Source organism: Aulostomus chinensis, chromosome 21, assembly GCF_037954235.1.
Source record: "Aulostomus chinensis isolate RoL2024-O1b breed Wild chromosome 21, RoL_Achi_v1.0, whole genome shotgun sequence".
NCBI lineage: Eukaryota > Metazoa > Chordata > Actinopteri > Syngnathiformes > Aulostomidae > Aulostomus > Aulostomus chinensis.
Window position 1 is genome coordinate 16,019,387 of NC_141340.1, and position 72,089 is coordinate 16,091,475.

Sequence of the window (72,089 nt, forward strand, 5' to 3'; positions counted from 1 at the left end):
AAAATATTTATTTATTTATGTGTTTAAATGGATAACTATTACTTTGATTTTTTTTTTTTTTTTTGCAGGTTAATTGTTTATTTTAGGTATTGCTGTTTATGTCAAGTTACTAGTGTTATCTTTGGTAGATAGTAAGAGGCAGCAGATCTTGTTTGGCCTGTTTTAATCTAAAAAAAAACAACAATTAAATAAATACATCACCAGAAATACCACACATAATTGTATGGACACTGGACCCCCTGTACACCATACACCCATGGATTGGCCCTCACCGTATAAAATGGAAGTTATATTTGCCCCTATATTTGCCTAATGACCTGAAGGTGTAACAGGAAGACAGGACATACTTGGCAGTTTTTTTTTGTTTTTTGGGGGGGGGGTTCAAGTAACTAAAATTCCAATCGAACACTCTGGACAAGAAACTGGTGTGCGAGATTAACGGCCTCTGAATCCTGGTGGTAGCTCTGTTGTGAACACACTGCAGAGAACCGAGACCGTGGAACCCATGTGGAATACTCCTCCTCACTTGAAATTATTAATTTTTTCCTATTTATATGGTAAACCAAACTACATTCTAACTGTTTTTGACACAGAAACCGGATTTAAGAATTCAGAAGAACGTAGAACTTACCAGGGCAACTTTGGACAAGTATTTCATTTCAATGGACATTTAGGATAATTATGGTTTCGTGAGAGTGACCTTTCAGGGGTTCATTTAGTTTAATATGTTTTAGCTTCTCTAAAATAAATACTGTGAACAATTACTGATTCCCTTTCGCATCCCATCCTTACTTAACCCCTCCTGATCAAAGTGGTCGCATCTTTCATTGTTTTGCGAGCTGAGTTCTTCCATATCAATTCATTTCGTCGTGTGAGGTGTATTATTTTCAAACTTTTTTGTTTCCCCGATTCTCTAGCCTAAAATAACCCCTTTGCATTGTTACAGTATCATTTAAGGGTGAGTGCTACCGCAGTAAGAGCAGCCAACAGCGAGGGAAGCAGAGTACGAACGTATGCAGCAAACAGTGAGTAACGGGGATGCAGTCGAACCTCGGTTGAAATTGAGGTGCTCTGTTACTGAACTGTGTCTGTGATTGGTTGAGAATGAGGGAGGTGATCCTGGAGCCAGCAAATGGCCAGCCTCCACAAGAGTTTCATGACACGCTGCCGTTCGCGCATCTTCATTTGTCTCTGCTTTTCCGACTTGAATGGTACGGTGGATGATCAGGCTCGAACATCTGACACAATGGAGGCAGGGAGCAAAATAATCTCACCTCCCTTCAGAAGATGATGCGAGACACAACAAAGACCACATCCCTGTGATCTCACTCTTTTACTCCGGTTGCTTTGGTTCCTCTTTCAGCCATCAAACAGATGAGTTTAGAGGGGGATCCAATTTATAACTTATTAACCCACATTCGCAAAGCCAGTCAAATTTTAGTTGTATTCTGTTTCTGTAAATGATCGCTTTTTTTTTTTTATTCTCTACTTCCTGTTCCTGTGTCCTTACACCATATTTAGTTGCTTTTCTCCTTTTTTGTTGTTCCTTTAAACTCAAATCATGTCATTCTGTCACCTCTGTCTCATTATCACTATCATATCTTCCGCTGTCACCTGTGAGAGATGTTTGTTTATGGTGACAATTTGCATCTTTTTTGTCATGAATGATTTGCATCACCATCCTGCCCTCTATCTCTCCCACAACACGGTAGTTGACACATTCCCCACCAGCCTCACCTCTCGGGGCTTCCTGATCTCGTACTGCTGCTGCTCCCGGCTCTCTCTGCTTATGTTCCGTGGCCCCGGCTGTCAACCGAGTGGAGGCTAAGAGACAAATGACAATCTTTTTTATCATTGGATGTTGGTTTGTTTGGCTGCGTGTCGCCAGTAGGCTTCATGTCTGGCTGGACACAACAGGATGCAACGTCAATAAGAATCAACACAAATGTTGATATTACGGAGGATAGCATTGAGATTTGTTTTATGACTTTGTTTCCTGATCAATTTCTACCGGGATCGATGTCTCAGTGAGGTTCAATATGGGATTTTTCAGGATGTAGTATGCAGCCCAGGCGCTAAAATGAACCCTCTGTCACATTACAATCCTCCCTTCAAAAAGAAGTCATTGTGATAAATGAATACAAAATTCATTTTGTTTTGAAATGAAAAACGAAATCATTCAAGTCAGTTATGTGCACTGAAAACTGTTTGAAAAGCGTTGATTAAAAAAGTGACGTGAAGCCAGTGACACTCGGCAATTATATAAATGTATTCATGTGTTAAAAGTTGTTTCAAAAGTGTTTCAATGAAGACAGGAGGACAAAACGTTTCCACACAGTGAACGTTGTATCTTACGAGGTGCACGTAAAGGGGTCTCGTGGGCGGGCTTGACAATTAACCAATCAGTGAGCCCAGGTGACCAATTTCCTGGTCCGTTCCCGGTTGGTACTTCCCGTTTTCACGAAAAATCCCCTTGCGATGGCTGCGTCACGTGAATGATTGATTGGCACGCAGAGATACAAATCTATCATTATCCGCTGGAGCGGTGAGAGTAACCAGATGACGGTCGCTGATCTGGCGTGGTGAAGTAGTTTGTTATGTTTCATGCATTGTGTTTAAATGTGATGCATTTCTCTGTGTCGTTAACTTGTAAGAATAGGCGATCGCACAACTCAAACCATTCTTGTGTCATCACTGATATTCAAACACTAACTCTTAAAAATCTCAAGCCTTCTGATCCCGGTCCGGTCACTACTCCTGATTACGACTGATAAATTTCCTGGGCTCTGTCATAACATCGTGTTCAATACAAGTCTTCCAATTTAAACATTCATAAGATCCGCACACGTTTGTGCCAGCTTGCTTCCTGGTTCTGGTTTTTAGTTTGTATTCTGGATGAAGGGTGTGGCATATATGGATTATTTTTTGACCCCTGTGGCAAAAATAGGATATTGTGAATCGGCGGTGAAAGTCGTACCGTTTGGTAAACTGTGCCGCTCAACCTAACAGACGCGACGGAGGGAGACGGCACCTGACATCAGTGGTGCGGAAATATTTTTGTTTTCAAAGAGCTGATGTGGCTCCAACCACACATACCTGATCCAAGACTACCAGCCTGTGATGACCAAAGGTGGAAACACATCATATTGAACGATATGTTTATCCTTCAGGGGGCTGAATAAAGTCAAAGACTGCCCAAAAGTCTGAGAGGAGAGACCAGCAGTGACTTCTAATGCAAGTTAACAAATTAAACGTTTCAGAGCGGCGTTGCTGAGGCTTTAAGCGAGTCACACGCATGAAACCAAAACAAGAAAGACATTATGGAAGCATTCACTTTTGTGCGGCTTACTGGGCGATTGTGCTCTGTTGTGTTGTTGAGGATGGAATAATGTGGGACTCAGCCTTTGCTACTATGGTTTTCAAGCCAAAGAAGCGAAAGAAAATGTTTGCTTTGTTTTTATTGGACATTTCAAACTGTTCTGTTTTCGTTTGGTATCCACAACTTAATAGACTTGTGCAACAAAATGTGTAAGACACTTTAAATGTGACGGTTTACCTTTTATTTATTTTTTTTAACTGGAATATTTGATGCAGTGTCTGAATGTCAAATATCAGCCGTTGACAAGACAAGACAAATAGGATTAAAAACAAAAAGGAGCCAGTGTGGATATATTTTTTTGGTTTAAAAGAGAAGAAATTCAAAGAGTGACAAAAAAAAATCCAAGAGGAGAGCTCAGCAGCGACTACTTCTGCAAGTTCACAAATTATTATTAATTGATTTGTTTTAATCAGCCGTGTTGAAGGCAAATTATTATGCTCATGCTGGTCTGTTGAACGAGTATGTTTTTTTTTAATTAATAAAAATTCCAAAAAAGAAAGCAAGCCCCCCCCCCCCCCAAAAAAACAACAAAAAAACAACAGTATTTTGTGATACTGCAGTAATATCATTATCACAACTATTCCCAGAAATATTGTGGTATTACTTCCGGGCCACGTCGCTAACCCATAATGGATTATTTGTATAATCCTTCTGTTTGTCCAAGGAACACACCTACTTTTTGGGGAAACAGGCCCATTTTCCAGTCGTTGCTCAGAGCCAGAGAATAAGATAGATTCCCTTCTCTCTTTTGTGTGTGTGTGTGCGTGCGTCAAGAAGCGTCGTTAATGCAGGCAAAAACTTTGTTTGAGAATTGACTTCGAATGATTTTTCTGAACACTTCCATCCATTCCATCAATTCGTTGCTGTTGAATGCAATGCCTATGTTAGTATGCACCTTTCAGGATTTTTTGACTGTTTTTTTTTATTCTTCAGTGTCAACGCTTCCTCTTTTATGTGGGAGTACTGGGAGGGGGGGGGGGGGGACAAAAGGTCGCTAAATTCAGCTGCACCGCTTTGTGGAACTGCGATTGCAGTTCTTCGTTAAGTCACGCAAGCTGACTTCTGCTCTTAATATTCTGGAAATGTTGAATTTGTGTCACGATAACAGCCTCCTGCTTGTGTCACTGCTTTAATAAATCACAACGATAGCCCAGGTGAGCTCCTGTTTTACCTGAATGACCAGATTAAACCAGGGTAAATTTGGAAGCATGCTCTGCCACACTGAGAAGACAGGCAGTGATGCAGCTATGATAATTGCACGGATGAAGTTTTACGTCACCATTCCCACAAACCCATCTCGGAGAATACTTGGGAGTTTCATGCAGAAGCACATACCCCTCCATGATTGATCACTCTGCTTATAATTTCCTAATTTTCAATCACTGTGGGACTTAACTGGAAGAGGCCATTTTTCCTGAACACCGACCAGGTTCCTATTATTTCCGCACGGAGCTAAATGGGAAGAATCTTCCAGCCCATTAAGCAGACTTTCTGTGTCATAAAAGTTTGGTGCCAGAGTCTCTCTGCCTGCCTCTCTCTCTCTCTCTCTCCTGGCATCAGAATGGAATAGTCTGTTTGATCTGCAGGCTGCAGGTTAATAGAAATCAGCCTGCTCATCAGCAATAGTGGATTGAACTTAACCATCCACCTCCGCCCTGTCAATTCAGATTTGGGAAAAACCCACTAACACAGGCCGTGGTCTCATTTCCCTCTGTCACTTAATCAGTATCTCACTATAATCCTTTTCAGCTGTAAAATTACACTGACCTGTGCAGATTCCAGTGCCAGACTGGGAAGTTGGATTTGGGAAAGGCAGCTGAGCAGTGTAAACCCTGAAAGCCAAGAAACATGTTCCCTGGTGCAGGAGTACAGCAGCTGATCACAGCCACTCTCCCTGTAGGAAACAAGCAAGGGAAAAGAAACAAAAGCAGCGGTAAGTTACAGCTCTAAAACAAATAGAGGTGTTTCCTGTGCATGTCAAAGCAGATCTATACTGCTGTCATTAGGTGAGGTAAAACAACATATAAAACAGTTTGGATTCTTCTCTCTACAGCAGCAGAAATCCCGCCTCTCCCTTCGCTCGCTGGTGAGGACTCTGGTACTAAAAACCTACACATCACGTAAACATCAGACACAGGAGTCTGGTCAGTAGAGAGGTTGGAAATGCTTCTTAAAACCCAGATGGTATTTTTGCATCAAAGAGCATCCGGCTCCCTCATCTAAAAGTCGTTTTTTGGATTCTTTTTATTTGTTTGTTTAAATGTCTGAAATACAGTCGCAAAGAAGTTGCTTAACAAGACGAAGGACGTTAAACACCATGACACTGAAAACAGAAGACGCTCAAAGCTAGGGGTGGTGACCTCATGTTCCCGTGGTCGAGTTGGCTCATAGCATAACTTTAGCGTTGTACTTCTGGTGATTGCATCCGAAACATGTGGAGATTATCTTGTACAGCAAAACAAGTGTGTCTCATATACTCTTGTTTGCCACTGACCTTATGTTTCTGCAATGATCTAACATAAAAGCTAAAAATCCTATTTGTCAAATGTGCGTAAGGGAGCAGGGTCCAAATTTACTGTCGGAAGGCAGGAAAAACTTGATGTGTCTTGGTTTAATTAACAAAAGAAATGAACCACAAGTAGCAAACTAAACCCCAAAACTATACAAAAGGAACTTAGAACATGGCGGGAACCAAGCTGGCAGACAAAACGTGACATCATGGGCAAGGTGAGGAGAGAATCTGACAAAGACTGACTGAACTTGATAACAAACTCGACAAATGACGCAATAAGAAGCTGATTAACGGACCAGACACAGGTGATTGACTTGAAAAAGACAGGAAGCAGACAAAGGCAGGAAGCAACACAGTAGTACACAAGGGTAGTGCATTTCAAAATAAGACAGGAGTTATAGACACAAGAGAAACTGAAACCCAAACAAGGGAACGGAAGAAACTCCACCAAGCTCAAAAATACTAAAATAAACACATAGAGATACAGACTAAAGAATTTAAAATGAAGTCGGCGACTATATACAACAGGGCCCTGATGGGACCGTGGCTCTTTTGGCTTTGCTCAAGGGAAACTGTGGCGACGCTATCTCTACAAAAATACATCATCCCTGCTGCACTCTGTGTAGGAGCTGGGAGGCAGGATTTTAACTGACTTTTAACTGAATGTGCAAGGTGTGAGTGGAACTTTTTAGTTCGTGTTCAGGTCAGATGAAGTGCTTGTGATGTATGGAGCTGATCACTAGTTAAAAAAAAAATACTGGGATAACGCTGGACAATGAATTTGAGCATTTGTAAAGATACGTTTGGAAAGTTGCGCTGATCTTTGTTCTCTTGTAGCTTCTAGTAACGTGTGTGTGGCTAATGCGTGCATGGGAGGCTGGATGTATGAAGTGGAAAAAAACGAATGAGCAACTGATCACTTATATTTGAGTGATGTATCACTTTATCTTCTGGTTAGATAAATAGTTGCAATGCCCACATTTATTTCTGAGAACTGGGCTGGAAGGTTCCCACAATATAAACATGTCTGTGTTCACGTGACAGCAACAAAGGGGTGAGAAGATGGGTACCATTACAGTAAACTACTTACCTGCGAAAGCAAAAAAATAGAAAGTAAATTGCAATAATCTGCGCTTAAGTATATGACCTAAATTATCAATGACATTGATGGTTTTTGGAGGAAGTACATTTCTCCCACCAAAAACAGGTTGAATGTCGTCAGACCCGTTTCTCTGAGAAATAGCTCGGTTCAGTCCAAATGTGAAGAAAACAATCTGTCTACCAACCTCTTGTGAAACATGTTTTTGTCTTTATTTTTGAAGTCTACAGAGCTGTGGCGTGGCCATAAAGAGGTGGTCCAAGAGCAAGAAAAAGGAATATACCACAAGATATGGCTTGTCATTTGTTGTGGACTCAAAATAATGAGACTGAACGACCACTTTATCTAATGGTCCCAAAGTAACCTGAGTTAAAAGAACAAGTTATTTTTTGAGGTCAAACCTTTTCCCTCTCCATCTCTCTATGGCCACACCAGGGCTCTCTATAAATCCGTACAAAACCAGTGTAAGCGGTACTTTGGACGGAGCCCAGCGAGCCATGTCCCCTGTTTTCAGTCGTAATGCTAAATTAGCTAACCCCCTCTAGGGTTCCAACTCCATTCTTTAACGCGCAGATATGAAAGTAGCAATGATCGTCTCATCTAACTCTCAGCACGAAAGCAAGTAAGTGTATTTCCCAAAATGTCAAACTATTCCTTTGAGCTGTATTTGATGGGATGTAACTAAAGCTGTTTTCACACCATATGCAACTCTTCATGCACAGTTCTGAAATCCTGCTCATCCCATTTTATTTGGTTGACTGCTCACATCTGTTAGGAGATAACACACACTTTGTTACCAATATGAACAGACACTGATGCCAAAATGTGAACGGAGCCAAGAAAAGATAACACAGGAGTCATATTTTGCTTTTGTGCGTACGCTTCCCCTACTTGTTTGAAGCCTTTTCAATCTTGCCGTGCGCTCTCAACTTTTGACCTAATTTAGGAGCCTTTCTAAATACAAAACAAGTCCTCTGTTTGGCTTTCGTTCTTTAGGATAAGACGCAAATCTGATGGAGCTCATTTGCATGTCCTAGCACCTGATTTATCCGTCTGGATAGAAGCTGAAAAACTTCGCTCAGTGCAGCTTTTTTTTTTTTTTTTTTTTTTTATTGTTCACAGTGATAAGGAAACTTAAGATCTGTAAATGTGAGTTAAAATTGGGGCACTGCAGCATTGGTTTATCTGATCTCAATCAACTACCGAGAAAACATGAAGCCCCGAGATTATCAGTGTCTCACTTCCTTTAATATGTTAGCTGATGGAGTGATGAAGCAGTAGCAAGTAGGAAAAGTCAGACAGGAAATGATAGCAAACATATTTAATGAGCTTAACGCTATTAACTGATTAATTGAAATAAATGAGAGAGATGATTTCAGGACGGGGGAGGAGGGGGGGGGGGTTGGGTGCATGTTTTCATGTCATAATCAGGTGTTGATTGCAGATTTAGCTGCTGATTGAGAGACTTCAATCAGCAAACTAAATGCATCTTCATGAGCAGTCAGGTGAAGGAACTTTCAATCATCGTTTCATTATTATTTAATAATGAAGAAGAAGAGATGCAACTCCACAGTGTCCTACATCAGCTGTTGAGTGAAAAACAAACTGTGAAGAGGTTAGCTTATCTCTTGAGTTTTGAATTCATTTTTGTCTTCGATGAAGCTGAGACAAAAAGTTCAGGGGAAGAATTTGAACTAAACTACCCTTTTACTTTTTTTGGGGGGGTGTGTGGATTTGAAAACTGTGCAGGGTTGAATTGAAAATGGCTGAAATGCTCTAAACGGGGATGTGTTTGCTAAGCGGCGAGGGATGTCTGTTATATTTGTATTCGGTTCTTACATCCATTAATCGTTCAAAAAATAAGACAGGAAAAAAGACGTGAGAAATGGTTCCACTCCAGCACAAAGGGGCTCTGAGTGCTGAGTTATTCCAACCCATATTGTCTCCGCTGCCTTCCACTGTGCAGAGATGGCGTTTCATGTACCTGCGTGGCCACCAGAGAGCCGCTGGTTCCATCCGCACTTTCCCTGGTGACCGTGTCAAAATTTCCTTGAGAAAAAGAAAGATGCCGACCCTCATTGGTCCCGATGAGTAGGGTGGCACCTTGCATGGCCTTCATCGTGGGATACAGACTTCCTAGTAGGTCTGGCACCCACCTCTGACTGCACAATGCAGGTTTCAGCTGTGCAAATCTCTGCAATGAGGACCTCAAGCAAAATGCCATACATCTATTTTCAGAGGAGAATGCGCTATTTTACCGTAGTTTTAATGCGGGATCCAACTGGCAATTTAAAACAAAGTGATTCAGTTGCAAAAAAAAACCAGCCACAGACTCCACATGTGATGGAGGATGTATGTTGTGGTCTGCAGTGAAGCAGAAGGGGTGGAGCGATCAGGAGGAAAGCTTGGCCGTGGGGATTTATAATGTACGTTTTGGGAGGAAAACAGGGTAAAGATGAAAACATTGGTTTTGGAAAAAGAAATTGTTGTGGCACTCCTTTTGCTGAGGCCATGCTGCTTAGTGAGGAGAACAATGGACTGCATCTACAAGTCAGAACAGACCAAGTGACAGGTAGTTCAGATGTTGTTTTTGAATAAAACTGCCCCACAGGTCAGCAGTCAGAGCTACAGTAACGCGTCTGCTCTGACTAACTTTTATATCTTACTTGTTCTCCTAGGAATGTTTTTCCAATGCATTTAGCCGCAGAATCTCTCAACTCAGTGAATTCCTTTCCTTCAATCAGAGTTCAGCCTTGACATCATTGTTAGAAGCGTAAATTCACTTTGAAAGGATGTAGGAGTCCCTGCAAAGAATGTTTACAGGATGGAATTGTGCCTGAAAACACCTTTATGATTTACCGTGTGTCTGAACTTTAATGTTAGTTCTCTATTTTTTTTCCCAGCTCTTCAAAGATTGAGGGAAAGTTGTAATTGTCCTCCCATAAAATTGCAATCAATGATTGAAATTTTCAATTTATTCCTTCCAGATACAGTACTTCACTCGCAAATTCCCTGTATGTTATAACTTATATATACTGTACAGTACTTATAAGTATTTATGAGAGGCCTTTTTGTGGCACATTCCCTCACTGGAACGTATGAGTTCATGTTATAATGTTGTTTTGGCCACTACAATTTAACGGAAGTGCTATACTTTAAAAAAAAAACAAACAACAATATTAAATAATAGAACAATTTTGCCCGTCCAAGGGAAGCATTCTAAATCAAACAAACCCATTGAGTTCGTGATGTTGCCAAACTTTTTGGGAAGTAATTGCTTTAAAATCCAGTGAAGAAGCTCCTGACAGAGTGGACGTAACCCAGCTGGGCTTCTATCCGAACTATCAACAAATGACCGACCCCTCAAAATCAGGCACAGCCAGAGGCAAAGACGGTTTCAAGTGTTGCAGCATATACAAGGTATATGGTCATGGTATAATGCCTGAGCTGAATGCCTGGATGTAGTGTTTGGGAATGATGCAACCATAACTCTTGAGAAGTCGCGTAGTCAACCAATACAGTCACACCTACTGACTTGCATTAATTCCAACATTCATTTCACATGAAATGGTCAGCACTGTTGCTCAAGAAGGTTCCAGGTTCCAGTCCCAGCTCCAGCTCGGGATCTTTCTGTGTGGAGTCTCCATGTTCTCCCTGTTCCTGTGTGGGTTCTCTCTGGTACTCCAGCTTCCTCCCACAGTCCAAAGACATCAAGAGGGGACGAGGCTGATTGATACTCTAAATTGACTGTAGGTGTGACTGTGAGTGTGAATGGTTGTCTGTCTCTATGTGTTGGTCCTGTGATGGACTGGCGACCTGTCCAGGGTGAACCCCGCCTCTCGCCCGTAGCTGCTGGGATAGGCTCCAGCCCCCCCACCCCCGGCAACCCTTAACAGGAATAAGCGGAAGACGATGGATGGAAGTGTTCAAGTGACAGAAAAGCTCATTACAGTTGTATGACAACAACATGACATCAGCCTTCCACTCAGTTAACAGTTTCAAACCACTACAACTACTTGGTTAAATATTCAGATAAGAGCCTTTGAATTTTGGCCAAGGAACGAGCAAGTGAGATCTACTAAGACATGAAAATCAAACCAGAAGCTTCCCTGTCTGCCTACAGATTCTGTATTCATATGCATAATCTGTTTATGGAGATGACAAAGTAACTAAATTCTACATCCTGTAAACATGGATGTGATCTTAACCTTTTTGAACTGTGCTTTTTTTTTTCCCTCCATCTTTGTTTTGAATCAGCAGTTCATCAACCACGAATCGCTCACTGCAGTATGGATGCATATGTCCTGGTTTGCGTGTGTGATGTGTAACATCAAAGCGGATGACAGTGCACGTATGCTCTGTTTTCAAGACCTTGAATACACGGTTTATTCTTTCCTAAAATGCATAATTCAAACAACACCAACAAACGGTGAGTTATGCACTTTGACACGATGGATATGGCTGTGGATTGTGTCTGAAACCATATATGGAAAAAGACGCTACCACATAATTTTAAATGCGAAAAACTGCTGATAATATTATAACAAGTACTTATTAGTGATGTGCGTGCGTATGTGTGGATGCATGCTGGTAAGAACAGAGTTGTGTTTGTACTGTAGATATGTCTGTATTTATGAGGGAGTCGTTGGAAGCAAACAACAACAACAGGTGCTGACTGTTGTCTTGTACTGTCTATGGTACTGACAACGAGAGAGCTGATATTTCCAGAAGCTTCTCCGGCAACAAAAGGTCAGGACAGATTCTGGCAATGACAGAGCAGTCTGGAAGCGCAGTGACAGACTTCAGCGTACGTCAAGACTCAGCTGCAGCACAACTGCAGCCGACATGGTGTCTGCGAGCTGCAAGCAAAAATCTGAACTAAAGCAGAGCCATCAGAGAGAACTTTCTGTTCTAGATAAATAATGACGTGTATATTTCATTGTGAGAAGTACATACAATAAAATACAACATTATGTGTATTCATTCTCATTCTCATCGACCAGAATATAATTTCTCTAAATTAAGCTCTGAAACTTTGAATCACTCCTGAATATTTTTTTTTTTTAAATGCATTCATCAAAAATCAAGTTTCCTATCATTTTAAATCCAAAACATTTATTTGGAATTGTTAGGGATGCCTGCCATCTGTTAAATTCTAGTGAGGTTATACTACTCTCTAGTGGTCTTGTGACATTATTGCAAGAATAAAGAAGAGCAGCACTTATTTTTCATAGAAGCTCATCTTATATGCAACATATTCAACCACTAAATGTGATATTTTCTGATCAAATTAACTTTTCTCTGCATTTTATTTTGTTGGTTATGAAATGCAAATCAATTATCGAGTACTAGTAATCCTAGTTACTGGTAATCCCGTAGATAAACGTTAGAATTTACCTTACCTCGTGTCTGCTGGGTTCGTGAAAGCTTTAAAGGAAGCAAAACCGTATTCAGCATCTGGCTGCTTTGCCCATTATCATGTCCTAATAGCTTGCTCAATGGTGCAGTGTGTTATGTGGGTTCACTGGTCAACCAAGACACACACCATTAGCCCGAGCAAACGTTGCTTTGCAATGCTACACAAAGCATACCTTATTTGTGTCACATTAGCTCTTTGATGTGGCATAGCGTACAATATCAACAGCTGCAATTTATCAAACAATTTTGGCACCGATTTGCTTCACTAACATCACCACAGCGGCGGCGGCGGCATATCTTCGCTTCTCTTTTGCTCCTCTGTGAGAAGCTTCGGCAGCAAATAAATTAAACATGTGTCATTGAGCATGCTAAATGGCTTGCAGCACATAATCATCTAAATAATTATGAGGCTGCCATTAAAGTGAGTGAGATGGATGACACGTTAGGCGTTATGGAAAAACTGGGTTTAATGGTGCAAGATTTGATATGGAAGAAAGGGGAGATGGTGCGAGAGGGGGGGGGGGGGTGTGGAGTTTTTTGTGCGATTCCTTCCGTCAGTATTTTTCTCTTGCCCAGACTCCACAGTGCTGAGGGACAATGTGGTGATTAGCTCAATCAGAAAAAGCAGTGAGGGATTGTGGGTACACTGTGCCACCACTCGTAGCCGTCTTTTTGTCCTCCCACATTTCATTAATCAGCAACCTGAGGCCCCCTCAAATCAGTTCAGCAGATTGGCAGTTTGTTCATTTGTTCCCATGTGGCAATCAGGGTGCAAAAGAAATCAGTTCACGGCCTTTTTGCTGTTACCTGACATTATAAACCATCTCTTTGTATTCTCATTGTTACGTTCTCATCACTTTTCGCCGCCACTGTGTTTTGCCACTGAAGATACATGTCCCTTCTTCCCAACGTGACCTCTATTAACACCCAGACGAGGGATTTTTTTTGTGCCTACAGTGGAGAAAATATATAATCTGCTAAAATGTAATAAATCAAGCTTAATCTTGTTAAACAGCGTGGTTAAATATACATGCTGGCTGCTTTTATAATCAGTTGCAAAATGTCTTCCATCCTGCATCCTAACAGTACCATTTCACTTAATGAGACTCATGTATCAGCCCAAATGATGCATCACCTCACCAGACATGCATGACAATCACAATCACATTCTGCTCATGAAAGATATTGTTCATGGCCCTCCGCTTTTTACACACCATTATCTAGCAATGTCCGTGCAGTGTTTGCTTCACATGATCCCACTTAGGTCTGTGACACAAACGTAAGTAAACTAAACTGCACTGTTTCAAATGCAGAGGACAAGAAACTAAAGTGTACCAGAGTGTAATTGTTTTAGGTCATTCTTTACCTCACTGCCTGGGAATGAGTAATACCCCGGGGGAAGGGTTTTAGTTGACTAATGTGACATAACAAAACAGGAATAATATGTAGATAGTGAGATACATGTAGTTATGGTGTTATTATTATTGTTGTTATTGTTATTAATGATTATCGCCGTTGTTTTTCTAAAACCAAGATTTAATTATAAAATTTTATTTCATATTAGTCGTCTATATTTACATTTTGAGTCATGAGTTAACAAAAAAAAAATGCTTGTTATTCTTTTTCTCCATGCGTGCTGCTGTGTGAGCCAGCTGTCATTTCTTTGGGATGGATCCAGACTGAGCTCTTTCCCTTTGGGTCATAACATCTGCTAAAGTCTGATCCCAACATTCCAGACCAATCTGAATGACAACCTACAGCCAATAAACAAACAATCAATGTGAGTCTATTGCACAATCCTGCTCAAATTGCGACATGATTTCCCCTGGGTAGCGAGTGAGCAAGGCAATAAGGGACGAGGTTTGTGGTACAAAATTACAAGCAGGAAATGTAATTTGACAATGACTGAGGTTCTCCTTCAGGGACAAACAGCCGCTGGGATATGAGATAGTGTCATGAGTGACCTCTGCTGGGACGAATAGTCAGTGTGTGCTGCTAAAGTCAGATTCATCTCCCAAGGTTTGTAGCAGTACTTAGTTGTGTATGGCCTTTCGGTTGATTGACGCAGTTAAGTTTTGATGCAGTATCATGAAAGTTCTTTAAGTGGCTGCCATGAACGTTACATCCACGTTCAATTCAAAATGAATTCTACCCTATAACTTTAAATTTGCATCAAACTCACCTTGTCCCACCTGTCTAGGCGGCAGTTAGCATGCTATCTACAAACTTAGCATCTCTTGAGTGGTCTATCAGAGCTGCTAGCATGGCTGCAATTTATTCAATATTGATCATTTCATATGATTCATTTACTACCGCCCTTATTTCTATTTTACAGGCATACTTTGACCAAAGAGTGTGCGCCACTTCCTTGTGACCAGGAATACAGAAAGAGTCAGCCACATAGATTTAGCTGAGAGTGATGGTGTCCCATACCCACCACTTAAAAACAACAACAACAACAACAAAAAACAGCAAAACACTTGAACAGAATATTATAAACAGTACAGCACATTGTCCCGTATAATCCACGTCATCTTTATCCAGCTGTTTTCTCAGGCATTCAGAAACACTTTGAGCTAAAAACACCTAACATTTCCAATTCGGCGCTCGGCCACAGTAGAGGCCTAGTATGACCAGCTGGTGCATCCAGAGGAATCAGCTGGCTGATGCTTGTCCATACTGGTTAGCAGTAGTGTTTGGGGATTGCCAAGGATACAGCTGGATAAAGAAGACAGTACACTGCACTGGAGAGTTTGTAAATGGACAGCTTTGTTTTTGGTGATGGTTTGATTCGCTCAGACACCAATTTGTCTGTACATGACAGCCAAAGCACACTTTGAGGAAGAATTATCGCTATTCATTCTGACCTCTGATCTTGATCTGTCTATATAAATTGTCATTTATGACAAAAAAAAACAAACAAACAAAAAACAAAAACTATTCATCTCAGCTGTCCAAGTGTCAGTTAGCATGCTAACTGTAAACGCCACACTGACCTCACTACTTGTTTTTGCAACTCTGCACCTATCAGTAGTTGTACAGAGCTGCTGGCATGGAAATTGTTTCATATAGAATTCATTCCCTGCTAACCTAATTACTTCTAAATTCTCCCCAACACCAAATAGGGTTATGAATCATGCTCTTCTTCACTCACTTAGGAAGACCATTTTGCGTGAATCAATAATTACTTGTTTTTGCATGAAAAAAAAAAAGAAAAAAGGCTGGAAACATATTAGAAAAATCAGTGTAAGTGCGTTATTTGAAAACTCATATTGTTTGAGGTCTATCTATTCAAAACTCATTATCTACCACATGCCTGACAAAACACATTTGAGTAAATACTTTTTAAAATTATGTTTTGCAGCAGAATGCCTTGTTTATTTTTCTGTGGGCTGCTTCCCATATCAAATGATGCTAATGTTCAATGCAGTGTATCGGCAGCAGATACAGCCGCATCCCAATCTTCTCTTGCTGGTAATGAATATTTTTTTCATTTATATAAATAAATGAGTCTGGTAGGTAGGATATTTGTCTTATGAGAGGTTCAAAATATAATACAAAATTGTGTACTTGGCATGAGAAATAGGGCCAGCAGAGAACAACCATTTAGAGATAAACTGTATCTGTACTCACAAAAGATAATTGAAAACTCTTTTGGAGGTACAGAACACCTCAGGTGCTGAGCAGATAGATCTAATAACAGTTTACCATTGCAGACAGCCACATAAGAAAACTAGCAATCCCATACATCCAGCAAGGCACTCTAAGCCAAATCCAACATTAAAAAAACATTTTTTTTTAATGGTTCCAAAATGTAAAAGGCTTTTGCTTCAGGAGTTCATTGGTATATCCATAGATGGGCACTTATCTCTTTTTCATGTTCTTATCCAACATCTTCAAAATTTGACTTTTAAATCTTATTTTTATAGTCTTAATGCCGTGTTTCTTTTCTTCTTCTTCTTCTTCTTCTTCTTTTTTTTGGTACGTTGTATGATGTTTGAGCTCTTGCAGCAACTTTCCAATTTGTTTTTTTTAGCAAATGGTAAAAACATGGCCTCCATGGCAGAGGTCATAATAACTTCACTCAAAAGTCAAGGTTCTCTCTTGTGCCCTTTTTACAGTGCCTTTCCAACACACGCGTCCCTCAAGAGGCCCATGCAAGGGTACAGAAGTGTTCTTTTTATGAGGTCTGACTTTAAAAGCAACCTTTCATAGAACATCATGCCTGGGGAACTTTACTGTACCTGCAGACTACCACATCATTCTTACTCAAAATGTCACATTTGTACCTCTGCGCCCGATAGTCTCTCAACACGCCATTAAATCTTACCAACACCTAACCCATCTATTCTCTTAACATTATGTGTCATTCCCATTACTGGCTTGTTGGATGAAAGTCACAGAGTGTAAAAGGAAGAGAAAAGTCCTCGTATTCCTGTGTGAGCCATGTCTTTAAAAATATATTTGCTCTAAGTTACGGTGAGAAAAGAACGCCGATAGAAACTTGACAGCCAGTAAAGATCACACCCCAACACAAGATGGGAAAACTTGTGTTTTTTCACATTTATACTGTGTTTAACTGTAAGGTTTGAAATCCTATCAGCCGAATAAAGCTGCAGTACCTGCATGCAGAGCTTTGCGTGAATAAAGACCAAGGTTAAAAAAAAAAAGAAAAAAAGAAAACACGTACAGACGCTGGATATAATTTGCTTGGTTTTAAACTGTGGGTAGATTACATTAAAGAAGATGATGTCATTTGACACTCAGAGGTTTTTAATGTTATGTGAGGCGAAAATGCTGTTGGCAAAAATGAATGAATATAGATGAAATACAGGCTCTATTTTAGATTCCACCTGCCAGGGAAGCCATCTTCTCAGCAACCAATGGAGTGAAACCATATGATTGCTGTCGCTACAGGCCTCAGGTGAGGGAGGATTGCAAGCATGATTGAATTCCCTACCCCAGTAGTAGGAGATGTAAAAGATGTGACAGAACAAGTTAAAGAAATAAAAGATGTTGACTCGGTTTTTGATAATTCGCATTTAGGCTACCTGTGCTGTCATTGTGTCTGAGTGAAAACATACCGGACACCTGAACATTAGCGGACTATTTTGTCGCGTTGTAACAATGCACCCGTAGATGTGACGCAGCATTTTTGTATTTGTCATTTCTGCTTGATACCACAAGGGGAAGACATTGTGCAAAAATTCTAGACAACTTTAGCAGGTGTTCTTTTTTCTTATTGCTTTAATTACTGAGAGCAAAGCCAATCTTGTCATGAACTAGCAAGAATCAATGAATGGAAATAACATTTATTGTATTCAACAGCATACAGTTCTTATGCGATTACTAACAGAATGTAGGACTGAGTTTATTGGGTGGTCTGTACACCGTTTTCTACTACTAGTACGACAACTACTACTACTACTACTACTACTACTACTACTTTTAGTTGTAATTGTTATGGTGAGGCAAACACAGCAAGAGGCTTAGGTAAGTAGAGACCTTTATTCACAAGCAGACAGGAACACAGGAACAGAACGTGTGGTAGATGACATGCAGGAACAGAACGTGTGGTAGATGACATGCAGGAACAGAACGTGTGGTAGATGACATGCAGGAACAGAACGTGTGGTAGACGACATGCAGGAACAGAACGTGTGGTAGACGACATGCAGGAACAGAACGTGTGGTAGACGACATGCAGGAACAGAACGTGTGGTAGACGACATGCAGGAACAGAACGTGTGGTAGACGACATGCAGGAACAGAACGTGTGGTAGACGACATGCAGGAACAGAGCGTGTGGTAGACGACATGCAGGAACAGAACGTGTGGTAGACGACATGCAGGAACAGAGCGTGTGGTAGACGACATGCAGGAACAGAACGTGTGGTAGACGACATGCAGGAACAGAGCGTGTGGTAGACGACATGCAGGAACAGAACGTGTGGTAGACGACATGCAGGAACAGAACGTGTGGTAGATGACATGCAGGAACAGAACGTGTGGTAGACGACATGCAGGAACAGAGCGTGTGGTAGATGACATGCAGGAACAGAACGTGTGGTAGACGACATGCAGGAACAGAACGTGTGGTAGACGACATGCAGGAACAGAACGTGTGGTAGACGACATGCAGGAACAGAACGTGTGGTAGACGACATGCAGGAACAGAACGTGTGGTAGACGACATGCAGGAACAGAACGTGTGGTAGATGACATGCAGGAACAGAACGTGTGGTAGATGACATGCAGGAACAGAATGTGTGGTAGATGACATGCAGGAACAGAACGTGTGGTAGATGACATGCAGGAACAGAACGTGTGGTAGATTATAGAAGAGATCCGTGGGATCTTCTTGGAGCAGGAGAGACAGGGAGAAGTGGGGGAACAGGGTGCAGGGAGGTCAGTAACGATGCAATGAATGGTTACAATCAGACAATTTACAAGGACACACCTACTCTGAGAACACAACCAAAGTCCAAGATAATGTTGCTTAATTTAACCAAGCTGACTAAAAAAAAAAATACAATGACAGCCTTGTCTTTCTTGGTTATTTCTCCACCTACTATGTTCCCCAAAATGTGCTGATTTTGTTTGTTGGCAATGAGAGGTTATTTTATGTAGTGTTGAGTAATTAAAAAAATAACTTATCTGAAAGAATGAAGTAACCATAACCACAAAAACACCCATAGTTTCACCCAAGACTTTTCATGCCTGAGTCTGTGTCTCGACAGTCATCAGCACACACCTGCAGCGTGTGACGAATGTGAAAGAATCCGGAGACACTGTGGTGAATGACAGCCATGATGAAGCATTAACTCACCCGCGTGTATTTAATTTGATATGCGAATCTACTAAAAAATGCTATAAAAGTTGTCAAATCCTGCTCATAACAACGGCAGCTTTGGACTCATTAGGGGATCTGAAAATGTGCGTTTGCTTGGCTCGTGATGATAATGGCCTCATGCTCCTGATCTGATTTGTGCCATGCCAGCTGTGTGAGACAGGATCATCTACATGACAGCAGGTATTAGTACATTTCTATCTGGAACCATGATGTAACCTGAGCCATTAGCGGCAAAAACACTGATGTAAAGGCCCCTTATCAGGATGAATTAGTTTTAGAGAACATTTTCACTCCGTCTATGTTCCAATAATAAATGCACGTTCACATCTGTTGTGGGGAGGCGGCCTGGACCTGGCTGCAACTCACTGATCAGCATGTTGCATGAAACAGCATGGTTACAGTCTTGCAGGATGCTCACATCTAGGTAGGTAGTTCATGTTTTCGTCAAACGGATTGAAAATTAGTTCTCTGACGCACCAGACTGTGTACCTCCACATATCAAATAATCATCTATGGTTCAAGAGAAATGTGCGTCGCTCCTCCTCTGCGTGATTGTAACTGGTCATCCAGGTCTGACGTGGCCCCTTGAATGCGATCGCCTGTACAAACAGGTGGGAAACACTGGAGTGATGAGTTTAGTTGATATACAACTACTAGGATGCTTCTACTTACCCCTGACAGCAGCTGGTCAAGAACAACGCTACCACACAATGCTCAGCTTGCTTGGAGTATTGAAGACACACACCATACAATAGAGTTAACATGTACAAGATGAATAATTCTGAGATAAACACAGAGCCTTGGTGAACCCCTTAGGTAGTTTTAATAATTCTGGTTTAACATTATTTATTTAAAGTATTGCTGTCTGTCACCAAGGCAATTTTTAGCCATAGATCCCTCTGATTTCATAACGGTTAAGTTTTAGGTATTTATTTTAAAATCAATGAGTGGTTAATAGTGTACTTTAAAAAAAAACAACAACAAAATGGGTCGCCTCTCAGCAAGAAGGTTCCAGGTTCCAGTCCCGCCTCCAGCACGGGGTCTTTCTGTGTGAGTCTGCATGTTCTCCCTGTTCCTGTGTGGGTTCTCTCTGGTACTCCAGCTTCCTCCCACAGTCCAAAGACATCAAGAGGGGAAGAGGTTAATCCAGACTCTAAATTGACTGTAGGTGTGACTGTGAGTGTGAATGGTTGTCTGTCTCTATGTGTTGGTCCTGCGATGGACTGGTGACCTGTCCAGGTCCTGTCCTGAAGGATGCTGGGATAGGCTCCAGCCCCCCCCCCCCCCGACCCTTAACAGGATAAGTGGTAGAAAATGGTTGAATGGATGGGATATATTATTAGAGCCATTTCCCATAGTTTCTTCAAAATATTATTGAAACAGGTTGGATAAAAATGACAGACCTACAATTATAACAACATATAAAACATTAATCCCAACCCAATCCCAAACATTATGACACAACTGCACTTTGTCTGGCAGGACCTGCAAAATCCTACAAATATGAAATAAAGGGTTGTTATTTCCAAAATACCATCAGCACACCCTTTCATTGTGTACTTAATTTTCTCAAGTTTCAGGAAAAACAAAGCTTCAAAGAGGGGGGAAATTAGGACATTTCCACTGAGTGACAGAAGGCTTCTCGCTATTCAAGAGGTGAAATTAATAATTCCTTTTTGAACTTGGATTGATTGCTCTGATTTAGCAGGAGAGCCAGAGATAGCAATCAATGGAGATGGCTGTATAATAATTCCCATTATAGCAGACATTCTGTTCAAATAGCTGGACCAATAGTCCGGTAAAATTGCATGAAATAAAAACATGTGAGTGAGAACAACAGTCTATTTTGTCCTCTATCCTATTTCCAATTGCAGGAATCTTACTTATCTGTTAGGGTTGCGGGGGGCAGTCATTTTTGAGAACTGACAGCGAAGGACAGGTTGGTCATTGGAGTGATGTCATTTAGTTTTATAATCATGAACTGGGAATAATGATGGGTAAGAAGAATTCGTTGGAGATTTGTGTCATTGGTTTTCCTGCACAATAAAAGTTTTACATAGTTGGTAATTATCAACAACAAATCCATTTCAGTCCAGTCAGTGGACTTTTGATTGAAATTGTGACTGTTTAAAGTGTTTCCTTTTAACCAACACCAGTAATTCGAATGGAGGAGTTCCAAAGGAGGTTTTGGTTCTCAATAACCTCATGTAAGTCTACCTTATCTTTCAGTTCCACAATTTTGCTAACTTATACATTAAATATACTTGTTAAATCCATTGGCAATATCCTCTGATTTATTTTTGAATTATTATTTTTGTTTTAGTTTTTGTGCCTTCTACTGTCTATGCCTTGTGTTCTATCTTTGTCATGCAGTTTAAAAAACATAATAAAACAGAATTTCATCGTAGGATTTATTAAATTATCATTGGCATTTACATGTTTCCAAGTCTGTTTCTTGAGAACGGCTTCTGCTTTTGTGTGGAGTCAATTTATAAGTTTTACTCTTGTTTGAAAGAAATTCTGAAAAAAAAATGTAAAAAAAACCCAACAACAACAACAACAACAACAAAAAGCGATCTCTTATGTCATTTATAAATTGTCCAGCCGTAATATTGCTTTCAAGTTTATTTCTAAATGTGGTCTGTCATTGCAGCCCAATCTGTGTACTACTTAGTTTTATGATAAAGGAAGGATTTCCCACCTCGGTGACATAAATTGTTCATACTAGCCAGCGTCGTCATTCTGATTTCAGTTTCAATTTGTTCCTCGTGTTCAACATGAGGGTTTATCCCTCAACGACATCACTCTGATTTTGTATTTGTGCTCCCTGGTTGTCTACGAACCACATCAGCCCCGCCCAAAACACCCCCAGTGTGTCTTCCTATTGGTTTTAACAACTAACGACGCTACGTGTGATTGGCTCAAGTCGATGCCACTCATTCTCCCTCGGTGAGTTTATGCGGATAGATGCGGAACAGGCAGAGGGAGAGCCTAGCGGGCGCACTGAGGTAGAGGCAGCCGACGACTGCTGCCCTTCATCCCCTTTCGTCTGTTCTTTCTGGTCTTCTGTATCATTTCACCGACTGGACTGGGGCATACTAAGAAGCCGTGAAAATGGCTCAGCCAGATACCAAGAAAATCTTCTTTGAAAACCTGTCGGGAGCTGGGAAGGCCATCGCAGTGCTGACAAGCGGAGGGGATGCTCAAGGTAAAATGACAGTGTCAGAGATAATGTATCACTGTCTCAGAGTCCGAACAGGCCCGTAGAGGGCGAAAACGCACATCTTCATCAGTAGAATGCGATGTAACGACAAGGCTTTCATCCGTTATTGACTAGGGAATTGCGGAGCAGCTGCAGGTACAACCGTAATAGGTTGATTCAATTAATTCAGGAAGCCCGCGAGTTAGCATGCTAACGAGACATATCCTGCTAAGCTAAACGCAGCATCCTCTTGACAAGAATTTCATGGCATTTTTTGTCGCTGCGCACAATGACAGCTGAGAGCTCTCAAGGTCGAGCTAGCTTGTATTTTCCTTCTCACTGGCCAAACGTATCCCCCCCCCCCACACCCACAAGTACCGGGTTTATGTGACCATTTCATGACATGTAACTGTTTAATTAACTTGAAATAGGAAGTGTTTAGCAATACAAGTGCGGGCCACTGCACTGCGGGTTGTTCTGGTCAGGCTAACCCGCTGAGACGCAGAATTTAGCGTTACAAAAATTTTCCAGTGAGATGAGACACGAGGAGAGAACTCCCAGTGCGGGCCGGTGGTGGGATGCCTTCATCCTGTGTACGTGATGGGCTGCATACATCCCTGCTTCATCACCGGGGCTTGCGTCACAGAGGAAACCCTGATCACGTGGTACACAGCACGGCTTTTTCTTTCACATGAACTGGCTGACACGATGTTGAGCATTTTATACTGTACTGACACGCTAGCCAAGGACATGGAGTAGGAGTTATTACATTGACTTCACCAACAACTAGCTTATGATTAGGTATTACTCACATTTACTTAACCAATCCAACAAATAACATGCGAGTTCACATTATTGGAACAGTTACTGGTGTTGATGATAGAACATTGGTGTTTTCAATCGAAGGTGACTGGCCATCATTGAACTGGAAGTAAAGGGCATAACATTCTCAAGTCTTTTTAGGCAGAAAGGTGTTTAATGTTGGTACTCTGTCATTCCATTCTCTTCATCTGTTTTAGAACATCCATAAAGGGCAGCCTAAATACCATCATCAGTGTTGATGTTAATCTCATCACATGCATTTTATTCACGTCCACTTCACGAAAAGCAGCACAGAGGTTCTTGCAGTTTGATCTCCTGCCAAGATACTGGCAGCCTTCATTGGCTCAGGAGAAATTAAGAATTTACTGCTAACACACCAACACATTCGAGTGCACACACACACTGGATGTATCACCCCCCCCCCCCCACACACACACACACACACACACCAAATGTATTTAATAGGACCCAGAGTAAACTTGAGCCAATGAGGACGTGGCATGCATGACAGAAGCTGAGCGTCGGCATCAGAGGGCATTGTGTGGCCTTTGCTTAATCCTTCCCCTTACCCTGCATGAGAAAGTGTCAGTCATGCAGAATGAGTGGGCCAACTCTAATGATTATGAAACGTCCTAAAAAAAAAATGTAACTAAAAAAACTCCAAAAGGAAGATGAGGGATGTGTATAATTGATTGTCGGCCCCTTGCTCAGCTTCGTCGAGTGTCCCTGTACGTGATAAAACCACACAGTGATGCAACTGCTCCGTGGCATGCAGTTGACATTTTGCAGAACAATTTATCCCTCTTGGGCCGTTATGGGCTCTTTCCTGGTTCTTTGGCTTGTTGAAAAAAAAAAAATTCAAAAGACTGATGGCGGAAGAGTGACACAGGGATGACACCTTTTTGTCAGCCAGCTTGAAACTTAGCATTGCCACGTGTTCCTTCGATAAAAGCCAAAAAGATTTTTTTTTCTCCTGGACTTTGGATTATTGCACAAACCGGCAAACAAACGGTTGACATCTTGCAGGATAATGCTCATAATAAACACCACTTTTATGATTTTTGAAGTGTAAATAAGTCATCACTAGAGGCACAAAGCTGACATGCAGCGAACAAACGTCACAACTTACTTCAAGTGTTTTCTGTTTTTGTCGTGATGATGTTTGAATACCTGCGACAACCTCTGTAGTCTTAAGGCACTCACAGAAACCACCATGTAGGACTCAGAAAAAAAGCTTTGTGACTTTAGAGTGTGGTGAGGAATTAAACTTCTATCCGCTTGTAAGATTTTTTTTTATCCTACCGAGATAAAATACAGAGGAACCGAATCAGCCTTCTTGTGTATGATGACTCCTTTCTTTTTTAAACTCATCTAAGACCTCCAGCCATCGTCTCCACCAAGAGTCTTGGCTGACAGGGCTGTTCATGGGATTTAACCTTTAAAAGAGTTGTGTTACCTTATTTCAGTCTTTTGTCCAAAAATTTAAATCCTGTTGGCTTTTAGATGAGGGAATGTGTCATTCAAAAATGCCAACTTATTTTCAGTGACAGAAGATGTGTATGCGTGTTCACATCTGTATTAAGAGGTAGCTTTCGTGTTGAGACTGAATCACTCAGCATGCATGTTAAAAACCTGGGCCTTTCCTTGAATGCTGTCTTCTGTCCTGCCCTAATGGCCTTTGTGTTGCTTAGTAACTGCACAACTTGGCTGCCAGTACACTTGGAGTGTTTGCCAACTGGTGTAGAATAATAAATTGGAGTCCTTTTCTCTTTGTTAAAATCTCCCTCGATCAGCCAAGTTCCCGTCCGCCTGGTGTGAGGAAAGCACTGTTCATTATTTTCACTGTCAAGTGCTTAACTAACCAGCTACTGACATTCAAGTCACATTGTGCCGCACTCCCACAGAGGAACTGAGAGGCTGTGGGAGGAGCAGGGAAATCTTTTGACCGAAAATGGTCTCCTCCCATAGTGAGAATGGGGCCCGCGCCAAAGATAAACACAGCCTACGTTTACACACACGCACACACACACAGGCACGCACGCACATACACACGCTCAATGAGTTAGATACTTGGCATATCGAGGAGAGTTGGACTTGTGACAGACATTTAATTCATATCCATGAAATTCCATCCCTCTCCTACTCTGAAATGTGTATTCTGTGTTCATAACATAATTTGTTGTTTTAATTGTGCAAGATCAGACTATTTCATCTTATCTTTTTTTTTTTTTTTTTACTATTATGTTGATTTTTTTTTTTTTTTTTTCCAGGGATGAATGCTGCTGTGCGTGCTGTAGTTCGAATGGGGTTATATGTTGGAGCAAAAGTGTATTTTATTCATGAGGTGAGTGTATCTACTAACCCCTTCATGTTGCTTACTATGGGACTGTAACGGTCTGAAATGGACGCCCCTCAAAAAGCAGGTGTGGCTAAAATCTTAGAAAGCTTTTGCTACACTCACATCAAAATGTGAGTGAAATAAGACTTTCTGCCATGATTTGTTATTGGAGATTCACACACACACACACACACACACACACACACACACACACACACACACACACACACACACAGGTCACTATAGGAAACACTGTGACTTTGACGCACATACACAACCATTTGTGTTTTAGGTGTGACCAGACTGACTGTTTGTGGTTTCACTGCTGTGTTCAACGTGCATGAATTCTATTACTTGCTGTAGCTCTGCTGTCTGAAGGTGTGCTGCTACCACCAGTTGATGAAGTAGCTGTTCATGTGGCAGCATCTCAAGGAGTAAGCCAGTGTAGAAAAACAAAAAACAAACTGACAAAAGGGAAGTGCTGCTACTACTGATGCTGCAGTCGTGGAGATGGGCAGTCCGCCAGCAACAAAAACAGTACCAACTCATCTAGGCTCGCGAGATTGAACTCTTACTCAGCATATTCATCCGTCCCTCTGTTTTGCTCTGTTTCGCTGAAACATGTTGGAGACGGGATGTCGGTTTGGGTAATGGGATTGGATCCTGATGATGACATTCACAGATTGTATCACTCTGGTTGTAACGGTGCTTCAGAGCGTTAGGTGATGAAATATCAGTGACTTCAACCTGCAATAGTCGTTTCAGCAAAAGCAATGACCAAACTGTAATTTGGTTGTTTTCACTTAAATTCGTTCATTGCAAACTACCATTAAAGCATGCTGGGTAGACATTGGGTTGCTGCTTTAAACTAGTTTAACTGTATGTATTGTGTGAACGTTGACGGTTGGATGATTGACGTCAACTTTTTTATGGTATTGATAAAATAAATGCACTCAGGTGGAAAATCTCATCTTAACACGTATTTAATACATCCGATTAATACATGTGTTCAACCTAAAAGAGCTAACCGTTGTTACGATTATAAGGGTCATTGCAAATTTCTTGGGCGTAATAATAATCGTGGAATACCTTGATATCATCTTTGACTGTCACTGCACCTGGACAGTCTTCCACAAACTTGCAGCCTGTCAAAACACATTCCAAGTTTGGTTGCGTAAACACCCACCAAGTGCGCCCCCTGGCTCATAATGCCAGCGAGTGTTGTCTGCTCTTTGAAGTCTAGACTTTTTATTCTAATGTAGCAGATGTCAGAGGAGCTTTGGCTGAGGCCGTGCTCTGCTTGTTCATGTTGTGTTCCCAGCATGTATCATCTCTCGGTATCGTTACGTAACTGATTTGAGGCTTACACAGATGCCTCATATGAATCTCCCCTCCCACACAGGTGCACAAGCCTCAGAAGCGTACACTACATACTGACTTCTTAAGTTTTTCATAGTGAAGTAGTGAAAGTTTTACAATGAAGAAGAGTGGAGGATTGACTGGGTAATCGTCACGTCTGTAAACTAAATGCTGTTTTTAGTGTTTTGTATGTTCGGTACTCATTAACTAAGACATTTGCCTTGTGTTTTTGTTTAATCAGGGATACCAGGGTATGGTGGATGGTGGGGATAACATAGAGGAGGCCACATGGGAAAGTGTTTCCAGCATGCTGCAAGTGGTGAGTAATTATATAAAAAAAGGCTGTCCTGCTGCTCTTGTATCTAGGCATTTCTTTGTGAACTTTAGGATTTTTTTTGGGGGGGGGGGGGGTGAAACATCAAAAAAGTTATTGTTGTTGTTCTTCAGCTTTCACCTGACAGTAAGATGAGCTGCAAACATTGAATTTAAAATAAGCCAAAATACAACAGTGCACAAAAAGAACAAACAAGTAATGTTGAGAAAAGATAAGGGCGTTTAGTTGTAAAAGAAGTTATTCAGTCAGAGTTCCTTGAAGCAGGACACTGAGCCCTCCACTGCGCCAGTGACCCAGGACTGAGTTGTTAAAAACTGACACCATGTTGAAAGATGACGAGTGTATTAAACTGAGGACATTTCCCTTGTTACCATAAGGGTGGGACAGTTATTGGCAGTGCCCGCTGCAAAGAGTTCCGCTCCCACGAGGGACGCCTGAAAGCTGCTCTGAACCTGGTGCAGCGTGGCATCACCAACTTGTGCGTGATCGGTGGAGACGGCAGCTTAACAGGAGCCAACCTGTTCAGGGAGGAATGGAGCGGACTGTTGGGAGAACTGGCTGAACAAGGTAGTAGAGAGGGATTCATCCATCATTCTCATTTGCTCGAATGCGATTTGTTTTAATTTAAGTTTAAAAAAAAAAAGAAGACAGTCTGCAGCATTTGTTTCCATATTGAGCAGTTGCCCCAGCGGTTAGGTTTTATATCAGCCTTCTTTTCTCAGTCTTTCTACTTAACACGAAGGGAAAATATTTCTCTTTACATGAAGCCAAATCTTCATTTCATGCTCTAAAAATTGAGCTGAATCTGAAGGTATGCTCTGATATGATTAAATCACTTCATACCAGATAAAGCCTAGTGAACACTTTTTTGTAAACTGACAAATATATCTGATGATGATAGACATTTTTGCAAATTTGGAAACTGAAAATTTCCCACATGCAGGAACGGAATGAAGTCCCCGAACAAAGTTGCATTGAAAATCAGAGATGTGTTTTACAGTAACGTACTGGTGTGGATTTCCCTAAACTCAGCAGTTTCCATCACTGAAAGCTTTGCTGCTCCTCTTTAGTATTTTGACAACAAGCCGTTGCTGTAGAAATAACCGGAAAACAGAGGAGCGACTGGTTTAACCCCAAATGTCTGGTTCTTGTAGGCTCCATTGAGGCCGAGTCTGTTCAGAATTACTCCGCTCTTCACATTGTGGGAATGGTCGGTTCTATCGATAATGACTTCTGTGGAACTGACATGACAATCGGCACTGACTCTGCTCTGCACAGAATCATTGAGGTGGTGGATGCAATCATGACAACAGCACAGAGGTGAGGAGGACACGGGAGCAGAGCCAGGTCCAATTTACAGGGTGACACATTCACCACACCTGATTTTTGAACGGATTAGATACGATTAAAAAAAGCAACGAAGAAACATGACATTATGGGCGAAAGCGAACAAATAAAACACATCAGAATATCGGCCATCTGCCAAATTATAATTTTAAACATTACCGAGGATTTCACAATCAGTGCATCCCTAGCGTCCATGGGTTTTAGCCTCGTTGCGCAGCAAGTTGTCCTACCATACTGTCATGGTGAGCTCAAATCCAGAAGGGGACTGTTGAGTAAAGCAGTAGTTACTGACCTTTGCTACCTCCAGCACACCTATGTTGTCAGTAGGGAAAGGCTCATTCTATCTGCTCAGTGTTATTGCTGCTGAGTGTACTGACCACAATATTGTCACGTTGTCATTAACTGCCACTGCATTCGGCATCATCTTACTAATGTATTTAGTATGAACAAGTGTAGTTTTATATTAAAAAAAAAAGAACCTCTAAATCATGTTTTCTGGTTTTATCTTTCAGTCATCAGAGGACATTTGTGTTAGAGGTCATGGGCAGACACTGTGGGTAAGATTTTGATGAACTTGATTATGGATTTACCAGATTATTCAGATGGCAGACAGAAGCCGTTATCGCATCTGTTTATGTACACAGTGTCCTCCCACTCTCTCTCTCTCTCTCTCTCTCTGCACTGTCTCAGCTACTTGGCCTTGGTTAGCGCCTTGGCTTGTGGGGCAGACTGGGTGTTGATCCCTGAGATGCCTCCAGAGGACGGCTGGGAAGAAAAGATGTGTCAAAAACTGTCTGCGGTAACACAGTCTTTATTAGTCACAACAGTGAACCCAGTGTATTGCACCTGACTCCTGCTGTGTAATGTTTCCTTATAATACTGTTTGAACCTGACACCGCTGTTAGTATTTTGCTGTGTTTCTAGACTGAGAGAATTGCTTTTTGTGAGACAAGGCTCTTGTGAAAAACTAAATTGTTTTTGTGTCCATCATTTTATGTCTTCTTATATTTTTTTTCTGTATGGAAAAATGATACTATTCTATGATTCAGACCCGTTCCAGGGGCACAAGGCTGAACATAATCATAGTTGCAGAGGGAGCCATTGATAGGCATGGGAAGCCTATAACCTCTAGTTTTGTCAAGGATGTGAGTACCTGAGCGCGAAGAAAGGGGAAGCCAGAAGCATGGAGACCTGACTGGTGGATATTCGTGTCCTGAGCCTCAATCAGAAATTACCTAAATATCCTGCTCTCGTCATGATGATTGGCATTAGTTTATTTAAGTGGGAGCAAAACAAGATAATCATGATGATGTGTGCTAAGCCCCTGATAATATGATGACAAACAGTTCGGCCGGTTGGGCACTGCTGATTATAAAGTGCAAACAAAAGCTGCGATGACATTTAGGCTCTCAATGAAATAAGGTGTTCTTTTCAGCTCCTGGGCTGTCCTCACCGTCCGTGTCCCGTGCTTCTGAAAGCCCATGTCACAGTCACAGTCTCAGTTTTTCTGTCATGCTGTCTCTCCACCACCCCTCCTTGTAGAACCGAGCAGGGATGAAAAGGCTGAATATCATAATTGTAGCTGAAGGGGCGATTAATCGTAGCAACAAACCCATTACCACTGAATATGTTAAGGATGTAAGTACAGTTTGGCAAGTTCCGCTACTTGAACTTTAGCTTCTACTGCCTCTTGTATGACCTCTACTACTGTCTTGCTGCCCTGGTGTGGCTTTTACTCTGTTGCTGTGTTTCTGGAATGCTCTATCAAACACACTCTAGTTTGGTAAGGTCACTGATAGTACTTCGGTACTACTACTGCCACAACTATTGACCTCACTTAAGACATTTGTGATATCAAATGCCATGAATACAAAACTAACTTGTGCATTATTATTTTTATGTTGACTTTGTGTGTTAGGACACTCTCCCAGTAAAACCTGATGACAACAGTTTGTTGTGACCCTGCACTCCTGCTCCTTTAAAGACAAAAATGTGAAACTTTTCCTGTACAGTACCTCACTCCCAAGTATGTCTGTTTTTTTTTTAACTTGACACCTTTTGGGATGTGATTTGAGTCAACCATCCCATCCCACCACACCCCACCCAACTAACATGACTGAAAAATTAGAATGGCTTGCTTGTGCTTTGCTGTTTCCCCTTCTCTTAAGCTTTTCTGATATGTTGTGTACTGTATTTGTGTTCATGTATGTGAGTTTTACTGTTATTTTTGAGAATTTAGTGCCACAAAGGGGATGTATTTCTGTAGGCCAACCTGGAAGTTAGTTAGTTCGTTCGTTCCCCCGTCCAAAAGCCAATGGAATTTTATATTTGATTCTCAATCATTGACTAAAATAAGCCAAGTAGTGAAACAAAAGTTTGAGAATTTTGTTGTGTATGATTATCCTTACAAATAGAGCACTTTTCTGAAAATTCTTTGCAACAGATAGAAGCACAAAGCTAATGTTATGCTGTTATGCCCACTCCCACTAGTTAGCAATTGCCATTCGCAAGCATGTATTTAGTGATGTGTTTTATTCCGTGGATCAAAATATTGATATAGACTCAGCTAGTGTGTAACACCTTGGGGTTTTAGGACTTATTCCTGTGCTACTCTATGACAGGAATAACTCAGCATATTGTTGCTAATGTCTTCACATCTGCTCATACCTGTGCATTTCATCTTCCTAGCTTGTTGTCAAGTGCTTGGGGTTCGACACAAGAGTGACAATCTTGGGTCATGTACAGAGAGGAGGGACTCCTTCTGCTTTCGACCGCATCCTGGTATGTCCATAAATTCAGTTATGTAGGATTCCAATTCATTTTAGATTCTGATTTAAGAAGCTCAAGTTAGTCCCTTTTTATATTATACATGCCTAACATTCACTTTTTTTAAGCCTTCTATACATAAATGTGCAAAAATGTAACCCTCTGTTCATGTTTGCTCTGTAATCTAAGTTTGGAAAGTCAAGTTGCCGAGGATATCAACCGTTTAATCCCATGTGTCTGAGGAGAAATGGTTTTAAGTTAAGCACATTAACAGATTTATGGCTCGGCACGTGAAGGACTGCATCAAAGACAGTGGTAGATGGAAGAGAAACAGGGGCTGAGGAGCGATTACTGCTCTGAGGAAGTCACACCTTGACTCCAGTGTGAAAGGAAATCACAACTGTGTATATTAAAAACACATTGGGTGGTTATATCTATGATGCAGTATTACCTGTGTGTGTGTGTGTGTGTGTGTGTGTGTGTGTGTGTGTGTGTGTGTGTGTGTGTGTGTTTTCAAACAGGCAAGTCGTATGGGTGTGGAGGCTGTTCTAGCCCTGCTGGAGACCACGGCCAACACGCCAGCCTGCGTGGTCTCTCTTTGTGGTAACCAGTCAGTGCGCTTGCCTCTGATGGAGTGTGTACAGATGGTAGGCACTGGACTGGACTGGAAACAACCCAAGACCATCACACAAATAACACAGTAACTCACAGATGCACTTAGAAATATTTACAGGAGTTAAGAGGCTGAGGGGAAAGTAACTGCAAAGTGCAGGCAAACACAAAAGCCCTTAAATGACTATGGAAGCACAAGAGAGGCAGAGTCAATGGGAACAGGTTTGAGGAGCTTAAGTAATGATGACAAACAGCACAGCCCAATGGGCCTGGAGTGGTGCTAATGTTCACTAGAGAGCTCTGCTGTTTGAGAGGCAGTTGTGTCTGGTTAATGATAATCCAGAGCATTCGGCAGGGCTGACAATGGCTGCCTGCAGGAAGGTGATGTAATAGCAGCTCATTTGAATAGCTATACACAAAGAAGCTTTGTTGAGGCACCCACTGTTAACTTGTGTCTTAATGCCGATGAGCGTTTGGCTGTCTTATTTTCTTACATTGTCAGACTTGGCAAAATGGTTCATAGAGAACAGGAAATTTCAAAACTTTTTTTTTTTTCTGCCTGGCCCGGATTATTATTTTACTTTATTTTTTGATTTAATTAATTTGCAAGCCTAATACAAATTGTAATAATTAATGAACAGAATTATCCCAAAGGCCAGTTTTCATGGCAAGGTCTGGAAATGGCTACCCTAAATCAAGAAACCCATTTAAAACAGAAGTCATGCCATAAAAACAGGTCATTTATAATAGGGGCAGAGCACATGTACATGAGAAGAATGGACATGGACGGCAATAAAAGCAGAGTAAATTACGATTTACTGGAGCAACAGCACAATTCGTTGTCACAGTCTTTGTTATTTTTCAAAGTGTCTGAGAAAATGAGAGTATTTCCAATGGATTGACCAGTGATGAATAACCGCCGCTCCATGTCTTGTTGACCAACCGTTGCGCTGTAGTTTAAAGACAAGCGTGCCCTCTTATCTCTCGACCTACAGAAAGGAGAGATGGTCTCTGGTTATTAGCAGACATTGACGAGGTGAACATCAGCGCGGACATTGATTTTCCTGTCAGCGCCCAGCTGTCATGCTTTTTTTTTTTTTAACGCTATTGACATCACACAAAGAACATCTGCAGATATTTACTTTTCCACTGCCTTGCTCATACATGAAATAACATGGGGGGGGGGGACAGAATATTGAGACAATATAACGTTGATAACAGTGAAACACTGTCCTCTGTTCCTTAGACTCAAGAGGTGCAGAGGGCCATGGATGGGAAAAGGTTTGAGGAAGCAGTTAAACTCCGGGGCAGGTATGACTGCTGTCGCACCGAGACAAATCAGATGTACTAAGGCCAGTATTTCCCTGGTGAAGATACTGTAATTCAGATTGATGTTGTTTGGTCTAGGCAGATGTAGTAGAGAAACACAAGACTAATCTGTCGGGTACTTTCAGCACCCAGTTATAATCTAGTAGATGATCTCTCAGAATAATTCCTAAACATGGTCCTGATTTCAAAAACTCTGCCTTCTATTTTTGACTCTGTGTGATGTTCCTCCATGCGCTTGCCACTGAAAGTGAACCATATCGACTGTTGCCTGTTTTTTTGAAGGAGTTTTGAAAACAACTTGAAGACATACAAACTGCTGGCGCACCGTAAACCAGAATCTGAACTGCCAACCGTAAGTCACCTCACAGCACCCTGACATTTCTGTGCTTTATTAACAGAGAGCTCTCTCAAGTCACTCCTGATACACCCTAAAAAACACAGGAACACGTCAGGAACATATGTTGTTCCGCTCGGTTTTTGAAACGGACCGAATTGTCCTCCCCAAGCCGCTGAGGTGTTTAATATTTTATTAAGCTGTCCGAAATGTCTGCGTACAAACACTGACTCGGCCTCTGCTGCCATGGTGCACTGTGCTGCTGTTTATTTGATCAGATATATCCAGGTCAAAAGAGACTCACATACAGAGGAAATGATGCCTGCAGAAGGACGGTCGGGCCAAGTAATGTGATTATTTCTTTGGAGTCGGAAGCCTTACAGTGTATTTATCTTCTGATCGCACTTGCATTCAGGAGTTTTCATGTCATTTGTTTCTTACCGTCAGTTATAAAACAAAGATGACGAGTTAATGCTAAGCTGTTGAACCTGTTTGCTATGTCAGCTGTTATTGTGATGAAGCCATTTTTAGCGACAGCGAAAGGCTTAATTTGAAGCCCAGGTGGCATGGAGTTCATCTGTTATGCAGACCGCCCCGTGCTGAGGAATGACTTATTCAACCTTTTTCCGGGTGCTGTTGTGTGTCAGGAGGACTGAAAATTAGTGATGAGGGGAGACAGCGTGGCAGACTGCATGTGGAGCCGTCATCAGGTCTGGCTTTCCCTGCCACTGTAGGCTCGTGGCTCTTATTGAGTCCCTCTCGCAGAGACAAATCAACTGTCCCCAAGAATGACCAAATAGCCTTTAGCCCTTCATGTCAGCGACAGCTGTGGTCAGAGGCATTATATTTTCAGGCCGTCCATCTCATTTTCATGGATTTTATTTTTCAGCTCGAGGGAGTCCCAAATTGGCAACTGTTAAGAATTTGGTAGTCAAATGTGATCTGTGACTCACAGATCACATTTTTCTAACCATAACTCAAGAATTGGATTCATGATAAATGACGCAAATGGACAAGCAGGGGAAAATGATGAAGCAAAAACCTTTTATTACGTGGTGGGACAAAGTATCGATATTGCAGGCTATCACGATACTTCCTTCAACAATACTGTCTTGAAATACTGAAGCCCATTTTTTTTTACTGCAGCAGTTGATGCTGTAAACTGATTCACCCTTTCACCTTCTTGTTGGACCACGAAAGTTGTTTTGGGTGCGTATGTGGGTGTGTGTGGTTGGGTGCGTGGGTGGGTGCGTGGGTGGGGTCAGTTGGTGTTGGAGTCCAAGAGGCTTTGAGCTGACTCTGCATTTTGTTGGACATCTTCATCTCAGTTGTCAAATTTTGCACACTGACATCAAAATGCAGTCTATAAATTCATAATTCCTGCTTTTTAAGGATATTTCTCTGTCTAGCTACACAGGTATCCTGATTTATTATAGATAAATTGTGTTTCAATATATTAGTTACTCCTAAATTACTGCGTGGCGATAGTATCACATTGTGAGTGACTCTGTGATTCACACTTACTTTTCATCTTCTCTTTGATATCGCTATGTTCTGCAAAACAAAAAACACTTTAGTGGCCATTATGTAAGCCCAACTGGTGAACAGAAGGGGTACGGCTTGTATCCATCATTAAATTTATTCAAAATCTTCCCTCCTGTACAATGTACAAGTAAACAGTTTCTGCCGTGTTTAATGCAGGCTCTGAATTCGATGTTGTGTCTCTTGTCAATTTTTGTCCCTCAGAGCAATTTCAACGTGGCAGTGCTGAATGTGGGCGCACCAGCGGCAGGCATGAATGCTGCTGTCCGTTCCGCCGTCAGGGTGGGCATTTCAGAGGGGCACAAGATGTTTGCTGTCAGTGACGGTTTTGAAGGGTTCTACAAAGGACAGGTGGGTACAAAAGCGCTGACAGACCTCCATGGTATTTACATCAATACGATCTTAAAGAAGTATTATTGAAAAATGAATCAAATATTAATGTCTAAATGAAACATGCTGCGTTTCTTTCCTTCCTATTCATCTATAACCTAATAAAATTGGCTTTGCTTAATGAGTCACACATCAACTGTTGGCGGTCTGAAGATTAATCTGGCAATCCCAGGGGATAATCTTCAATTCATCTGCCCTGTGCAGCCAAAACTGATGCAGTGTTGTGATAAGCCAATAGAGGGCAGCATATCATGACAGACAGCAAATTAGTGCTTTGAAAAGGTAAAAGTGTGTTCCAGTTTAATGTATGTGCAGATTAAAACAGATCTGCAGAAAAATGTCAATAGAATATGTAATTTATGCGTATCTCTCACATTGAACAAGGTTCCAATGTTGCCATTTCCACCCACTTTTCCTTAAAGCAGTACTACATTTGCATTACAATGTACTGATGGAAAACATGTCGCGCAATGGATCTCACCTCACATAGTTTTTCCCTCTCAGTTGAGGTTTGACTCACATGTTAATGAAGAAATGAGCTGCACGATGTGTGAGTGAGCTGGAATCTGAGAATGTTTCTTCTGTTTAGTGACTGGTAAAACAGGTGTCGCCCACCTCTGACGCATCCTCTCTCGACCTTTTCACAATGAGAAACCACAATTTCCCTTCATGTAACGGCGGCTGCTTCAAATGCCAAGTGCATAATGAAAAATCTGATCATTTATCTTCATCAATACTCCTGCTTAGTTAAACATCCTTTGTCTGCCCCGAAATCAGGCTGCACCAACTGACCCCAAGAAGATTAGACCATCGGGAGAAATGGATTTCTTTACTTCACTGCCCTGCAACTCTAACCACATCTTTTTTTTACACTCTGGTCTGTTCCTTATGTTAGGGAGTGTGTCCAGAAAATAAACTCTTGTCTTAACAGTTTCTGCACCCCAGGAGAACATGTAATAATACAGAGTTGTTACAGATATACCTGAATGGAAACATCTCATCACAACTCAGGACTTAAGACATTAAAGAGTGAGAGAAAACCTCACATTCTCAGCAATCGCTTTGGCCAAGTAAAAGGTGTATTCAGTATGTTTTTAAATAAAATACAAGGTTACATGTGTTGCTGTTGTCTTCCCTGCAGATTAAAGAGATTAAATGGGCTGATGTCGGAGGCTGGACAGGACAGGGTGGATCTCTGTTGGGAACTAAAAGGTAATGATATGTTGCATTAAAGCGGGACTCTTGCTACAGTCGTTCATATGAAATGGATATGCTCATTAAATTACTTTTATGTTGAAGGAGTGACTCACAAGTGCGGTGTCCAAAATGAATACTTGACTCGCCAGCTAAGGCGTACATGAAAAATTACTTTCATCACATTCAAATCAGCTCAACTTTATCTCAAGTTATTATGATCATGTGTTTTGTTACTTATGCAATACAGTCGCCAAATCAAGCTCCAAATGAACTGGCACCAATATTATAAAAAGCTCCAGCTATCACTCCACTGCGTGTATCGCCGCAGGCTTTCTAAGCACGGGACCGTGTCCTCATTGAATTAGATCAAAATATTGCTGCGTTTTCACATCAGCATTTCAGTCTGTCTTGCCACGGATAATTGTAAAATCTAAAGAAGCTCCTTAGGAATAAAATCTGGCAGAATGGCTTAATTCAGGGGCTTCTTTCTATGTCTTAGTCGGAGCATGAACGTATCCAGCAATGGCTTTTCCCTCACGTCACCAGCAGAATGATTACGGTCATGTTCATCAATCAAGCAGCAGACATGACAGCAGTGTAAAAGAAAACTACAAAAGAAGAAATCAATCAGAAAAACACATGAGTCATGAGCACAAATTGAGGAAATACTATAAGTGCAGGAAGTAGAGATAAACATATGGCGGACGTTATAAGGGCAAGCAGTGTTTCCAAAACAAGCATTGCCTTTTAATGCCTGCGAAAATGTTTTTGGGAAAATGGAAAGACCTCCAAATGAAAGACAGGGAGGAAGTGTGTGTTTCCAAACCCGGTAGGCTGAATAAATACTTCCACCTGTTAACTCATGGTAGGATGTTGTCCAGACCACAGATCGGTGACGACACAAAAGCTGTACATTTTAAAATATATTTACTTCGTCCACAATCAGCTTAAAGCTAATCATGATGAATAAAAAAGCCGAGTGTCACGTCCATTAATTGATATGCTGTGAAAATATTTTGCTGTTTTAATTCTATGCATCATTTGTTGTTGTTGTTGTTTTTTTTCTTAGAACACTTCCTGCAAAGCATGTTGACAAAATTGCTGAGCAGATGCGAACGCACAACATAAATGCACTTCTAGTTATTGGTGGATTTGAGGTACGTTTCAAACACTTCTTCCCCTGAAGGCTGATCTAATCCAGCTGATAAGATATATGTTCATTTTCCTTTTGATCTGAAGATACGTTTACTACCGCTTCATGTTAAAATTCATATTTGACAATAATAACAACTGGCAGTGCTAATTATAATATAAATGAATTCTACTGTTGATCATTTCCATCAGTTTTATCTCATTTTTTTACATTGTTGTCCAGATAACTTCAAGTCAACGCCCTGCCAAAACTGTACTCATACATTTGGTTTAGTGCTTCTTTAGTGCTTTGAGTTTAATACCACAGGGGTATTCTTCTTTGAGGCAAATTTATTTCAGGAAAACTGAATTAAAAGTGATTTTATATATGTGTGTATATATATATATATATATATGTGTGTGTGTGTGTGTGTGTGTGTGTGTGTACACATTAAGCACCTATTTTCTAGACATTTCCCGCAATCCCATGTAGGCGCTCACCAGCTATTAATTTTCTTGTGATGTGTGAAAGTAATGAGTTTAATGGTGTAATGTATTAAAAATGTAGAATATACTTTTAGAAATGTATGTTTGTGAGAGAGAACGTATGAAGTGAGTGTGTGGAGTAGTACCTGTCTGTTTCGCTGCTGTCCGTCGTGATAGACCTGGCTCCTCCCCTTGGCACCCTACACTTTTGTCTTTCCTTCCCTTGTGGCAAGTAGCACCTTTCACCCAAACCAACCAACCCGCCAAAGCTCCAACTGTGCAGACTCTAAAGCCCTCGGCTCTGCCTGCAGGCCTTCCTGTCACTGCTGGAGTTGTTAACGGCGCGCAGGAAATATGGCGAGTTCTGTGTGCCCATGGTCATGGTTCCAGCCACTGTCTCCAACAATGTGCCAGGCTCAGACCTCAGCATTGGCGCTGACACAGCTCTGAATGCCATCACTACTGTAAGTGATGGGGCTGGCAAGCAGAATAGTTGATCCCAGCAGCTCCCGGTCAAATATAAAACACACACACATGCACATACTCAAGCAGCAATCATGTTTGAAGGAGGGAGAAATTGCTCACTGAGTGTGTTGTGACCAGTCTCTCACGGGATCATTTGGAAGACATTCCTGTGAGCGTGGTATCTATCCGTCACATCTGAAGGAGAAGCCTTACAATAACAAGAGAATTCTAGACCGACAAATTAGATCTGTCCTCACTTTCACTATTTTTAAACTCTGGCCCTATTTTTCCATCTTCGTGGGTCTAAATGTTCAGTTGAGACAAAAATAGTTGGGATCAGTAAGCTATTGAATTGAAACACTGTAAGCGAAAAAAAACAACCGCTAAGTCATTTGTCTGCGTCAATATCAAATGCGCTTGTTTTGCCTCAGACAAAGTGGACTCTTGAAACCATTCCTACAGTTACTAGACGTGTCATGGAACAATATCCTTGCTCAGAAAGAGTGGTTGCACAAAGACAGTGTTAACATGAATTTTAGTTCGAGAAAGAACAAGGGAAGTGCAGAGTACAGACAGCACTGCACAGTTTCAGTTTTCACGTCTGAATTGGCAACAGAATGTTTACAAATGAATTCCCAGTTGGATTACCTCACTGCTGCTTTACGGTAGTCATCACCAGTATCTTGTCTCATTAACGGACCGATTTCAATCATTTTTGTCCCTGTTAATCATTTAGACCCAAAGCATTGCAAAATAAGGCTCAGGTCTAAAAATAGCCAAATTATCATAAAATGAAAAGTTAAGGTTACAAAGTAGCATCTCTCCCTTCCCTGTTGGGTAAGTAAATGGGTGACAGCATGGTGGCATGCTGTAAAGTGCACAAACGTTGTGACCCCCCCAGGTATCCATGTTTGCTCTGCCTGTCTTCTTTGACTGCGATTCTGTCCCCCTGCATCACTAACAACAGGATGAGTGGTTGATAGCATGCAATGATGATGGCTCACAACACAAACTGACAGCCTGTTTTACAGTATACATGTAGAGTGTCTGCCAGTCTTGTATGCAGTTTTTTTTCTAACATCACACTGATTTCACAGTGGGAAAGTGCATCTATGCTGAGGAACAATAGGAAACATCGATAGCTAGCTCCTCGCTATTACCAAAGCATTGTGATGATAACTCCAATGAACATGAAAAACAACCCAAACATATAAAACCACCCTTGAGCCCGAATCAAGGCTTTGCCATCATCTTCCTCTCCTCATCCTGCTGTGTATGCAGTCTCAGTCGGTGCTTGTCCTGCCTGCATATAACCTTCCGCAGCAGATATGGCTGCCATGATATTTCTGATGGTTTTTCAAATTTTGGCCACAAAAAAAAAAAAAAAAAAAACACACACGGACTCCTGTCCCATCTCTTCCTTTGTCTGCGGTCCTCTTCTCTTTTCTGTGTGTTTAGTATATGTGTTTTTGTGACTTTGGTCTACGAATCATTTCAGTGTCCTGTCCTCCTTCCATTCCCTGTCTCTTCTTGTCCATCTGTTTGTCTCCTCACTTTTCTGCCAAAGGGAAGCCATAGCTGCTATCACACGGAAAGAGCTGGAATGGCAGGTTACGCTCTAGAGAGGTTTTCCTCTCTCAATGGCTGGCCTTCTGTAGCTCTAATGTGTTTTCATATACTGCCGCTTCAGGCATTTGAGAGTCTGCTGCAGCTGTTTGAGGCACGCGCTACCTATGAGGAGTTTTGCATCCCGATGTGTATGCTGCCTGCCACCATAAGTAACAATGTACCAGGCACAGATCTAAGTATCGGGGCTGACACGGCCCTCAATGCCATTGTGGAGGTAAGGCAGTTGAACCACCACGCGCTCAGCTTTAGCCGCCTTGTTAAGATGCTAATGCAGGGGGTGAAATTCACACACATCAGTGTATCCAGTGCTAATAATCAATGAACTGTCTGACAGATGCTCAGTAAAGAATTTGATTCAACTTGGTAGATAATCATGACCCTAAATTTGACCTAACCCTAATACTAATTCAGAGTTTACTGAGAGTGTTTCTGTTGGATACTTAAAATTTCGGCTGGCCAACGCGTCAGCTGCTGTCAGCCTTCCACAGGCCGCTCACAGATGTCAGCGCATATGTTTTTCTGATATGATATTTTTCAAAAAAAACAACTCATTTTTACAACACACAAACTGCAGAAAGCAATGTCTATTGTGATTTTAAAATGGTGTAACGTACGCTTCGGTGCCTCACCCTTGTTTATTGTCTTGTTTTGTTTTGGTCTTTATGAGAATGTTAAATACTTAATAACAAATTAAGCTATTAAATTATGAACATTGGCTTTCTGAGTACGCTTACAGTCACATCAGTATTGGTGCACAACGAACAGGGAAAAAAAACAACCCTTCTCTCAGTTGCACATATCGCTAATCTGTAATGTTTTCTGCTCTAAAATTAGTATCAGGTTTAAAAAACCCATATTGGTCGAGCCTTGTAAAACGCGGTTTTACCTCTTCAAATTTGTGACACTGACAATTTTTACTGACATCAAAGTCGCCCGACAGAAGACTTGAGTCTTAGCATTGGACTATCAGACTGAAGTTCATCTTATGTTGAAAAAAATAATAGTCATTTTGTTCAGTAAATACATTCTAAAGTTTACCCTTTCATGTTCTCTCACCCTTGTACAGGACTCCAGTCTAACTGGTGAAAGCAGCATTTTAACCCGAATCTGCATGAGTTGTTTAATATAAAATAGAGGCATGTGCAGATCGAGAGCTGGCCCCGGAACAGTTTGTTGTACTGTTAAGCGGAATGCCTTCTGAAACGTCCAACTGAAATTACATGACATCTGTTTGTCTACTACAGCTTTGTAGGGTTGCAGCGGTGTACTGACTTAAAATTGATGGTTATTATACTGTGGACACCTGCTTGACCGTGGTGGCAAATTCTAGGTTCTTAGTCTGTGTAAACATTTCAAATTAATATCTAGTTTCCTGGCTCTATGGCCAAAATAATCAGTCAGATTATGATAAAAATAAGATCTTTTTTTAAATGTTTTCATTCCTATGTGAATCATTTGAACTGCTAATCATAGCAATACCTCTGTAATACTAAACACTGATATTCTCTGAGGTGTTTCCATTGCAACCCTACATGACACACATATATCAGCTTTGTTAATCACATTCAAGTTTCTTGATGGTGCCCCATAGTTTAGCAGTAATATATGCAATTCCCTGTAATATATTATTTGAAAATAAATCCTCCACCCAAGTAGGTAGATAACTACTGACCTATGTAGCTGGAAGAGTTATTTTCAAACTCCAAATCTTACATAAAGCAAAAGGGGGTGTGAAACCTTGCATGCAGAGCCGCGGAGCCACAGATCCACGTCTCTCTCTTGTCTGACTTAAAAACAGAAACAGACCTGTTGTCCTGCAGATTTCATTTTTGAATGAGCCACGAAACAAATGTTTCCAGACTCAGTAGCTGGTCCCCAGCAGCACAGCAAATATCACGGAAAAACTGCAAATCACTCTTTAAGCCTTACAAAATCCTGGCAAGTGACACACTGCTCTTGACTTGTAACAAGTAATGTGTTTACTTTGTGCAGGGCTGTGTGTGCGCGCGTGTGTATGGACGCTCTGGCAGCTTACCAGCTGCTGTGAATCATTCAAGGCACTGACACACCTCCTCAACCTGCTAATAGAAACAAAAAAAAAAATCCCTCTAGACATTTGCCCTGGCAATAGACTAGAGTTTTGCTTGAACTTATGATCAAGTCATTCCTGATTGGATAATGTAATGGCTCTAGAATGACCCCATCTTTAAACTGGTTTCCAACAAGCTTTGTTTTTCTGCTGTTCCCAAACACAAGACTAGCACGAACTCCGCTCACGGAGAAGATGAAAGCGATCATATCGTGTTTCTTGTCCATATGAGCGAGGGTTTTAATCACAAACGAGGGTGATGGAATGTGATTTCAGTTGGACAGTGGTTGAACTCCAATCAGTACACACTCCTAACGTTGACTGATTTCTCAAAACTGATACGTTTAACAGAAAGACCCCTTTTATTAGATCAGCCATCCACACGTTTGATGATGATAAGCTTGAAGGAACGACCTACCATATACTAACACTGCCAGCTTATATGCATGTGTCAGACCTGCGACCGCATCAAGCAGTCGGCCAGCGGGACAAAGAGACGTGTGTTCATCATCGAGACGATGGGGGGTTACTGTGGCTACCTGGCCACCGCAGCCGGCCTGGCTGCTGGAGCTGATGCTGCCTACATTTATGAGGAGCCATTTGACATCAGAGACCTCCAGGTAGAACACTCGTACCACATCCGCTCTTACATTTCTCTCTTCTTTATGTGATGAAATGAGTCCCTCCCAATTCCGCCACTAGGGGGTAGCATCCACTAGCCTCAAAAACACAATCTGTTGGCTTACAAATATTTGCTGTTTGATCCTACAGGCCAACGTTGAACATTTGACAGAGAAGATGAAGACGAGCATTCAAAGAGGACTGGTGCTCAGGTAACAAAACAACACCCTTGCTCCAACAGTCACACACACACACACACACACACACACACACACACACACACACACACACACACATTTAGTGGCAGAAGCAAGTGAAATGAAATGATAGAATCATCAGTTGATCTGAATAGTCAAGCACACAGCTCGGTGAAATTCCACTATCATTACACATGGAACAAACTCCTAAACCCCCAGGCCTTTATTAACCTCGGCTGCTACGGGCGACAAGCCTTTACTGCTGCTAGCTTGATATTAGAGACAGACCTCTAGTTCTTAAATGCCAAAGATTGTGGACATAAATTTCATTTCCTCTTTTTTCATGTGAAACGTTGCACAGATCTTGAATTACACAAAGGGATAAATTCACAGTTCCTGCAGCAAATTGGCTTCTCCACACATACTGACAGCCAGTTTACACTTTAATTGTCAGCTTTAACAATGCTGTGATTACGCTGCAGTATTGATGATTCAATAATTAATTAATCAAGTGACAGACCAGCTGCTTCTGTGTTCAACCGCTGACTCATGGTGCATGGAATAATCACTGCCTTACCTGCCAACCTCCACTAGTTTGCTAGCCTGTATTGGGGGCTGGCCTGTGTTTCTTTTGGTATTTAGTACCAGCTTCTATTTGAATGCCAGCCACTAGCAGAGGAATTGCATCACTGTCCAGTTGACGCAATGTACCGAGCGCTTGTGTTCGTTTTCTTTAGTTGTTGCCTGTAGAGGAAACACGTCCACGTCAGCAGTTACGCTGCTGATAATGTGCAGCGTGTGCTCTCATCGTAATGTCACCCAAACATGAACCCAGTCAGACGCTGCTGATGCAGGAGGCACTGAGTGAAACTGAAGGCTCCGTTTGTTGTGTAGGAATGAGAACTGCAATGACAACTACACCACCGACTTCATCTACCAGCTCTACACTGAAGAAGGACAGGGAGTGTTTGACTGCAGGAAGAATGTGCTGGGACACATGCAGCAGGTACACAGACTAAACTCTTCCCTGTAGCAATTTAAATGATTCCTGAGGAATAATTATTTCCTATGTCTGTATGTGTGGGAATTGCATTTTTGTTAATACTTAGCCGCATTCCAGCTTTGTTGTGTTTGCAACGTTGTGCGTCTTGAGATTTGTAGGGATAAATCTGGATCAAACATGTCTTTGATGATCCCCAAGGAGAACTCCGTTTGTCTCTGCAGCAAGTAATTGGTTACATGAAGTACAATAACAATGTAGATTCGGGGGGTGTTTAGGAGTTTTTAAAAGAGCATATCGAACAAATAACATAAATTTGGTTATGAGAAAAGAAAAAAGTTAGGTGGGTGCATATTTGCCTCTGTTGTTTCCTGTTGCCGTACTGTGATCAGATCACGGGAGTCATCTTTTAAACATGAAAAAACACAGAGACAACTTAAAAAATAAGACGCAAGTCAAGAAAAATACAAAAATGAATGCAAACAGTTTGCAATACAGGCAAACCGTTGCAAGCCCCGACAAAATGGAAAGGAAATGTGTGTTTATCATGAAAAATTAAGAAGGACCCGTCATTCTTATGCTTCATTGTGCCATTGGGATTTCTCATTCCTTCAAAAGGGAGGTGCGCCGTCTCCATTCGACCGTAACTTCGGGACCAAGATCTCGGCCAAAGCAATGCAGTGGATTTCTAAAAAGCTGGTTGAGACATTCAGACAAGGTGAGGTCAACGGTTTCGTTACATAATCGTGAAATGACCCGTGCTGGATGATCCTCCCTCCCCACTGAGGCGTGGCACTCCAGTTCCTCTGTCATGCAGCTTGAAGTGTTATTTTTTTTAATCGGCGTAACATCTTTTCCTCTGAACATACTTAATTTCTCAGCAGTTACTAGCAAGCCTGACATATGATAATTGAGAGCAATTGGTCACGTTTGAATTCAAACAACACTGCGTATGTCCAAAGGTAACGCCACACAACTTAAAACTCCTCTTTGTTTTCTTCATGTCTATTTCCCATATACTTGGATGACATAAGATGAAGGTAAATCCTTTTTTTCTTCGATGCTGGCTTCATGACCATCTATATCTTTTTATATTTAGCTCCACATCCCTGTCTGTCATCACTGTCCCGCCATGTCTAATAGCAGCACACTGCCTCTGCAGGCTCGAATACAGCTGTCAATCGGACCACACTGCATTATACCAGTAGTCGTCATCAGTGGGAACCATGCAGCATTATTTCCAGTGCGGCTGTAATGGAAATATGAGAGCATGGTTTTGGAGGAATAACAGTTTTCTAGCTGCTTTGCCCCCAGTTCTCTTCTGTGTTTATGTTGCTTCAGTCGCTTTTTAGTTGTGTCTAATTTTTTAACTGTCACTTCTTTGTATTTCTCTTCTCTTCTCCATTCTCCATAAATCCGTACAAAACATTCACATTTACAATCATCACCACCGTTGCCTCCTGCTATCGTTATGCTATAGGGACAGAGCACAACATGGCCATTATCACTGGATTATCATCCATCCATTTTCTGTACCGTTTATCTGTTAAGGGCTGTACGGTGGGGCTGGAGCCTAAACCAGCTGACACTGGGTGAGAGGCGGGGTTCACCCTGGACGGGTCACCTGTCCATCGCAGGGCCATCAGGAGCAGTTAGGGGTTTAAGTATCTTGCTCAAGGACACTTTGACACGGTCACCGGGGGAAGTGAGGATCGAACCAGCGACCCTTTGGTTGTTAGACGGTCACTCTACCTCCATCATTATTCTCATCATAATTATTATCATTATTATTGTAATTTTGACTGCATAGCGGACAAAAAGGGTACTGTTAAGATCTCAAATCCTATTATCGCATGATTTTGAAAAACATGAAGTGAAACCACAGAGCCTGATGTATTATGAAATTTAAAAAAAAAATTAAAGTCAAAATTATGAATTATGATTAAAATGAAAGACAATTACTTGGTGCAGCTGTTGGTGATTTTCTTCAAAAATTAAAACTCTGATTGACCTCAAAGTGCACGATCTAAAGCAGTAAGTTGCCTTTGAAGTGAATTTACCCGAGTTTTCTCAACTCTTCAGTTTGCTGTCAGATCAGGGTTATAAACTCGCATACTTGCCCGCATTGATTTTTCAGATCAGAAGTATCAGAGGCACGTCTTGATACTGGATCCCGCGATTCCCACTCACATTTGGCCGCTGCTGTTGTCTCCTACAGAGTTCAGTTTAAAAACGTACCTCTCCTTTGCATTCCATCACCCCAGCTTTTAGGCATTTTCAGGACTGAACTGTGCTCTGTGTCTATACATCCCTCCCAACCCACTGCCAAGTGTCTGTTCTACACTGCTGTGTCTTCCATCCAGCTACACCATGTGATGTTCTTGTGTTTCTATCTTTGACGGCTCTGATCTGTTCCTGCAGGCCGAGTGTTTGCTAACAGCGAGGATTCTTGCTGTTTGCTGGGGATGCGCCGCAGGGCTCTGGTATTCCAGCCTGTTGTACAACTCAAGGAGGAGTCTGACTTTGTGTACGTTACCACTCCGTTTAAAGTGCATTCTGGACTATCACAACGCTGCATGCTTACTTCCATGCAGTGGATATATGATGTTGAAATTGGTTTGCCACAGCAGCAGGTAACAGTGGCGATAATGCGTCATTTTTTACACTTAACAGACCATATTTGATCTCTGTTCTCCTTTGTGACGAACGCGCTACAAATCTGGAATATAAAACCTGAATTTATCAGAACATATTCATCTCTGTGTCTCGCTGTGACCGTCAGAAATGAATCTGACGTTTTGTTTGTAATCTCTTCGCAGCCACAGGATCCCTAAGGAGCAGTGGTGGTTAAAGCTGCGTCCTCTGATGAAGATCCTCGCCAAGTACAAGACGAGCTACGACGTCTCAGACTCCGGGCAGCTGGAACACGTCGTGCGCAACCGGCCCAAAGAGTCGGACGCTTCCGTAGCCATGTGAAAGCTCGTAATGTACGGTGGCCTGCAAAGTCCAATCAGTGTGTTACTGAAGGTGTGTGAGGTATCAGTCCATGTGTTGTTTCAGAGCTCCAGTAATACCATGAGCAGCCATCTCGCCATTCACTTCCTGTTGTAACAGTCTGATTTGCATTGCTGCCCAATCTGCTTAGCAAAAGCATGCGTAGTTGCGCGTGGCGACCCGAACCATAACCCCAAATGATAACCCACATGAGATGAGGCAGTGATGCAAATGGGGCAGCCATTACCTTCAGTGTCACTCCTCTCTGTTTTTGTCCTGACGAACTCATGAACTGTAACCTAGATAGTCTCTGCAGTCCTCCGAATATCAAACCCATACACAGTTGTCCTGCAGCCATGCGTCTGTGTCCTGGATGTTTAGTCTCACGGTTGTTATGAAATTGCACTTTCTTCGTCTCCAATTGCTTAGGCGGCTCTGAGCCCGGAGCCACATGAGGACAGAATAGACATGGTTTCTGCAGTACAAACCAGTCTAGAACCAGTGTGTGGCTCAGCATATTTATGTGAGACTGATGCAATACAGCTACTGCTGCAAGTCAAGAGGACTGCGTGCTGCGCTCAACACTGAAACTAATATTTATCTTTCTAACTTTGTTCGTTTTGCCTGTAAACATGGATATATTATTAAGTGTAGGCATTGCTGTACTCAGTAGCTGTCTGTCACTATGCACCAGCGAGTTCCACGTGTAAGAGACTCATGTTTCCCACAAAATAAAAATCCAAGAAGTGCACCCCACTGATTAGTGTCACTGGATTTTATTCATTTCACGTGTGCGATCAGATTTGACCTTTTGTTTTCCTTAGATTAGCATCATCTTTTATTTCTTCCATGGCTGAACCAATCCATCTAAAGGTCATATTCATAAATATAAGGGAACAAGTAAAAAACATTAACTTTGATCTGCTAAAATGAAAAAAAAACAACAACAACGTGATTTTAGAAATTTGGATTTACATTTTTGAAAGGCATGAAATCAGCTTGCTTGTGGTGGAAAACACACTTAGCACTCCCTGTTTCTGATCATTTCAAAAAATGAAATGGAAGATTAACTCGTGTAGTTCGGACTTTATAAGAAGTCAGAAACAACATAGAGTGATGCACTTTTTGAGAACCGCGAGATGCCGGACACTCTGCAACTGTCTACATCATCTGAAAGCTGAAAAAAACCTTAAAAAACTCCTTGAAATTGGATTTAGGACATGTTAATGGGGTTTGTACACGTCATGAAAAGCATGGAAACACTTTTCCTGGCCTTCAACAGTTTTTTGAAAAGCAGAGCCAAAAACTGAAAAGTCATGGAAATTTGCTTTTTTGATTTCATGTGGTTCAGTTAAGATCGTCCTCCCCTCCCTTAAGATCTTAATTTCTCGGTTAATGCTGACATTAACCCTTTATATATACATATATATGTGTGTGTATATATACTGTATGTATGTATGTATGTGTGTGTATATATATATATATATATATATAATGTGTGTGTGTGTGTGGGGGGGGGGGGGGGGGGGGGGCAGCATGGCTCAGAGCCCAGAGGTAGTGTGGTTGTCTAGCAACCAGGATCGCTCGTTTGATCCTCTCTTCCCCCAGAAATTGCTCCTGATGGCCCTGTGACTACTGGTGACCCATCGAGGGTGCACCCTGCCTCTCGCCCAATGTCAGCTAGGATAGTCTCCAGCCCCGCCCCCCCCCCCCGACCCTCAATGGATAAGTGGTATAGAAAATGGATAGCTATATGTAGATGTATATAAGTATATGAATGTTATTAATGTTCCATAAAACATGTTAGAAATAATTTTCTCTTAAATTTGTTTTTCTTATATATATATAGAGAGAGAGAGAGAGAGAGAGAGAGAGGCTACAGCTCCTAGAAAACGTTTTGCCCTTATACAGACAAGGAACCATTTATGGTCCAGGAATAAAAATGTGTAGGCACCTTGAATCTTACAAAATGACTCCCCCCCCCCCGGCTGCTGATTTCTTGTTTTATCCAGCAGCCAGCAGATGGCGGCAGAGCACTGCCACGCCATGTGGCCGTGGGTTCATCGAGTCCATCATGACATGAATTCCCTCTATCAGTTGCTGTCCAGTTCTGCTCTTGACAATTTCAGTGAACGGTGGCTCATTACCAAAGCAGATTAACTGTGTGAGGCCTTGTGTGAATATGAGTATGTGTGCAGCCACAATTAGGAATTAATCTTATCATTTGAAAGAAAATTTCAATTTCCCATGGGTGTATTAATTGTGTATACATGTAATTGGGCTACTTTTTTTTTCCCACCTAAATGGGCCCTTTTTTCCCTCTTAACTGCCAGTAATTACATGCATATACGGTCAGGCGGAGGCCATCATTTAGTGACAGTGCAGTGATGTGAAATGTAATTTGAAGAAAAAGCTACCTGAATCACCTTTCCTCCCCACAGACCCTCCTAGAATAATTATCCTTAACTTAAACCAGTGTGCTTAATTCAGCTACACACCCACGCCTCTGCACCAAAAGATGCCTCGTATCCCATCATTGTAATTTGCTAAGACCCCAACAGGCGCATAGTTCACTGTGGAGGCATTTGCTGTTTCTCTCTGAGCATGAAATTAGTAAATCCAATAATTTGGGTTGATTTAAGAATGCATGGGGAGACTGCTGGGTCATATGCACATAGGTAATCAATACTAATTACCATTTCATTTCTCCCCCCTCACTTTCTTTTCCTCTGGAATCTGATCTCATTGGTCTGATTAAAGGTTGCAAATGAAAGGTCCTCACTCTGATTCTCATCAAAGCCCCACCCCACGCTCACTAGATTTGGCTACGTTTAATTTTACATTGTCATCAGACGAGGCCCCGATTATGAAGTGTGCAGGGAATCTCCAAAATAGCTTTTTCAGGTCGACCTTTTTAGATTTAAAAGCGCGTCCTCCGTCTTCCATAGAATCCAGTTTTAGTGCTAGTGAAGCGGAGTTGTTGGACTCTCTAGTGCAGCAATGCCAAAACAGATCACGACTGAGCGCCGCAGAAACGAGTCCTGCAGCTGCAGAAGTCAGGTAGCGTTTTTTTTAACATCCAGTCACTTCGACTCTCTATTTTTTTTTTTGGGACTGGTGTAAAGTCTGTGGTTAACACAGGCTGAAATAAACCTTTTGGTTTACAGCATAAAAAATGTCAATAAGACACACACTTCTCGCTTTTCAGAGTATTCATATGTCATAAAACCTGCCGTCGCCGGCCAGCTAAGTGGCTCAATGAGGCTGCAGAGGTCGTTGCGGACGTTAAAAGTCATGTTGTGAACAGAAGACGTACGGGGTTGCGGCGGTGGTGAAGTCTTGCACCTGTTACGTAGTTTGTTAATAGCATAACATTAACTTTTTTCTTCTAAAAAAAAAAAAAAGAATTTAAGCTTTAAAAAAAAAAAATCACAACAGCAGTTTTCGTTTTTGAAATTTGTTCACCACAGTTTGTTCGCAATAATTGAAAATTCAATGTAAAATCCTACCGGCTTTTGGTCAAGGGAAGTCGCTGATGCTAACTTCCTGGTTGGCCTGTGAATACGACCTCGCAGCGCTCTATGGAGGTACTGTCACAGCAACAGCGTTGACAGGTAATAAATCCTAGGCGGCAGAAATGAAAGAGCAATATTTTTTTTCTCGAAAGAATCGGATACATGACATTCAGATTGAGTATTTCAGAATAAATAAGCGCATGCAAACAAGCACATGATACATCGCAGGAGAGACTGCAAAGTGAGAAAGCCAGAACAGCAGAGGTTATAGATTTTAGATGTACTGCAGCAGCCCCCCATTGGCTGCCATGGAAACTTTGCTGCTGCCGGTTGGCAAATAAACAGGAGCGAATCACAGGACCTTTTTCCAGACATGGGATAAGGGATTTGATCCACCTCTCGCACATGAGAGAAGTTCTGGCTTAAAACAAGTCCAGTGAGTCGCTCTCCAATTTAGGCTTCCAGCAACACTCATCTAAGAATCTCCTTTTGACAATTAAGACACCCATGGAGGCATGGAAAGCTCTCAATTCCATTAGCCTCTTGTGCTGTTTCACCCTATCTGTCCACTGAGCCTTAACTTACTTATTAGTCCAAAGTCTGCCGTATTTTGTTAGGGAAGCGATTAGTGAAATCTACATGAAAAGTCAATTTCCCTCGTCTTTTCTTTCCCCTCACTCCCGCACACTTCATTGAGATCAGACAGATCTAAAGAATGGCATTTGAGCACTAATGAAATTCGCTCTGCATCATTTCGGATGTTAATATTTGAAAGAAAGTGACTTGTGTCTTTATTTACTCGTTTCCGTGTGACAAATGGTCAGAGTTGGTTGAAATTACATCGGCGCTTGTGTGCTTCCCTATTTAATCAAAGGCTGGGAGCATCGGCGGCCAGGCAGCTTAGACACTGCAGCTCCACTTTGATGCATTGGAGTTAATATCTCAGTGACATTTCTCAGGACAGATTTTCATCACTGGATTCATCTGTACTTTTGGGGCGATGTGATAAATGAGTCAGGACATTTATTTTTGTCCCCTCGTGTCTCTCTTCTGTCAAGAAAAGCTATGTGTGTGTTATTGTTATACCGTATTTAAGATGTTGAGGGTGGTGGGGGTGGGGGGGGCTTTAGATTCATATGTATGTGATTTCCCTTCCAGTTTGTTTGCATATATTGCTGTCTTGCCAGCCCATACACGCCCGGTGTGCCTGAACGAGCGGGAGTCTGGTGCGAGTGTACTTGTGACACAAAATAGACGGCGGCATTAATGGAACTGACATTAATTTGACAGAGCGCTCACTAACATGCGAAGTCACTCGCAGTTCATAAGAATAATATTAACTCGGCATTAACATGCAAGGCTGTCTGTCGTACCAGATGCCAGGCGCTTTGCAGAGCTGGTGCTGCAGCCTGTCTCTCTGAGCCACGCGTGGCTTGTGGATCATGGCTGGAGCTTGTGCAGAACAAGAGAAGCCTCATTCCTACGTCTGAGATTGTATACATACATTATATATTAGTGGCGCTGACACACTCTTCTGCTTTGGCTGCAGGGAGACTCTTAACAGCATGGACATCATCCAGCAGCATTCTAGAAATAGCAGAAAGCAACCGGACAGCGTAAAGGTTATAGTTTAGGTAGCAGGTTTAGACACAAGACTAGTTCATCACTGCTGAGAGGATCTAGCTTTTCCAGTGTGATGAATTGCTAGCATGCCCTTGTGCTGAGTACACAAACACACACATATAACAGGTGTATGGCTATTTAGTCCCAGCCATTAACACTAATCAAAAACCACTTTACCTGATAAGAACTGCAGGGGTCGTCTACCAACTAGAGGCGGCCACATTACTCTTTGCCAATTCTGACCAGGCTTAAACAAGGTGCCACCAGTGGGAACCTTGATGGTGATGAAGAGATTTGGGTGAAAGCTCAAATTCTTTTTTTAAAAAAAAGCTCAATAAGGCTCATGATTGTGTCACACAGTCAAAAACACAGTCCCGAAGTATTTGCAGAGCCCCAGAATATATTTTAGACACGGTAAGACTAAACATGAAGCGCCACAAGATGCAATATACAGGTTTGCACATATTCTCCCTCTCGCTCACACACACACACACACACACCATGATCTGATTGTCAAACCACGACCTGAGTGCTCACGCTGCACGCCCCTGTGTTCAGATTTGTTGGGATGCCCTGAGGCAGGCAGGGGTTTGTAGTCTTGGCTGGCTCCAACATGGAGGAACTGAAGGGGCAGCTGGAATCAGTGTGGGGGCAAACCTACATCGTAGATTATCACCCTGTTATGACTACTTCTGCATTTTACTGGGGCAATTAATATGAATTCATGAAACTGATTGATTTAACCACGCAACAGTCCCTGAAATGTCATAGTTCAAGTCAAACTCTAACCTAAATTTATTTAACAGCACTGATGCCTGTTATTAAACCTGGCTAACATAAAACGTAATGATGGAATACATTCATAGATTCTAATAATCCAATTGTAATGATTAATAACTTATTAATAATAACACACAAACAGAGACCAAAATAAACTATGAATAATTCCTACTTTACTACAGAAAGAGTGGACACCTACAACTTTTGTGCGACGTACTTCCCCCTGTGGATTTGGAGTGGGAAATATGAAGCGTTAGCACGGTCAAATCTTTACATGTACTTCCTTTATCCTTCAAATAATTCTTCATCCTGAAGTTAAATTGAAGTTTTCCTCATGGGGACTTCCTTTACATCGCCATAAAGGGAAGCAAATCCCCACAATGTGACTCTGTGAAGACACACACACGCACACACGCACACACACACACACACACACACAGGGGCCAATACAGTATGGATTGATCATTGACCACACCTGATGAAAGATGCAGTTATGCAGATGGGATGAGGGTGAGTGAAGCCGGCCACAACAGGCTACAAACCTCATGCTTTCTTAATGAATCCCGAAAGAAGGTGCAGCCTACCTTTTATGAACAGACCCTGCAACACCGTATAAACCTGGGACACGGATGAGAGGAAATTTCATCAGCAACTTTATTGGATCACCCAAGTACTGGAATGTGATTATCACCCATTTTGCAGCTCATAACTTTATTATTTTGGTTCAGTCTCCCATTCATTTCTGCCGTTGCAGACAAACAACAACAATAACAACAGTTCGCAGTCCCACGGCGGTAACAAGATGGTGAATATAGTTCATTTAACTGTTAAAGAGCCAGATAATTTAATGAGGAGTTAGTAGGAAAAAAAACCCAAAACAAATAAGAGCAACCTAATCTTTGGGGAAGAGCACTATTCATCAGGTGGCCGGAATCTCCAGAATGAATGCTAATAGTGGTCTGTATCTCCTCTGTGTGCCAACGGACGGATATTTAATTCATTCTTTCTTTATTTGCGTTAACAAATAGAGGGAACTAAATTATATATATATATATATATAAAAATATATATCGCAGACCAGTTGCTAGGCAACCGGTGAAGACTCCAGGAAGTTACTGACCCTGGCCAAGGAATTGTCAATTGCACATATCTGTAAAACTAATTAAGCAAATGAGATATGATGTTTTATTTAGTGAGCTTTAGTGTCTGCACCGTGTTCTCAGGCTTTATATTCATAAAAACAATGCAGATTTCAAAACCTTGTGTTTGCCACGTGACAAATTGTAACACACGCTCTTGAAGTTTTTAACCCCATTTCAACGATTCAATGTGAATGTTTGTTTCAGGCAGTTTGCATTTCTGACCCAGCAAAACTCCTTTTGTTGTCGGTTTTGTCCGGTTCTTTATTCATTTTCTGATCACCTTTTATGATTCCAGCAAAGTTTTCTTTCAGAAATCATAGAAAAGGGGCTCCTTTAATTGAAAATAAAGTTAAAAAAAAAAGTTGCCAGAGAAATTGGAAAATTAGAAGAAAGCCTGTTTTGGAAAAGTTATAACAAGACTATTTTCCAGTTATTAAAACTGCATATGTATCATGTGTCAGACTTCTTGTGTGAAAAACAACGCGACATAAACCAGTCCTCGTTTCGTCAATGGCCTACTGGTAGAAATGGAGGCCCACTGGGCTTCATATCCCACTCTGGGAAACTCCGGCCAACAGAAGACAATTGATTTGTGGTGACTGGTGTCTCTACGCTACGTGAGAATGAAGCTACAAAAGAATTTTCCCAGTGAAATAAAAATTTGCCCAAAAGACGAGACTTTATTTGGTAAAGATGTATTTCATTAGCTCTATATTTCTGTGTCAGACTTTGTTGGTGACCCCTGCATGCTTTCACAGACCAGCATGATCAGTCCAGCTCATTTTCATTCAAATTTGGTTGGAGCTCACTGTTGGTGTTCTAACCGTATTTTTGGTCGATAATTCTATTTCCCCAAATTTTCCACTGTCACTTAAAGTCATTTTCAGAGTATAAACCAAGAGATGAATTCTATTTCAGAGGCACTGAAGCACTCAAGTTTAGTTTAAGTGCTTTTTTTTGGGTGTGTGTGACAAAAACGGTTGATTTGTGATGACAAAAGTGAAATAGGAAAGCATACAAGAGTAAAAATGACAAAACTCTGACAAAAAGCAGCGAGCATCAGTGCGAGGTGGTGCCACGCACACTCTTCTGCCCGCTGTCATGCACCGTCTCTGGAAGTGGTTCTTGCTTTATCCTGTGACTTGAGTTAGCTCCACCGCCTACACAACCTGCTCGACCGGCCCATGTATTTGATTTTTTGATTTTTATTTTTTGATTCCATACACTCTTCATCGTGGACTCTTGTAATCTGTCGTGCAGAAGAATGGACACCGGTGTACCAGCACCCACATAGATGCTCCGAGTCTAGAGGTCGTTGGAGCAGGTACTGTACCAGCAGACTCACGGATGAGTCGCTAAGATCATGTTGCAGAAAAGAGAAAAAAAAAAAAAAGGCAAGAAAAACTGCAGTGTCCTACTGCAGATTTTCATCGCTTTACACATGCATAATTCAATTTAATATTTTCCCATTTTATGGCCCTAAATATTCATGAATGATAAGGGCTCAGGGCAAACTTGTTCAAAACTTGGCAAACGTATGAAAACTTGTTTCCTGCGACGTGTGTTCTGACCGGTTGTTTTTCGTTGCCCCGTTGCTTTAACAAGATCAATATCGTAACATTGCTGTAGCCAGGCGTATTGTGTTATGTTACACCATCACCGGCAAATGAAATAATGAATTCATGGCTTGACACAAAGGCAGATGAAGGCATATTTGAACATTAAAGAGAGAGCGTGGGGAGAAAGAGAGAGAGGGGATAGAACATTCCCAAAATTAATTTTCATCTCCAGGGTTCATGCATATTTAATAGAGAGCGCTTGAATATCATAGGGTAATACTAGCCTGGCGCGCATGCAGAGGCCAAGCTGCCGAGAGAAAATAAACGACCGTGATCGTTGTCATGAGCAATAACTCTCTGTAGAGCTGGGAAACAAAATAGCCAGAAATGCTTTGATGAGGGAGAAGGGGAGGAAAGAGAGAGAGAGAGAGAGAGAGAGAGAGAGAGAGAGACCATGGAATGGAAAGTGAGAGAGACAGAGAGAAGCTGTAGCAGAGGTTAAATACTGGTGGAGTGATGGTCCCTTTGCAGCTGCTGGGGCTGCCGCTGTCTTTGTTTTTCAAGGGGGGGTCGGAACAGGGGAGTATGGGAGGGTGGTGGGCTGATGCCTGAGTGACAGTAGTTGACAAGCCCTGTGGACGGTATCCCAGGAGGCTCTGCGTTGCCACCACCACCTTTCAATGAGTAAACACATCACAGAATCAGCACATGAAAGCATCGCAAGCGCTTGTCTCACACACTCCCGAGTCCTGCATTGAAAACACCCTCACACGCGTTTTCACTTGTCAGTGAGTATCTGACTGAATAAACCCTTTTTAAGTCGCATAAACATAACATATGTGCTGCTGAAAAGCTTGTGAATCTGTTCTCCACCTGCATGCCACAGCTAGCGTGGTGTGCACTTTAAGTACATACCAGCAGTGTCTATTTACCTATTAAAGTCTCCGCACTTATCCTGCATTCATCCCACGTGTGGCAAAAAAATGAGGCATGAAACAGCGTTGTCGTACTGAACAGAATTTTAATTACAGACCCTCCCCTCCCTCCGCAGTGTGTGTGCTCCCAATTGGTCTGAAATAACAGACCAAATAAAGGAGGGAGAGAGAGGGAGAGAGGGAAAAACTGAAAGAAGAGGAGGCCTTTCTGAGGGGCAGATAGTGCTTTTAACACATGGCACTATCAGAGTGCAGGGAAAGGATGGAATCAGAACAAAATATGAGGAGCGGCTTCCTGAACGCAATAACAAAGAGAGCAAAAATGTCAATCATGTTGAGAGAACAATCTCATTCTTCTAGCATTAAAATGTGGTAAAGTTACACACGTAACCAAAGGGAAATGACATTGCAGGTGAAGTAAGACCCCCATTTTAATGCCCTGCTTTGCTCCACTTGCAGAGATGTGAAGCGCAGCTGAAGACTGACGATCTGAATAAAGTTATGATGGTGGCTCATCCTTCTGCTCATCCCCTCCCCCCTCCCTCCGCATGATCCAGCCCCCACGCTGCCACGGTGAGCTCTCTGACAGCTCAGGGAGCCCCACTAACTCATCTCAGCCCCTGGAGCTCAGACACCCTGCTTGTTTTATTTCCCACCCGCTAAATTGAGTCGTAAAGACTTGTAAAAATAACGACAGGGCGCGTTCCGTTTTTTTTTTTTTTTTTTTTACCCCCCCCTCCCATCCCACAACCACCTTCCTCTTTCCCATGGGTCCCAGGTGGGCTTTTTGTCGACCCATTTAAAAGCCGTGACACGTTAACAAGACTGAGGATATTTACGGAACGCTGACCTCCGGCACGTCTGAATTCGGCGGTTTGATGCAGGTGTGTGCTAAAATTTATCCCCCTCCAATCACTCAGGGGGGGGGGAGGAGGAGGTCGAGGCAGATCTGAGACGCGCAGACAGATGTGTGGGATCCTCCTGGGGCCACAGCCTGAACATAAGGATACAAACACAGACCTCCACAAACACGGGGCTCCAGAGCACGGGTTAAGCTTTAGGCCTAGCATGAGAAGAAACTATAAATCCCTCTTGGAGCAAGAGCAAATCAATCCCTCATATTCTCTTTCTCACACCGTTTACTCATTAACCATTTCGGAATTGATTGGTATTCCTATGGCAGTTAACCCATGTTAAAGGCAGTAAAATGAAGGGGTTGTTATATTTAGTCAGTGGCAATACAATTCATTGGGTGTAATTTGGTGAGTGCCTACATCATAAATCATGATCTGCTTGGGGGGGGGTCACTGGTCCAGTATGGGTATGCAATAATAGAACCTGATCTGAAGAGACTGCAGTACAATATAGTCACAAAAGATGGACAGAGGTTGCATAACCCTATTAACATCCATAAAAATATGCATAAAAGGAACATGAAGGTTTTTTTTATTTGGACATACAGATTTAGTGTCCCCCCCTGGAGCTGGAATATGCAACATACTCCCTTATCTCTACTGTGGGTGCATGAAGGAGCTGTGACCCACAAATGCTAGTCAGTTTAGCGCTATGAATGATAGTGGATGAGCAGGTTAGAATACCTCAGTCCTGCCCGTGCAGCTTCTGAATTTTTTGGTTACTCCGCCGTTTATTCTGGTAGATCAAGTTCAGGATCTGTAATCCCCCCCCCCCCCGTCCTCTCTTACAAAGTCAGCCGAAGTAGCTTGATATTTCTTGTCATGGACAAACATTTTGTTTTGTTGGCCAAAGATTTGTGGCACGGTAACGCCATTGCGTCGAATCAGGAATGTAGTTCTAGCTCAATTTCTAAAATGAAATTATCTTACATGTCAAATTATCATTTCATAGTCAATTTTATACCCAATCTCATGCCTACTTCTATTAATGCAGGGACAGACTGTTTTGGAGGATCATTTACTTGGTGATTATTGACAGAGCTACGCAACACAGCCTGTCCACGACCATTTATTGTGCTAAGCTACATAACGGTCAACTGGCGCCTGTAGGTCAGCACACACACACACACACACACACAGAAGTGCAACTATTGTCTCTAAACAATGAAAATAGGAAGTCCTGCAGCATTTAATCTTTCCCTTGATGAAGGGAAAAAAAAAATTAACTTATTGTCCAGTGAAGAAAGATTTAACCAGAGCAGTCTGACAAGTTTGACAGCAAGCAAGTTAGAGTGCCTAACCTCAAATGGTCCCCTTGTGGCCTGATGGAGCATGTTTTCCCATTGTAAAGGCAGATGGCCAGACTCAAATGCCTCTCCAGGGATGATGTGACTGGCTCTTTTATGTATGTGTGTGTGTGTGTGTGTGTGTGTGTGTACTTGGTTTTTGGCACCTACTGGAGACCTTTTCTGGTATAAACACTAACTTCATCAGGACCACTTGTCCACATGGGGGCCAAAAACCAGTCTTAATTTGGCACAACGTAATTTATGAATTAAAGTTAGAGTTATCGTTTGAGTTTATGTTAGGTTATGGTTAGAGTCAATTGGTTAGGATGCGGATTAGGGTTAGGCTGTCTATATGAAAGGAAGTCGGTAGAATATCCCAACAAAAATAGCTGCGCAAACGTGTGTGTGTGTGTGTGTTTGTGTGTATGTTTGTGTTTATGAGCATGCACATGCGTGTACATGTGGTCATGCCCGCCCACCAGTAAGGTAACTTGCACTTTCATCTCCTTCAGGACTCAGCCATGTGTGAAGGAGGGACACACTCCGTCTGCCGGTGGTAAAAGCCTTCCATGTTACCAATGTCACTGTGGATCTCTGTCACTCATCTGCACGAAGCAAAATGACAGCGGTTGCCATGGAGCGGTTTGAGGTGACGTCCTGTTGCACCGTAGCCAAACTGCTCGTCAGATCATGGTTTCTCTCAACACGTGTCTTTAGTGGATGCTCACAAAAGCAGTTGGCAGTCACTCACTTTCACAGAAAGCTGGCAACGAAGGGTTTGAGACACCTGAGCAGCAGTGAGCGGTGTGATGTCAGCGACCAGGTCAATGAGTTGAAGTGCAGCAGGATTAAACTTGATGCTAATTAGCAACCAAGCCACTGAAGCAGTGACCAACCGCACATCGGGTTCTTAGTAAACACTAGTTCTGTACTGACAACAGAAGAGCAACTGATCTTTGCAGTCTTCGTTTTCTTGAAGCTGCATTGTTTGTCGAACTTGACATTTCAAAAAAAAAGGTTAGAATTCAACATAGGGAGGCGTATGGTTGATTAAGCCCGCTAGGCAGTGCACAGATGGAAGCTAAATATAAATTACCAATGAAAACCTGAGAAAAAGTCTATCATATCATCCTTTTTAAGCTTATGGCTAGTTTGGTGAATAGCTTTGATACACTCTTGACATTGGCCACAGCTCAATTAACATCTATAGCCCTACCTCAGTGGCCCACCACCAACTGAACAGTGTGTGAGCACAGTGAATCAATAAGAAGCTCAGCTATCTCGACAAAATGCAATCAACAATTTGCTGCTGTTTCAGACAATTAAAAGTTGAATCGCCTGGTAATTTCATTGGGCCACTATCTGTGTTGCTTCACGTCTAATGAACATACGCATCGTTGGTAGGTCTGAGAGATGATTTCACCATGCCATGTTTTAGTTTTTACTCCTTGAGATGACGGAATTCCAGTCACTGAGTGGCATACAGAATACAGGACGAGACAATACCTACCCTCCTTTGAGAGACATACAATTCTGGATGCCACTGCTGAAAGTGGGCCAGGCATTGCACCATTAGCCGCGTTTACATGCAGACTTTTTCTTCATTCCGATTGAAGAGCTCGGGTCTACTGTTTACATGTGACGTGATCTATTCCGATCTGGTGTTTACATGTGCCACTTCATTTAATCGGAACCGTCGTTTTACGGCTGTGTCACATGCAGAGCGATGTAAACATCACGTGACTGATCAATGATGGAGGTCCATCGTGTGATCAGCACAGGCGTTCCGATTGTGTTGACACATTTATTCAAGCAAAAGCTTGATACGAAGGCGCTTCTACTGGAAGCAAGGAAGACGAGACGGTGTACAGAAGGGGGCCTTTTTGTTTTTATTTCGCGGTGTTGGCCCGTGCTGCCCGTTTTCGTTGAGCTTGACGTGGACATTTTTGAACAGATTAGAATTTCTTTTTTTCCTACCGTCTAAGCGTGCGATAATGTTCAGATCTTTAAGGGTTTTTTTATTAAAAATAAACTCTCCGCCGCAGACCAGTTCTGCGCGCACTGCTGCTTGGAAGCTGCCATTTTTTCAAGTGAGGAAACGTCACTGCGCATTTACGTCAAGACAGAGCATTCGCAGAAAGAACACAGCCTGACAGCATTCTGTTTCACCATTTACATGATAAGACTTTACATCTGATTGGTTTGGGAAAAGGAATATTCTACCCCTGTGAAACCAAATGAAATTCCATTCGTTTGGGCCTCTTTATTCGGATTGAGGTGTTTATATGGAACATTTTTATTCGGTTTGGGCTTCTAATCCGATTCTAATTGGAATATTAGGCTCCATGTAAACCCAGCTAGTGAGGCTCAATTAGTTCCTGTACCATGTACAAATTATCCTATCCTAGCAGCCTCTGGGCGAGAGGCGGGTTCACCCTGGACAGGTCACCAGTCCATCACAGGACCAACACATAGAGAGACGAACAACCATTCACACTCACAGTCACACCTACAGTCAATTTAGAGTATCAATCAGCCTCGTCCCCTCTTGATGTCTTTGGACTGTGGGAGGAAGCTGGAGTACCAGAGAGAACCCACACAGGAACAGGAGAACATGGAGACTAACACAGAAAGATCCTGTGTTGGAGCCGGGACTGGAACCCGGAACCTTCTTGCTGTGAGGAGACAGTGCTGACCACTGCACCACCGTGCCGCCCTGAAAACAGGATTATTTGTTCAATTTAATTGTCAAGCACACTTGTAGCAAGATGTTACGAAAATGGATGTGTAGAAGGCACGCTTCCATCAGCTGTTTTGGAGCAAATAAACTACACTGCGTGATGTGTATTTTCACCAGAGGATGACAATGCTGAAGATGGTTGCAACAAATAGAGAAAAATACAAAGACATTGCAAGCGTGGACACAAAATGAGTCATCCTGGGCGTGTACGGCCACTGACCAGCAAAGTTGGGCAAATTGTAATTGTTCTTTGGTGCAACTGATTATCAGCCATGTCGCATGCTGTCTGAGCCACACACTCCATGCACTCGGAGTGATCAGGACCGAAAGAGCTGCTAAAGACAACAGCCTTAATTGTATGGCAGTAATGAGCCGTGTTAGGACACATCAGGGTATTTGGTGCAACATCTAAAATATCTTCTTCTTTTTTTTTAAGATATGATCTTTTCTTTTTTAGAATTGACTTTCAATTATTCACAAAAAATTCTTCCCTTTTTCTGGACATCCTCGATGACGCCTTCAGAGGGTGACAGATTGGTTAAGCAGATTTGTGGGGGGGAGGGGGAGGGGGGGGGAATAAAGCCTCGCAAGATAGAGAAAGGAGAACAAGCCAGGAAGAAGAAAAACTGTCAACTCACAAGGCGTTCATTGGTCCCGCAGAGACAGACAGGTCTTCCAGTTTGCATCTGTGAGTGAATAGACCGTGCCACTGTCTTTCTTGCACTGAAGAAAGGGGCACACACACTGACTGGAAAGCGAAAATAGAGGATCATCCTGAACTTGAGGAACACGATTCAAAAGAGCTTGTAATATTTTCGGCACTTCAAAATCTTTGATTTAATCTAGAAGTAACTCTTTTTATCCTGTGTTTCCATGGAAACAAGTGAAGTTGGGGCAGGAGGGAATAGGCAGGGGGCCTGATAAGGGGAGGAGTGATGAGGGAGGGGTAGTTTCATTTAGCAACTGAAGCAAGGGACGAAGGGATGAGGATTAGCTGTCACAATGAAGAAAAGGTGTCTGTCTTGTCGCTTTCTCCTCATCTCGCTACTCCCTCTCTCTCTCAAACTCCCTTCCCTCACCTCCATGTCCTTGGCATGCCTGCTTATAAAGGTATTTCTCTGCCTCCATTCCATTAATTACCATCCAATTAGCTACTCCCACAGTGGAACTGCTGCAAGACGGCAGTGTCAAGTCAGTTCACTAGGCGAGTCTTGACACCTTCATATTTTTGGCGCTTTCCTCAAACTCTCTCTGATAGCATGAAGTTAGGTTTCACAAAGAATCCCTTAATGTGCTATTGCATCCAATAAAACTGCATTCATGTCTTCACTAGATTTGTCATGAAATAGCTATTTTAGCTAATTGGCAAGGCAGCTTAGCCTTGTGTATTTGATGTGTCTTGCTTGACGTCTTTCATGTCAGCGATGCAGGCTTATTAATGCCCCTTTACACTTCTCACAAACCTCCTTCATTCAAAAGCCTAGGAGGGATGAGAGGGGGAAGAAAGTTTAGAATGACTTTTTAGGGGGGGTTGACAGACCCAGAGCGAGTCTGCCTAATTGGTTTGCTTTTGAGACTGGCCCACTGGGCTGTGGGCAAGGACAAGAATGTGGCATCGTTGACTGTTAGCATGGAATTAGCTCCTGAGAGCGACTTAGACCGACGTGCCTCCAGACACTAGCCATCACATGAGTGCATTACACTTTGAGAGAGCTTGCCTCTTTGACAACTGCAAAACAAACATGCTCATATAAATGCTGACACACACACACACACACACACATCGCACACATTAATGTAACACATAAGGCATGCACATATGCACAAAAAAAAACTCATTAATCCTATCGCCGCAGACTAAATACCCCAAGAGCTTTTTAGCTGTGTGCTTTGCATTCATAACAAATCAAATTCTACTTTCACATAACAAGCTCCAGCACACTTGAATCTTAACCCCCATTACAAAATATCCGTCCTCCTGGGTAACAAGCATATTTGCTGGATGAATGCAGACAGTAAGCATGTTAATGTGTGTACAGGCGGGTCCATGATGATGTGTTCGGGGGGGATTCTGGGCTGAGAGGCTGAGTCTGCAGCACCCCATCCCACACACCAAGCACAGTGCCTGGGGTTGTTGATGAGTTCTTTAGCCATGCCCCCCCCCCCCCCCCCCCCCCACACACACACACACACACACACATTGAAATGGGAGTATGCTGACAAAGCAGCTGCTGAGATGGACTCACACATACACACAAACACAAAAACACGCACTGATGTTTTCCTCTTTGATCAGGCAGGCATACAGTATGCGAGTTCAGGAATGATAAGATGATGCTTAAGGTGATTAGGAGTGTGCATGTCCGCGCGAGTGTGTGTGTGTGTGTGACAGAGAGAGAGAGAGAGAGAGAGAGAGAGAGAGAGAGAAAGAGAGAGAGACAGGAATAGAGAGAGACACACACACAGAGCTTTCTAGAGATATAGGTCACCACTGATAAGTATGTCAGTTGTATTACCCTTCAAAAGGTGTATTAGACTGAATATTAAAATAAAACCTGTGGTTCTGTCTTCTAAAGTGTCAGATATTTTTGGATTCAAATGTAAGATATTAATAGCTAATATGATTTTTACAGTTTTACTGAAGCTTGAAGTTGAGCCAGTTTGTGCCAGTTGGAGTCCTAGAACCTGACCAGGATCTGGTCCATTTTAGTGCCCCTAGGCTGTGTTTACTTTCACACCCAAATGGTAACTTATGTAGAACAACCTATTCTGAGCCTATTCAGATCTATTCAGATGAGGTGATCTGTACCATGCCCAAGCATGTTTACACCCTAAAATCTGGTTTATTTGACTGGTGTGAGTGCTCTGTATCATGCCTGGGCATGGTACCCTTTTCTGGCTCTGGCAACGCTTGAAGAGGTGAGCTTCTTATCAAACCAGAAGTCTTGGGCTTGCACTACACTTGCATAGGCATGCTTATGGACAGAGGCCACACGTATCTGGCTGCACAAACAGGGAGCAGGCAAACAGAGGCACTAGCCTGTTGCTCACTCACCATATGTTATACCAAGTAGCGAACTTGCGATTTGGAGTGCAAACATGTCACCTCAGTACAGTGTGTGTGTGTGTGTGTGTGTGTGTGTGTGTGTGGTGAGACTGAAGACTGTTATGCTCTTCTACCGACTGGCTTCATCAGTATGTTGATGTGATTGGTTGAAATTAACTCATGATATATGGTAACAGACAGATGGTTCATCCATCAAGTGGCTGGCTTACATGTCTCTGAGAAAGAGAGCAGCTGACGCCAAGTCAGATGGTTTTTATGCTGAAAAGTGGTGAAATACAGGATGCAGAGAACAGCGGCATGATAACTGAAAGAGCTCATTTTGATGGAAACATGGGTGGCGGACAGTTTTAATATAAGGCAAAAAAGGCTTTTGGTTCTTTGTGAAATTGTCAATGCTTATGATTGATCCGATTACCAAGACCATCAAGCTGGACACATTTTACTGAGTATGTTTTAAAATGCAGAGGTTAACCACTTGCGTTATACTAGCTGAGTGACTATTAAGGGCTTCTTCTTTTTTTGTTCACTTTTGCCTCAAATGCCCTCTTCTTCTTCTCTTTTTGCCTCTCACGAGGGGACATTCGGGTAGGGAGGAGGATCTAGGGAAGGCCCAGACAGCAGCTGTACAACACTGTCTCTCCATTTTCAATCATTCCTGTCCACTCTGAGACGTTAAGCAAGACTGTCTCCTGATAGGATCACACTAACTGTAATGCCAGTCAACATGCCGAAGTACGAAACCATGAGTACTCAGTTGTCTAAGTTAATTACAAATCTGGAACAGTTTAATTGCTTCACCAATCTCACTTCTTTCAAGTCCTTTCGTTACACCAGTCACACCGATTTAGCATTCAGGCTGGTGTGATCGGGTTGTTGTCTAGTAAGACAGTGCTGTTATTTCATTTGGTGGAGAGACTCAGCAGATGTGGTACTCAAGATAAGAAAAAGCCATCACAGAGCACATTAGTATTTACACCTGCATTGACTGCAGCCTGGAGTGCTGACATTAGACTGAATTTTGAAGATCATTTGCGGCAGGCTTGACTCAATCGAAAACTTTTACATGATTTTTTTTTCTTCTGCTTTACTAGATAGAAACATTTGCAGTGCTGTTTCACTAATTTTGTACCAACGTCGTCTTCATAGGTAGTACAGAACATTTCTGCCCTTGGTCACAAAATGGAAAGACCGGGTCATTGGCTATCCGTAAATGTAAAGCTAAGCACATCGGAAAGGTGCAAAGGGGAAAAAAAAAAAAACGAGAAAAGGCATTTCTCAAAGGCCTGATTACAGTCCTGACCTTTTATCTGATGGCTCACTAATTGAATCATGTAGTAAATAGATGATGATGTTGGTGGCGATGATGATGATAATGAAGAAAATTGCTTTTTTCTTGTTTTACGGGAGGAGTGTGGAAGAGGTAATAGTAGTAATTGCCGTTTAAATGGAGGGCGCTGTAGGAAAAGTCAAAGACATGAGGATGACATGAATAATACAAGAAGTAGCTAGATAAAACCAGAAGCCCTGAGCTTGCACTAAAATAGAACTAACCTCGCAATTATTACTGACACAGAGCGAAAATGATCATTATGGGGACCATATACAGGCCGTTAGTAATTTAGAATGAGCCACTGAGCTCAAAGGTAATAGCGCTAGAGGCGAGCAGAGCATGAATTTTTAAAAAGTTTTTCTACTGTTTAAAAAAAGAGAATATTCCTCGAACAGTCATCAGACACATGAGGGGAAATAAAAAGCGAGAGGCTCAAGCTACTGCTATTTGATGCCACATGGTGCAGAGAGTGAAATGATTGACATAATCAGAATCATAATAATTGCAACGGAAATAACACTGCCAATCAGGCAATCATGTTGGTGTGCAGGCTATGGTAATTGGAAAACATGGTGACTGACAGTATCAGTGTGAGCTGTCCCCACTAACACCTGCTAAATTGCAATTGGCATAACACAGATGTACAGTAGTAGGAGTTGAGTCATGCAAGCCGGAATGACTAGCCTTCTCATAACCACGTTACAGGAAAGTGTTGCTTGTGTCGTATGACTGCAGAGTAAGTAGGTGATGAGTCCAACACGCGCTGATCTTTCTTTCGAAATGAACCTTTACTTCTGCTTTTACTTTACTGATTATGAAATGCATTTTTGGTGTGTCAGAACAAAAAGTGCAATACTTTTTCTCTCTGCAATGTGTGCCTTTCACAGTGACCTTTGACCACCAAAACCTTGAGCCCCAGTGGGAAGACTACCAGAAAACATGAAACTATGTCCCACGGCTGTTGCTGGCATAGAAGTAAAAAAACAAAAACAAAAACACATTGTACATGCATGAATGGTGTGATATTTTGGTGGGTTTTTTTCTCACCCAAGTAAATTTGCATACAGTATCATGAGGGTGTGATTGTGTGACAACAATCTTTAAACCTTGTTAGATCGACTTCATCTAGACTTTGCCCTATAAAATCTTCTACCATTGGGTTTATCCCTCAAGCATATGTGCAGTCATGAAGACTTTCTTTTGTGCCCTTGTTCCCAGCACAGATAATGTGTCGTGTGTTTCTGCAGTATTAAAATACTGCACAACCTGATCTACTGTGGCCCACCTGTGTCCTGGCTGCTGGATTGTCTAGAGCTGGCTGAGGGGTCGTGAGGATGTCTGCCTGTGGAGGAGGTACATTACTGAGTGGATACTCTCAGAAATAGCAATGTTGATGGTAGCTGGGTGTCATGTACAAATCCCTACCCTTCTTTGCTAGCTAGCTAATCTCTCCAACATGTTCTGGGTTGTCCTGAGGCCTCCAACTGTTTGGACGTGCCCTGAACACCTCCCTAGGGAGGTGTCTGGGAAGCATCCTGACCAGATGACCGAGCCACCTCATCTCTCTACTCAGTGCTCCTTCCAGATGGCAAAGCTTCTCACCCTGTCTCTAAGGGACAGCCCAGCCACCCTCCGGAGGAAACTCATTCCAGCCACTTGTACCCGTGACCTCATCCTTTCAGTCGTTACCCAAAGCTCATGACCATAGGGTAGGAACATAGATCGACCGGTAGATTGAGAGCTTTGCCTTAGCTCCCTCTTCACCACGACGAACCGATTCAGAGTCCACATCACTTTAGGTGCTGCACCATCCGCCTGTGGATCTCACAATCCATCTTTCCCTCACTCCTGAACAAGACCCCAAGGTACTTGAACTGCTCAATTTGGGGCAGGGTCTCATTCCCTGACCTAGAGATGGCAGTCCACCCTTTTCCAGGTGAGAACCATGGACTCGGACTTGGAGGTGCTGATTCTCATCCCGGCCACTTCACACTCGGCTGCAAACCGGTCCAGCGAGAGCTGAAGGACATGGTCAGATGAAGCCAGCAGGACCACATTTTCCGCAAAAAGCAGAGAGCCAACTGTGCAGGCACCAAACCAGATCCTCTCAACACCCTGACTGTGCCTAACGATTCTGTCCATAAAAGTTATGAATAGAATTGGTGACAAAGAGCCGCCCTGGTGCAGTACAACCCTCACTGGAAACGAGTCCAACTTCCTGCCAGCAATGTGGACCAAGCTCTGGCACCTATCATACATCCCCCCCCCCCCCCCCACAGGATTCCCTGAGGTACATGGTCAAATGCCTTCTCCAAGTCCACAAAACACATGTAGAGGGGTTGGACAAACTCCCATGTACTCTCAAGGACCCTGCCTTGAGCGTAGAGCTGGTCCGCAGTTCCAGGACCAGGACGAAAACCCCACTGCTGCTCCTGGATCTGAGGTTTGACTATCTGACGCACCCTCCTCTCTGGAACCCCTGAATAGACCTGACCAGGGTTGCAGAGGATAGCCCACAATAGTTGGAACACACCTTCCGGCCCCCCTTGACTATCTCCATTTTGATTCATATTCCTCCTCTTAAGTTTTCAAGATGGGATGACTCTAGTTTACTGTTATATACACGTCAGAGTCCTTTAGAAGATGCAGAAGGGGTTTCCCTCCATCCCACAGCTGAAAGACACCCTGGACACCAAGCAGGGACCAAGCGTATCCCCGTCTTCTGCCCTCTCCACCATGACGACAAAGCCCAGGGATCTCTCTCCCCAGACTGACTCTCTCCTGTGTGAATGCAAGCCTCAGGTCAGGGGAATTCCCAGTCAATAACCATACAGAGGACAGACAGTGAGACAGAAGCAGCAGACATCAACCATCAGGGTTGTGTGTTCCCAGCCTTTCTTAAACCAGGAGCCTGTTCCTGCGCACATCAGAGTGATATCCATTTTAAGAGGACACAGCCTTCCTAAATAAATGTCTAGCTGAAGTCACACCCACAATGACTGGGAGTCCCACACTCATTCAGATGTTGTGTAGCTGTCATTCTGACATTCAATTTCATTTTGTGTCTGAACATGCTGGACAGGAAACTGGAGCAGCTCCATTAGGCATAAAGAGTCTGAGGCACTGTTTGCAGAGCTCTTCACTTACCTGCCAGCATTTGTGGACCTGGTTATGGAACCTAAATGCTTGGAAAAGGTGAGGGCTGGTCCAGCAGCGGTGTACGCTATCCAGGGCACAAGATAGATGGTGTGCTGATGTGGGGATATGTCTTAGTGTTCCGCCTCTCCGATATGGTGGACAGAAGTGCAGCAACTACACACCCAAACCCCCACCTTAAGCTGAAGTCCGAACTATATCCCTCAATTCTCTTCTCTCCTGTCACTCACTCTACTTTTGTTAGAGAGAGTGCACGGCACTACACTGTGCAAGAGTACAGCCTCTCCCTATGGTAAGTAGGCTTACTGCAGGCTGGATATAAGATAGTAGATCATTTCTTCATTTCATATAAAAGCTTATATGAAACGGAATGTTAGTTATAGGTGCAACTGGTGATACTGAATGTATCCTGGTGGTTTTTTGCACAGAGCCCAGGTCATGAGGATGAGGTTAGTACAGGAACTAACTTAACTTCCTAACCCACAAAGTTTGGGGTTCACACTCGCTGACGGACAGATCTTTCAGGAAAAATTACAAATGCCTTTTTTCATTCTTACTCTGCAGATTGTTTATGCTGTTGAGGGAAAAAAAAAAAGAAACAGTGGCTTGGCATTGCCAATCCAATATTAGATATGTGAACAATGTAAAAACTGGACGCGACACTTATCTTAGATCTGATCGGCCCCGTTCCTAAAAGAATCTCCTCGAGCACGGCCACACTGTTAGTTTCTAGAATTTGCAGTCGTCTGGGATGAGTGTCCTGACTGAAATCATATGAAATGATGCACAATTAATTTTACGCTCAAAAAAAAAAAAAATTCACAGAAAAAAAAAGAAGTTTTGATTGCACTCTGATTGTGTTATCGTGCATGTATTTTATAGCGCATTGTCATGGACAAAATTACAGCTATTATACTATCTTTTGAGATCAGTTTTATGGTTTAATAATTTAGTTCTGTATTTTCTGAATTAAATACAATGCTGTCCCTTGCCATCTGCACACAGGCCAGGCTGGAAATCATTTCTCCACAACAGCCCATTGTGGCCTGAGGTTGACTCAACCTTAAGTTCACCCCTCTTACGCACCCCGATTTCCTCACCACGCTAATCTCCTGGGTGCATTTTACTGCACACGGCTTGCTGTTTGTCTCAGGCTTCGACTTCCAACCCCAGGGCAGGTAACAGTAATGGGCTATACAGGAAACAACATTGAATCAGGGCCCTGTAGTGTAGACCCTAATGAGAACAGGAACCAACAGACACACAGGCGCATTCACATACACACTGATACTCATTTTTCTTACTCAAGCCACAGGGGAATTTGATTATTAAAAATGGTTCTTTGGCAGCAACATGCCAGTCACTGGAATCTCAGGGCTTTTATGTAAAGTGGTCCTCTCAGCCCACCCATCACAGTGGAATACTCAGTTGACAGCCCAGGGTGTCTAAATATAAACACACAACTGTACTTTTGTTCTTTCATTTTCTTTTTCAATTTGTATTGGTTACAAAAGGTTCATGATGAATTAAATAAACGGGTGGACGTGAATAATTAGATGAAAACACATTTTCATGTCTTTGCTTAGGTTGCTTACTCGCTTACTTAAACCTTTTCATGTATAATAAATATACTTCAACTACAAGAGTGCATTTCAGATTTTGAATAGTTCTTTTATTTCAAGAAGGTACTTGGGGCAAAAATAAGTGGATCCATCTACTGTGAGAGCCTTCACTGAGTGTCTATTTGTGAGTGTTAATTTGTCTAGGTGTGTGTGTGTGTGTGTTCTTGTACTTGCTACATATTAAGGACTAGAATATGTATTTTACCAACAGAGTGAGGACATTTTTTGGAAAGTGAGGCTATTTTAGCCATTCCTCTCATCTTCGAAGGGCCGTTTGAAGGTCAAGGTTGGGGTCCGGCAGTCAGTTGTGATGGTTGGGTTTAGGGTGAGGGGCTAGGGAATGTATAGTCCTCACAAAGACATAAGTACAAGGGTGTGTGTGTGTGTGTGTGTGTGTTTGTATTTGTATATGTGTGGTGGGCATGTGTGTGCAACTACATGAGTGATTGTGTCGTACCAGTCTCAGGACTGCCATTGTTTCATGGCTTTGGGTATGCTCTTGAAGAAACCAGTAAGCACACGCACACACGCACGCACACACACACACACACACACACACACACACACACACACACAGTTTGTTTTTTGTCTCCTCACCAAATCCACAAAAAGATCTTTTCCTAGTTGCCTTTCTCTTTTCCCATGTTGCCATGACGATCTCTCTGCATGAAAATGTCACTTCCAATGTTTTCCAATAAACTGAAAGAGGATTGTAGGTCTTCACCGACAATAAACTTGTGAAACACTGTATGACTGAATTGCAACGTTAATAACTTCATGTTCTAAACAACACGATTAATAATTAAAATAATATTGGAACATAATAACGTATCACACTATCAACAGATGTTCAAAAAACTTTGAGAGGAGTTTTGCCTTCTCTTTGGCCGAGGGGAGCTAAGGGAATAGAATATTAATGCTAACTTTGTTTGGGGGATGTTTTTCTAAATGGGACAGTCAATTTAGGAGCAG

The 72,089-nt window shown here is 42.2% G+C and overlaps 1 protein-coding gene across 6 annotated transcripts; it reads left to right on the forward strand.

Moving 5' to 3' along the window:
* Window positions 1-22,226: 22,226 nt before the first annotated feature.
* On the forward strand, window positions 22,227-48,205 carry pfkpa (phosphofructokinase, platelet a). Of its 6 annotated transcripts, none has more exons than XM_086192296.1 (23): window positions 22,227-22,469; window positions 25,556-25,629; window positions 27,224-27,301; window positions 27,694-27,883; window positions 28,471-28,636; window positions 29,176-29,220; window positions 29,354-29,462; window positions 29,713-29,808; window positions 30,206-30,301; window positions 31,352-31,444; window positions 31,951-32,076; window positions 33,288-33,352; window positions 33,653-33,722; window positions 35,451-35,597; window positions 36,778-36,848; window positions 37,903-37,990; window positions 40,606-40,758; window positions 43,089-43,253; window positions 43,405-43,466; window positions 44,346-44,457; window positions 45,070-45,169; window positions 46,873-46,978; window positions 47,271-48,205. In XM_086192296.1, the coding sequence occupies exons 1-23, from the start codon at window positions 22,376-22,378 to the stop codon at window positions 47,425-47,427; spliced, it is 2,463 nt and encodes an 820-aa protein (XP_086048422.1). In that variant the 5' UTR covers window positions 22,227-22,375; the 3' UTR covers window positions 47,428-48,205. The 6 variants fall into 6 exon arrangements, with proteins under 6 accessions (XP_086048422.1, XP_086048421.1, XP_086048419.1 ...); XM_086192295.1 differs by lacking the exon at window positions 29,713-29,808 and adding an exon at window positions 38,762-38,914; XM_086192293.1 differs by lacking the exons at window positions 30,206-30,301; window positions 40,606-40,758 and adding an exon at window positions 38,762-38,914.
* Window positions 48,206-72,089: the final 23,884 nt, after the last annotated feature.

What these genes read in the sequence shown, in the direction of transcription:
- pfkpa (XM_086192295.1), top strand. Translation starts at nt 22,376, where the DNA reads ATGGCTCAGCCAGATACCAAGAAAATCTTCTTTGAAAACCTGTCGGGA. An exon ending in TGTGTCAAAAACTGTCTGCG is followed by an intron (nt 29,463 to 30,205) that starts GTAACACAGTCT and finishes CCCTCCTTGTAG; the next exon opens with AACCGAGCAGGGATGAAAAG. An exon ending in GCAGTTAAACTCCGGGGCAG is followed by an intron (nt 33,353 to 33,652) that starts GTATGACTGCTG and finishes GTTTTTTTGAAG; the next exon opens with GAGTTTTGAAAACAACTTGA.